This window comes from Protopterus annectens, chromosome 14.part0, assembly GCF_019279795.1.
Source record: "Protopterus annectens isolate FY-2018-M chromosome 14.part0, PAN1.0, whole genome shotgun sequence".
NCBI classification, from domain to species: Eukaryota; Metazoa; Chordata; order Ceratodontiformes; family Protopteridae; genus Protopterus; species Protopterus annectens.
Genome location: NC_056748.1, coordinates 1,046,333,141 through 1,046,405,229, shown reverse-complemented (window position 1 = coordinate 1,046,405,229; position 72,089 = coordinate 1,046,333,141).

Here is a 72,089-nt window from a genome sequence, read left to right as displayed (position 1 = left end):
GAGTCTTGCACAGGATCAGGCAGGACTCTCCCAAAATCTTGCTATTGACATCCTTTGAGCCAGACAACATCGATCACCCTTCTTTCTCACTTGCCACCAGGTGGATCTTCTTACACAAGACAAGGGGTCTCTAATCCATCCTCACTTGTCCTTTCTTCAGCTGACGCTGTGAATGATAGGGTTTTGATCCTTTCAGGCACCTGTTTTCTGAGGATGTGCTTCAGTTCCTGCAGCAGGCCAGGAAGCCCACTACCAGGAAATCATATTTGTCTAAATGGAAAAGATTTTCTGTTTGGTGCCTCTCTTGGCATCAGGATCCTCTATCTGTGTAAGCTCCTCTGGTTCTCTCTAATTTGTGTGATCTACTCCATGCTGAGTTGACATATTCTTCAGCTCATCTGTTAGCAATTTCTGCTCATCTGCCCTTGACTCCTCCTCTGGCCTCTAGATTTGAGGGCAAGCAATTTATTAAAGGAGTGCTTCATATTAGGCCTCAGAGGAAGCCTATTCCACCTTTCTGGGACCTCAGTTTTGTTCTTGAAAAATTGACTCAGAATCCTTTTGAGTCTGCTGCTTCAGCTTCCTTATAACATTATTCTTGGAAGACTGTTCTTCTTTTGGCTGTCACTTTGGCCAAGATGATGTCTGACCTTTAGGATCTCATGACTGTTCTACCTTTCTTAGTTTTCCACAGAGACAGGGTGTCTCTTCATACTAACCCTTCTTTTATGCCCTAGGTGGCCAGTGAGTTGTCTTTTAATCATTCTATTCATCTGCCTTCTTTTTTTCCTTCTCTGCAGTACGCCAGTGAGAAGATTCTTCACAGTTTGGATTTCCATAGACAACTTGGATGTTATTTGGATAAAACTAAAGTTATTCACAGATCTGAGCAACTTTGTTTCCTTTCATTCCAGGTCTTTGGGTTTAGCTGTTTCTAAGCAAACCATCGCTTCCTGGATTTCTAAGGCCATTTTTTGTTATTCTTTTCATGGTAAATATCGTTCCTCATCAGTAAGAACTCATTCTACAAGGGTTATTGCCTGGTGTCATGCTTTTTGCAAGGGGCTGGATACTAATTCCATCTTTGAGGCTGCTACTTGGTCCTCTATTCATACTTTCACTAAGCATTACAAGTTGGATGCTATTTCCAGAGCCAGGACTGGCTTTGCCAGGGCTATCCTGCATGTGTTTCCGGAGGACTCTTTTGTGCTGTCCTCTTTCCAGGCTTCCTCTTGAGCTTTTGTACTCTCCCTTATGTAAAGAATACTGCAACAGTGATATGGAAGGATATACTACAATTGTGCAAAATCTTACCATAACAGTAGATGGCCTTCTCTTCACTGTTGCAGTATTCACTTCCTCCCTCCTACCCCCTCAGCTCTAGTCTTATTTTTTCTTACCTTCCTGGGTGAAGGGCTCTTTTCATTTTTCTCCTTCTAGATGTGGGTTTTTTTCCTTGTCCCTAGAGACAATTTTTACTCCTGGGGCTTTTCCAGTATTGAGTGTGTGCATGTACATATGTCACCTGTATGCCCTACACCTTGTGACATATCACCCCTATAAGTACTTAAGGTTTTGGTATGCTGGCCTGACGATGGGATGTCCTTGGAAGGAGATCCCTTAGATACAAAATACTGCAAATAAACAAATTAAACTTACTATAACAGTAGAATGCTCACTGCTGCAGTAGACACTCTATCCCTCTTTTTGGTTTTTGATTATGCCAGGCTTTGTACATATATTTCTACTCCTCGTTATGCCCTCTCAAGGCTCAGCCTCCCTTCCTCAGTTGGCATGAAAGCTGTGTAGGACTTGGCGGTCAAACCCTTGATTTTAGGCAGCTCAGCTTGAGATACCTAATGGTTTGAGCACTTAGAAAGTGCTCTGAAGTTTTGGTGTCTAGTCGTCTGTTATATCCTTGGCAGGATATAACCCATAAATCTAAGGTTACTGTAGCAGTGGTTATTTGAACATCTACTGTTATGTTAAGCTTACTTACAGAACTGTACTTTTTCCCTTCTTATTCAATTGACCAAGGGTAATTACCTCAAGTTTTCTCATAGACTGACTCTACTTAAACAAGACAGAGATTCATACACCCCAATATCAGTCAGCTTCAACTGACTGCATGGTTAAGTCAGTTTTAATACCTTTTAGGAACTTATTTTGTGAGGATGTGCAGCAGGAATTAAAGGAGGCAAGAAAGCCTTTTACTGCGAAAGTTCTATGGTGGTAAGTAGAAGCAGATTTCTAGATGGTGCTTAACCAGTAACCAGGGACCCATTAGGGATTTTCTACCAGTGGTGTTCAAACATCTGTGTGAGTTACTTTCTTCTGCTGTCTTTTATTTCTCTGTAAAGGTTCATCTTATCTTGCAGCAACTTCAGCATGTCTGCCCATGAATCCTCTTCTTTCTTCTCTGCTTCTTGTGAAACAGTTTTCAAACATAGTTGTAGACCTGAGACGACCTCATAAATAGGTTCCTCCTCCTTGGGATCTCAACTTTGTGCTGTAGAAATTTACTGAGCCTCATTTGAATCTTCCCATCAAGCTTATTTTAAGGTTCTTGACCTGGAAATCTCTATTCTTCATTGTTATGACATCTGCAAGAAGAGTATCTGAGTTACAATCTCCCATGGTGGGTGGACCCTATCTGATTTTCTGTAAGGACAGCTTCTCTTTAAGAGCAAACCCCTCATTCATGCCCAGAGCTGTTTCAGTCAAGCCATCAGTCTCCCAGTTTTGTTCCCAGAACCTAATATCTAGGAAGAATAGATTATTCATACTCTGGATGTGAATACACAAATCTTGACAGGGCTAAGCCTTTTAGAAAAATACTCAAGCTATTTATTTCTTACCAAGAGTCAAAAAAGGGACACCCTTTGTCTAATCAATTCATTTCCAGATGGCTGTCCTTAACTATTGTTTTATTATTCCCGCCATTGCAAATCCATTCCAGGCAGTATCAAGCTACCTTCCAATGCAGCCTTGTCTCTTTGATGGCATACAAGAAAGGGATATGTGTAGAAGCATTCTAGAGGCATCATGTTAACATGGTCCTGTGTTCATGCTTTTACAAGGTATTACACACTGGATTATTTTTATAGGTCCAGGTCAAACTTAGCTAGGACCATTCTCCAGGGGTTCCTGCATCCATATCCTTCCTCCTCCTTACAGGATGGTAAAGCGTTGGTATTCAATCCACATATCCTAATGGCTACTATAGCAATGGAAAAGATGAACATAGTACAGTTGTGTATGTTACACCTACCCATAACAGTAGATGTTCAAATTCCTCACTGCTGTAGTAACCACAGCTACTATCCACCCCCCTACTTTTGTAAATAGTTGTAGTTGGGATATAACGTAGGATTGTGTTTGTTTGTACTTTATATGTTTTATTGCTATTACTGGTTGTTTATTCAGGATTGTTAGGCAGGCTCTGCCCTCATTGTATTGGTAGGAAAGTCCTGAAAAACGATTTCCTGCATTGGGATTAGCCAATCAGCAGTCAGAGTGGAGGAATGTTGGGGTCAGAGCTTGTTGATGCTGACTGTTTTTTTTTTTTCCCTAAGCAGGAAATGGCCCATACAGTCAAAGGGCTACTGCAGTAATGAGAAATTCAAACATCTACTATTATGAGTAAGTGCAACTTACACAGCTGTACTGTCAACCTGGTGGGTACCAGCAATACGTCTGGATGAGAGGCTAGCCTCCAGGTTTAGTAAGTACTTGCACCTCTCACATATAGTTTCATCTAGCAGAAGAAGCTAATGGTTGTTTAGATGTATGAGGCAGTTGTTACATTTCTTTAGGCTGCTTTCAGGCTGGCTACAGGTGGTGCATGAGATTTTAACCTCATGGCTTATAGTGTCTGCTATGTAAGTAGGAGTCCGAATGGATTGATGGAGAGATTCGGGGACCGAATGTAGAGATAAGTCAACAAGCAAGGGAGAGTAGTATTGCTGAAACTGAATTCACCTTCAAACCTTGGTGAGTACCTTCATGAGGTGGACCTTGTTTTTCACAAAATCTCACCAAGACAGCACTGATATATAGACTGCATTTATATAGCATATATCATGAACAGACGTAGGTTAAAATTAAAAAAAGATAGCTGGGTGCACAAGACCCCAATCCCGGTAGGCACACTGGTGTCAGGACAGGAAAAGACATTGTAGAATCCTGAAAATATGGAAACATTCCTACAATGGGGCCAGGCCCAGGGGGAGGATGACTCCCCCTGTTGGAGAAGGAAGTAGTAGTCCACAAAAATCACAAAAACTGACAGGCCAAAGAAGAGCCATAAAGATGATAAACTGGACTATTGAGTATAAGAAAGAAATTATCTATTGTTACTTCTACTTTTGGCTTTTCCAGGTTAGAGGTCGCCACAACGGATCACCTGTCCGCTAATGATTGTGCAAAAACCCCAGAATTTCCAGATACAAGATATACAAAATGATTGAGAGAAATTAGAGGAAAGAAAACTACTTCCACAAAGAAATCTGTCAGAAGCTTCAAATAAAAATTTGTATTCATTAATACAACAGATTTGTGAAAAACAGTATATGGATCAAGAAAATATAAATAACAAAACCTAGAGGCTTTTGAAAAGTATAAAAAAGAAACATGGACATGAGAAAGAGAGATTTGATATGGTGCAATATTTATGCAAAAGAGCCAAATTAATCAATATAAAGAAAGCTGCCCCAAAGATATTCAAAGAGAAATATAGGTAAAGGCATTCAGATATGGAAAATTACACGATAAAAAAATATCACAAAGAGGGAATGTAGAAAAAAAGATTAGTAAAGTAGAAGTTAAAAAATAGAAGTTGAAGTTATGGAGTGCCTGCGAACTGAAGGATTTGGTGTAGAAGGTCTAACACAGGTTACATCACAGCATGATGGAGCGAGTCCCCAAAGTAAGGAGAAGCAGGAAGATCAAGGGACATCTGAAGAAGAAATATGGACATGGGAAAGAAAATGAGATTTAATGTGGTGTAATATTTATAGTTTCATAGTATAGTACTAGGCTATCTGCCCTGGGGCATTTGTAAGCCTAGCTATAGTGATGTGGCTTTTCCCACCCCATGAAATTGTACAAAAATGTACAGAATAAATCTAGAATACTGTGCCTCTGTCTAGTAGTGACACAATGAAGGTCCCCTTATATAATAGAATTAGTTTACTGTGCCCCTGTCTAGCAGTGACAGGAGAAAGCAAAACTAACCAATACAAAAAGAGTGACACCAAAGATATTTGATGAGAAATACAGGCAAAGGAATCTGGACATGGAAAACTTTACAATGCAAAAAAATAAGACAAAGAGAAGTTGAAAAGGAGATTAGTAATGGAGAAGTTAAAGAAATAAAATGTCAGGTTATGGAGTAATTCAGAAAGCACCACAACATGGATGGATATCCAAATTAATGGGAAGCCAGTGGAGCTTTCCACAGGAAACCAGTATAAAGATTCACTTGAAGCTGGACAGCAAGGGAAGGAGCATAAAATTGTGGAAACTTCGATGCAGTCAATGTTAAGGAGTGATAGGTGAGTGAGTTCCCATATGACAGAGCAACGGATGGCACAGGATAAAATTGAAGAGAATGCGCCACAGGAAGATGCTATAGAACTTTCTATATAAAGCCCTCAGATGAAAATGAGCTAAGAAAAGAGTTGCTTGCTTTAATCAAGATATATATATTAAAATCAATGAAAGAAATAGACTGCAGAAGGTCAATAAAATCCAAAAAGCCAGAAGTTTGATAAAACAAATGAATACAGTAATTAGGACTGTCCATAGAGATCCATGCGGTATAACAGAATTAAACAGGATATGTTACTGTGCAGCTAAATTAATAACTGATAATGTTGCACCACAAAAATATGGGGTAGTAAGAGAAAGGAAGTTGAGAAATAGAATACCATCATGGAAGTATCGAACAGAGAAAACTATAAAGCAGTTAAGACAAGAGGTGTCGATGCTAGAAGAATATAGAAGAGGAAACAGATCAACAAAAATACTAAGAACGATAGACATAATAAAAGCAATGTGCAGTATTAGAACAGACCAGGATCTGTCATGTTGTTGTTCTTCTTTCGGCTTTCCCCGGTTAGGGGTCGCCACAGCGGAACTCCAGTCGGCTAATGATTGGCAGTTGATTTTTATGGTGCTGAGGTGCCAGCTCGATGCCCAACCTTCAATGAAGGCACGCCCATTTACGCATGTCTTTCGAACACCACTCGACCGCGGGGAGGACATGCAGACTCCACACAGAAGGCGCTCCAGCTGAGAATCGAATGGGAGAACCTCTTGCTGTGAGGCGACAATGCTACCGCTGCACCACCGCTGCTTGCTATCGCAAATAAACTAAAAATCTCAGCCCAGGCGGAAAACCTTAGAAGATACACAGATAAATATGAAGGAAACATACAAAATAAATTTATTGATGACCCAAAAAGTTTTAAAGTGAATTGGGAAACGAGGTAAAAGGAGTTGAAAGACTACCACAAAAAGAAATAGATACATTTTGGTGAGGTATCTATGAAGATCCTGTGGAACATAACAAAGATGCTAAATGGATAGAAGAAGTAAAAGAAAGAATAAGAAGTTTAAAGGTGTGGGATATGAAATGGGATGAAGTAACAGCCAGAGAGATTGAAACAATGTTAAGAAAAGCCTCTAACTGGAAAACCCCAGTACCACATGCAGTACCTAATGGGTGTGTATCACCAAATCGAAAAGACTGGTAATCATACCGCATTTCACATCGAACTGCTGCTCATTGAGGTGTTTATTGTGAGATCATTGCACAGCTCCCCACAAGAGTGAATTCGATAAACAGCATTTTTGATGTTCATGTCTTTCAATTACTGGTCGTTTCGATGTCGTGATATAGACCCGAACCTAACTTATGGTTAAAAGTATTAACATCTTCACATGAAGATTTAGACGTGAGTATGAACTATTTATATGTGCACCCTGAACAGACACCATCCTGGCTAACAACAGGAAAACAATGCTTCTGCTTAAGAGTGAACCTGCAAGCTATCCTAAAAACTACAGTAAACTGTTAACCAGAACTCAAGCAACAAGCACTCTCAAGCAACCGGCAAAAAAATATCGAAGAAATACGATGAGATTTTCATGTGTTGCACTTTCTGTATTCCCCCACAGAAACATACCTTACATTTTTAAAGTTTGAGTTTTAAAAAGGATGATAGGAATAAATTCCCTGTCTTCCCAACCTGAGAGCAAGTCAAACCAAACAAACAGTATGGGGTACGGTATTAGTCAGGCCTATTTTTAGTAGTAGCTGTCAAGCAACCAGAAACTACAGTTATCCGGCATCTACCAATCCCCATGGGTGCCGGTTAACTGAGAGTTTACTGTATAGACCAACAACTTGCCTTCCGATGACGTATAAACTATACACTGGAATTGATACTGACAGACTTTTATAGTCATTTAGAAGAAAACTCAATTATGGCAGTAGAACAGAAGGGCAGTATAAAATAGTCATATGGAACAAATGATCATTTGTTGTTAGTCATACTGGAGAACTGTAAAAAAAGGGAAGAATCTAAGTATGGCATGGATTTGACTATAAAAAAGCATTTGGTAGTATCCCACATCCATGGATAAATGAGTGCTTAAAAATGTATAAGATACACCCTACACTGATTGACTACATTACAGTGACCATGAAACAGTGGCAGACCACTTTGCAATTAAGCCATGATAAAGTACAAATTATTATACTAGGGATAAAAATTCAAAGGGGGATATTCCAGGGTGACTCTTTGTCACCACTGTTATTCTGTCTTGCCCATAACCCATTAAGCTGTCTACTGAGCAGCTTTAAGCCATGGTTATAATTTGGCTCCTTGAAAACAACGAAGTGTAAAGACTTCTCATCTTCTCTTTATCGATGATTTAAAACTATATAGCTTATCAGATGAGGAACTGAAAGCACAACTGCAAGTTGTCAAAACTTTTTCAGATGATATAAGAATGTCATTTGGTCTTGATAAATGTGCAAAATCAGCCTTTAAAGGAGAAAAAACTCCTTACACCAAGAAAACATCAGTTAGTGACAAGAATGTGATATAAAATAGCCTGAGCAAGAGGGGGTGTATAAATATTTAGGAATTGATGAAGGATCAACAATTAAACATGAACAATGCCAATGAAACTTAATAAGGAATACTTCAGACATAAATTAATCTGAAAACAACAATGACATATAGGAACAAAATTCAAGCTATAAAGCAATTTGCTCTTCCTGTCCTAACTTAGTTTTGGAGTGATTTACTGCCCCCAAAATGTGTTGGATAGATTAGACAGGAAAAAAAGAAGGATGCTTCATGTTTACCAAATGATTTGTAAAAATCAATGCATATCAAGATTATATATTCCCTGCTCAGATGGAGGGATGGGCCTCCTTGAAATTGATTACATGCATAAATCTGCAGTCGTGGGACTGCACACATATCTGCTGACCTCACAAAACCCAAACACAGTGAAAGTTTTGAAATATGAGGAGAATAAATCTAAAATGACTTCTCTGCTTAGTTTAATAGAAGCATATTGTCGTCAAGCAGGAATGGAAATCAAACCAGGAGTAGATAAAAATCAAGTAGCAACTGAATGTGGCAAAAGAACAAAAGAAAGACTACAAGATGAAGGACCAGATGAGAAGGCAAGAAATGTGGAAAATGCATAAATATTGTAGCAAGTATAGAAAACTTCTGGAAGAACCTCGTGTTGATAAGGAACAAACACAGGAATGGTTAAGGAGAGGAAATTCAAACCAAGAGAAGAAAGGTTAATATTGGTAGCCCAAGATAGTGGGCTACATACACATTGGTTTAAAGTCCATTGAACATGTGGGAGAAAATGTAGGTTTTGTAAAACGGAATTGGAAACAGTTGCACACCTCGTTGCTGGTTGTGACATACTAATGGCAGAAGGAGTGTATATTGAAAAGCATAATAATGTGGCAAGACTGTTGCACTGGGGATTGTGCAAACATTATGCTATTGAAGTGGCTGAAAAACACTGGAAGCATGAGCCACAAAGCATCATAGAAAATTATGAAGTCTTCATCACATTGAATCATCCATTACCAACAGTTCAAAAGACAGATGCTAGAAAACCAGATATAGTGGTCCATGAAAAGAAGACAAAAGTAGCACTGATCATTGAAATCACCACACCCAGTGACTAGTGTTTTGCGTGCAGAGAGAGACAAAGTCATAAAATACAGGATCTGCAGGCAGAAATGAGAGCAATGTGGAAGAAAGATACCCAGAGAGTTCCAATTGTAGTAGGAGCAATGGGTCTTATAAAAAATAATCTACAATAGTATTTAGATATGTTACCAATATATGTAACCCCATATGAATTGCAGAAGGCGTCATTACTGGACACATTGTGGGTGCTGCTAGAAGCACTTCTGGCTGACATCAAAGATTGAAATAATACTAATTTCATGTCCAACCCAGAACTGATGGACATGCTCCACCTAAAGAAAACAAGAAAACCTTATCCCCTCGAGCCACATGCTCTAGGGATCTAAACCTCACCACAACAATAAATAGGATGTGCTGGAGGGATAGATTCCTGTCCCAGAGACTTCCCATGCTTTGGAACAAGAACCCAATCTACATTAGGCAGAGCTCCTCGCTAACACTCTTCAAAAGAAACCTTGACGAGTGGATGGGAAACAGAACGTTTACCTCTGGGATCACTTCAATGGCCCTGCTGGACAGAGGCACAGGGAACTAATCTAAGGGGGTGGCGAAAGCCAACACATTCTGGCTAGGCTTATAAATGCCTTTGGGCAGATAGCCTAGTAGCCACCTATGAACTTTAATCGTACTTTGACTTAGGAATGTGGTCCATTCCTGTCATAGTATTAGAAATCCAAAAGATATGGAGAAATTAAAAAAGGGAGGAGTATACTAATGAGGTTTGTTGTATGGAAGTGGGGTTTATATTAATTATTAATCAGGAGAGTAGATAGGGTTTACTAGTGAAGCAAGATAATACAATAGAGATAAAAGCACAAAAAGTAAAGTAGGGGTACAAGAGAAGTGGGGTAGTACAAATTATACACCACTAGATACACGTGCTGTAAAGTGGACTTGCAGGTATAACTTAATTAATACAGCTACAGCACTGCAGTTGAAGCCAGGCTCATATTTTTATAGCTTCAAGTCAGGCGCATCTTACACAAAAAGAGTTGTAACACAATGAGTAGTAGTGAAATTATAATCTCAAGAACAGTTTCGCCAATTGGTTTAAAAGCAGTAGAATGGCTAAGCAGTTTGACACTGTCTCCACAACATCATAGGGTTGTATCACAGTGAGTCAGTCACATCAGAATGACAAGTAGAGCAGTAGATTGTAATGACAGTGAATTAGTAATATCAGTATAATAATAGCAGTAGCATGATTTGTGAATACATTATGATGACTAGCAAATTGGTTTGCTCTGCCATAACAGTAGAGTTTCAATTTCAGTACAATCATCAGCAGCAAAGGGTTATACAAACCAGTAAAGGTAATATCAAAATCTGTCTGGATACTGGAAGCAATTACTATCTGTGTGGTCCAGATATTGCAACAGCAGACAAATAAAAGTAATGGAATAGTTTATAGCTTACAGCAATGACTAGTAGTTGGCTCCATGTCAGAAAAATAAGTGAAATGGGGCATTATTTAGTATGCTACAGCAAGAGCAGAGCTCTGCACTAGATACGTAGAGCTAATATGTGCAAGTGCACTCAGCAGCAGCTGTTTATAACACTGCACATCCGTGACTAAGTGTCTATAGCAGTACACAAATGTCTCCCAACTGTACTCTCTTATCTGTAGCAGTACACAATGTCTCCAACTGTGCTCACTTGTCTGTAACAGTGAAAAACTGTGCTGAGTTGAATATCACACTTCAAGAGACCCAGGTTATGTCTCAGTGATGGTGTGAAAGCTAACACACCTCTTTTAATTTATTTATATGTATATATATATTTATTTTTTTTAACAAAACCAGAAGTTGGTCAAACATTTGGATCTACTGAAAATAGTTCTCATTAGCAGCACTTCTCAGATGTAGTGGAACCTGGTTTTGAGGTAAAATCTTAGCAGATGTTCTCTGGTAAGCTCTTATAGCCCAGCCAATTAGAAGTCTGATGTTTGCAAACACACAAGGTTTAAACAAACAAACCAGAGTACCCAAGCCAATTAAAACATACTGCCCCACAGCCAGTAGTAAATTTCACCCGGAACAATAGCAGCACCCCTTCTCTCACCAGGAGATTATTTGCTAAACCAGTTCTAAATGCAGAAATCTACCACAGCACAAAACTCACTGAAGTACTTTGACATTAACTCTAGCATGCTATAACTTAAGTGCAAAAAGAGAAAATATTCCATCCCAGCTGTAATGGGATCAGGTCTTGAAATCAAGTCTGAATGGATGTTTTCAGGCATACTCCTTTAGTAGCATCCCAACCAAGTAGATGGGTAGATAGGTGCTAGCCTCCAGGGGCATGAAGTACAACCTACAAGGCGTATGCCCTGGCTCTGCAGCCAATTATCATTGCCTCTACGGTCACGGTCCCACTTTTGACTTAGTGCATACTCAGCATCTACACACCTCACCGGCACATCCCCATCCCTCCTGTGAGAGGTGAACAGGAATAGTTCTTTCAGACGTCTTCAACTCCTCGTCTAAAGTATTATCTCACACTTGGATATTACATGATTGTTTGAAACCAGTGATAATTGATGCAGTGAAGTACAGCATAAACTTTGCAGTGCTAAGACTAATTTGCAGACAGTGAGTATGTACGTAGGGAAACATATTCTGTACCTAAGTCCCCATACCAGTACTAGTAACATGGAAAGAAGCAGTGAGACAGAAAACCCCTAAGCAAAACAGCATCCATCGATCACCTTCTTGGGTTAAATTCAATATGTGGTTGGAAGGCCAATGGCTCTGTATTTCTGCTTTCCAAATATATGGCTTTCAAGTAAAGAAAAATTATATAGATTGCACCTGGCTTTTATAGAGCAGATGTGACATGCACCGCTACAGTCTTTTCATAACAGTTCATGTATGACTTTGGAAAAGGTTCAGGATATCCATATGATAGTTACAAATCTTAAATCAAAGTCTTGTGTCTTAACCACATGAATGAATATTTTTCACAGAAAATTTATGTAAATGACATTGTGTGTAGTTTATATCATCATCTGCTTTTTATGATGCTTTGCAGCTAAATCTGGGAGCAAGGTGCCACAATATTCTGCCTGATGAATTTCTAGTGCATTACCGGTTTCAGAAACCATCCTGGAGCAAATCCATTCTGGAGTGCACAAGTAACACCAATGGTCTCATGATGTGTTCTAATACAGGTATATGAGCACCTCAGTTCTTTAATCTTTAAGATGTTTTTTTTATCAGTGGATAACTACAATATGTTGTGTACACCTTGCGTTTAGATCTTGCATCATATATAGCTTGTGACAGCTGCTATCACCCTGTATTCATTGCAAGTTTGAGTACTAATTGCATGATATATCTGGACTCATTCTGAGTCCATCCATGAATGACAGGAGTGATACACATCCCTCACATTTATGTTATCACTCTGAAAACATGGTTCTAAATGGCATAACCTTGTGCAAAGTAACTCCTAGTGCAAGTAATCTAATGAGCTATCCTGTGGCAACATGAACTGGAATCACCATGTGTAACACAGAGCACTAGCCCCTATATTGCATCATCTGTGGGATGCTACATGTTTCAAAGGCTTTCTTTTTGTTCTCATAGGTTAAACTTTTGTTTCCTTTCAGTCTTCTCAACACAGTACAAGAAACATGCACAAGCAGGCACAAGCACCACTTAAATGGAATTCCAAATAGCAAATGTATTACTTTTGTAACATTGATACATGGCTCTGGAGCTTATGTTCCTTTGACACTTATGTATACATCTGTCAATACAGAGAAGAAAAAAAACACGTGTCATCTTGCAGAGCTTTCTCTGATTCCTTTGTCTTTTACTGAAAAGAAGCATCTTGGCTTGATAGGTCTTACTAGGTTACAAACACTAAAAATAAACTATTACATCTAATGTATGCCTGGATGTAATGTGTGTCCAGGAGTGATATAGCTGACCAAATGTTGTCCCTGAAATTTTGGCTTACTCTCTTGCACTCTGCTGAAAGTTTAGAACACTGCCTCAGGAATATAAATATAACTCCAAGTCAAATACAAATCGTAATACATCTGTGTGCAGTCACATACTCGGGAAACCAAGCATTGCTATTTTAAATGTTTTTCACTTGCCGAGAATACTTCATAACAAGTACAGTTAGAAGACATATGCTGAATTGCAAGTCAATTATTAAAATGCTTATTACATGACAATAGGAAGTGTATTTTTGGCATTCATCTTCCGCATCACCACTGGAGTGGAGTTCAGGGTGAGTGTTATTTAGACAGGAAGAACAAATGAAAGAGTTATATTTGTGACCTCTCCCATAATATTTTTTGAAACTCCCATCCCACTTATCTCCTAATCCAGATGGCCATGATGCAAGGAGCAAAGTGCTTTAATTTACAATTTAAGCCAGGTATTTCACTGCTATATCTGGTACATATAAAAGCCTTAATGCTTATGGGTTTATAGGTAAATAATAGACTATCAGTCTGCAGCCTATTACACACTTAGCCAATAACCAGAGATCAGAACTGAACTCTTTACCTTGTATCAGTGAGGTAAAAATGTTACCTATTATGCCAATTCCCCCCTTCAAGTTTCCATGTGAGTGGAAGAAGACACCACACATCTGTTGTTGAAGCTTTACTTATCTGAGAGTAGAACCACAAACACAAGGTCACCACTCTCAGCTCTCAAATTACAAAGTGTAATGGTTTACGTGTGTGTGTGTGTGTGTGTGTGTGTGTGTGTGTGTGCTTGCATGTGTGCTGTTTCACACTCAGTGTGCACTACATCACACTCATCATGAGTGGTCTGTTGTTAATCCACTTTATTTCATCAATCATAGTATCCCCACATCAAGTCATACCTTTTGCTAGAGAAAGGAGTAATAAATCAGTGGTAATATTACTGTTTTGTGCTCTACATAATTCTTGAATATTGCTGTTTTATATTCTGTATTACTCTTAAAAGTAGCACCTTGCAAATGCATTAGTTCTGTTTGTCATAACTGCTATTATCTTGTATAATTCTACATTATACAAGATTGTCAGATGACAATAGTGATACTAAAAGTTATTAGTCTTTTGGTACAGTGCTTTATAACAACATATATTTGTATAACTACCTTAGACAGCTCATAACCTCTAGGGATTGTGCTTCCATAAGTTTTGCAGAAAAATTTAACATGCTAGCAGTCTGGAAAAAGACAGAATACTGGCAGATGCAGCAGCAGAAGACAGTAAATTCACCAGTGTCATTAAAACTGCTAGTGTAAAAGCAGCAAAGATTTCAATAGCAAATTCCCACCTTATCTCCACCCTACTTTATGCCTCTCTAGTATATACCAACCTAAGGCAATGTGATCTAAACAAGCTAGAGATCTGCTACAACAAAATCGCCAAATTCGCCACAGGGGCATCCTACCGTAGTCACCACTGTCTCTCACTTGCTGAACTGGGCTGGCTTGAACTCCCTCACCTCCTTCAGTGCTATCAACTCTCACTCGCCCACAAACTAGTAAACCATCCACTAAATGTCCCATCCCTCCAGAATCTACTCCAACCCTATCGCACCACCAGACCACTAAGATCCAGCAACAAAAATCACTTGCAGATCACTAAAGCCAATAACTCTGCTGGTGAAGCACTATTCTCTTGCCCCATAGCCAAATTATGGAACTCACTCCCACCCACAATTACCTCCATACCATCATGCACCAACTTCAAAACTTTATTAAAAGCGCACCTAAAAACATGCTGGCTATGCCCTTGCAACTCCCACTCTAATATCATCCACTCCATCCAACTACTACCTTTCTCTCACCTCCACTAACTACCTTGATGATAGCAAGCTCAGATGCCCATAAGCCTAGTACTTATTATACAGCAGGAACTTCTCATTGTTACATTTGTTAATGCCTGTTATGTACTTCACAGATAAAGATTCTAGTTGTCTACTGATGTACTATGTTCTTCATCTTTAAATATGTTGTAAGTAATTTCTATGCTAAATTGTTAATCGCTATGTAATCCAATGTAACTACTGTCTGTTTATTTTACTGTGGAGCTTTTCTCCCCGGGCCTCCGCTGAAAATGGACCCACGTCCAGTTGGACACCCCCGGTCAACAAATTAAAATAAATAAATAAATAAATAAGCAGTATCAGAAATAAGGTTGCTTATCTAGAATCCAAGGTGCAGATTAAGAAACCTGACATTGTAGCCATTACTTAGTCTTGGCTCAAGACTTGCAATACATTTCTAGGGACCATCGTAATCCACTGCAGGGTGGGTGTTGGTGTAGTGCTTTTAATATCTAATGGCACACCTGGCTCTTCTGATAAAACCCCAAACTGCCTTGTGTGGGAAATTGTCTGCTGTGTGTGCTGCTGGGAAAATGCCATAAACTTCTAAATGGACACTTGTATGTGTCTATATGTCTTTTATTTTGGAGGTTTTTTTTATAATTTTGAGGGGGAAAAAGTTGTTAAATCTGTTTTCCCCTCTGAAAAAAATTATGTTATTTTACTTTGAGAGCTGGAGTAGGTGTTTTAAAGTGCTTTTTACTGTTTTTTTTTTTTTTTTGTGGAAAAAAAAAACTGACTTTTTAATACTTAACTACTGCTTGGCTTCCCAGGAATCAGGGCATCTTTTTGGCTTTACCATGAAACAAGCTGTCAGTTCCTTGATTCTTTCCAGCCACAAAAAGAGAAAAAATTAAGAAGCAGCCTTTGTCACTTCAGCAATCTACAGAAATGCCTCATCCTCAGATGGGTGACTCTCATGTGACAGTTTCTGGTTCCTCAAACTATTCTTTTTCTTTGGTTTCTCACATAGCCATAGACCAGGAGTTAGGCACATCCTCTGCAGCTTTTGGAGTGCCCTTCGCAGATAAGGGAAAACCACTGTTGTCAGTCCTGGAAAAAATAGCAAGGGAATACCTCTCTGCTTAGCCAGACTGGAATGCCTGTCACTAGGGAGGTGGTGTGTGTCAAAAGTAGGTCTGCTTTTTCAAGAATTCCTGACAAAAAGAAACAAAAACATAGTTATATGTCTTCTCTTGTCTCAGCTACTTTGGACAGAAGTAATTTATTGGGCAGTGTTAAGTTTGGGCTAGTCTCCCTTCCAGTTCTGCTGTTTCTGGTTAAAAACAATAGGGATTCTACCACAAAATGATTGTGAAGGGGCAACTTCTATTTTTTCTCTTGAGGTTTCTGATTCTGATTTTGAGGGAAATGTGGCTTGACAGTCCCTTTGATGGATTCTCATTTTTGCAAACTATTTCCAGGATGAATGAGGTGTTTCAGTGGGAACATAATCGCATTCCTCTGTCTCTTAAGAAATATTTATTGCAACTGAATTTCCTGAACCTACACTAGTTCTTCCTGTTCTTCCAGCAATGGAGGATGCATGTATAACCTTCTTTAACTTGCCTGTGCCCCCTAGAAAGTAGATAGAAAGTATAAAGTTCTTCAGTCTTATGCATTTTTTATTATTCCGAGATCAGACCCAACAGTGATTATTCTGGTAAACTCGGGTACTGCTAGCCATCTGGTTAATGCCATTCCCTTCCCCTCCTGACAAGGATGGGGAACATTTGATTGATTTGGAGAAAAAAAGTGTATTCTTTTGTACATTTATTTTTTTAGAATTCTCAGTTGTCTTGCTCATGCATTAATGTTTATGCTTGTCTCATTTGAGAAAATTAGGAACATTATGGCACCTTTTTCCTTCATCTGAGGAAAAAAAAAACATCTTTCTGTGATCTTCTGGCTTGTGTGTCAAGTGAATACCCACTCTGAAATGTGCTTATGATTTTGCTGATGACACTTCCAGGACTGCTGCCATAGGAACTTTTATGAGGAAGTTTCCTTTGTGTACTCAAAACCTCCAGTGAAACTACCAACAAACAAAATAACCATAAACACCTCTGTACTCAACAGACCAAATTGACTTAAAACTTAATTGACTTAAAACTTGAATTTATTAAAAATTGTTAAAAGTTTAGCGCTTTCGTTCCAGACAATTCTGGAACTTCTTCAGAACTATACACCAACATCACTAACATCTTTGCATACCTTAAACCAAATCATGTGACTAATTATTCAATTAAAATCATTATATCAAAACCACAATGTTAATTCCTTAAAAAAAAAAAAAAAAAAACTTGTTACAACAATACTATATAAAAAACACAAACAATAAAATTAATTGCAATAATAGTTCCTTCAACCATAGTAGTGTCTAATTTTTAAAACCGGTGTTATTGAACATGACTCATTGAGCCCTGGATGACATAAGGCATTGAGTTGCAGTTGCCAAATTAATTCTTTTTTTATATAGATGTTCATCCATAACAAGTTGTTTAATTACTGTAAAGATAAATTTATGGTCCTGGTTACCCTGAATATACTTAAAGCATTTGTAGTTTTCTTTTTCTTTATGTCCTGCGGGTGTTCATAAATTCTTTTAACTTATGTGACGTTTTTCCTACATGAAATGCTGGACAGAGTTCACACACTGCCACATAGACTACAGATTTTGAATGACAAGAAAAACGTCCTGTCACAGGGTACCTAATTCCATTAATATTAAAATATTCTCCCTTATTAATAAGGGGACATTGAGCACATCTTCCACATTTAAACATGCCCAACTTCCAAAATGCACCTATCCAACCATAGGATATTCTCAACTAACTTTATTTTATTCTAATAGTTGTTTAAAAGATTTATCTTTTCTATATACTATGTACAATTTTATTCCCACTATTTCTATAGCTGTGCCATCCATTTTAAAAATATCCCAATTTTTCTGAATACTTCGTAGTAATGCCGCACTCTCCAAATTAAATGTAGTAATATATAACTTCCTGTTGGCTTCAAAGTGTAAATTCCTATTACTACCAGCCACTATGTCATTATTAGTGTTATCTAGTAATGGTATATAGATGGGAAGTATTTTGTAACCATTGGGAGCATATGAGTCTGTGTATTTTAGTTTGTTCTATGATCTGATGAAAGGCACCCAGCCTGAAAGTGCTTACCAATAAACTGTTGTATGCCGGATAGCTTTGTTAGTTGGTTCTTCTGCTTTTCTTTTGATATTTTGTTTGTTGTGTTAAACCACCTTTTAGCCACTGTTTATATTTTATTCTGTTTTGAATTCTAGAAGTATTCTAGAAGTAGCAACTTGGTCCTCTGTACATACCATTACAAAGCAGATCAAATGAAATTTCCTTCTCCAGATTATTTCCATTACTGTTGCTGGTATTCTTTTTCTTTCCTTACCCTTTTAACTTAAGGTATTTGTCTCTACCATAGTCGGTACTCTTTACCTGCATTTTCTCCTTTCTCTATAAATTAAAAAAAAAAAAAAAACCTTACTGTTATTTTTTGTTGTCTGGGGGCCGGGTACTTGGACACGACGTGTAGCATCTGCGCCACCTTTAATTATAAAGCCCTAGCAGACAGAAGAAACAAACTTATTTTAAGGGGTCTTCTTCCTTTTTCTTCCATTCAAGGGGCTCAAATCCCCTCCAAAACAAGCAAATCTGCTCCTCTGGAGCACAGTAAGCATTCTTAGATGGCCCTAGGTCCGTGTTGGTGCCACCAACCAAGCCTAGGAAACTCTCGGATCCAACTTCCCTGGATCCGAAGCCTTCTGATCCTAAGGTTTCGGCTCCAGCTGTAATTATAATTAGTTCATCAACTCCTCCCTCAGTTCCTAAGTCATCCGATCCAAAGCTAGGTAGTTATTTTAGGAGTACTACACCTGAATAAGTTTTAAAACAGATTTCATCCACTTTTCCTGCTCAGCTTCTCCAAGTTCCTAAAAAAAATCCAAGTCCCCAGCCACAATTTCCTCTAGGTCCTCCAGAAGCTTGTTGGAAGCAGATGTGGATAGGATGTTGTGAAAGTTTCTCAGAGCTCAGATCCAGATGGGGGTCTTATAAGCTCTGTCCTCTATTGGATCCATGACAACACAGATGCCTAGTTACAGTGAGTACATAACTTATAAATCTGATGTTGTCCTTTTCATTCTTCCTCACTGATGGGACAGATTTCCCAGCTACGTTGACCCTGGATGGCCCTCATGGAAGAGTATTCCGGAGTACTGCCAAACCAAAGGAAGATCTGTTTCTAGATATGATGTCCAACTTGTAATGTTTAACAAAGGTATGAGTCTTGGACCATTCACCTGCTACACAAATATCATCGATAGATGTACTTTAGCAAAATGTACATGAAGTAGCCATGGACCTAGTAGAATGAGCTTGGGGAGGTTTGGTAATGTCACACCCTTCTGAGAGTAAATCCATGAGATACAGCCTGTAACTTTAGAAACTGGGTGGCCTAGACAATCTGGAGAGAAAGATAGAAAAAGGTGGATGCCTAGTTATGGTGAGTACATAACTCATAATTTCCTACATTTGGATTATCATCTCCTTGCTACATTGACCAGCGTCTCTCACCAGAGACTACTTGTTAAAGCTGTGTATATCCTTGGGTATCTCTGTAAACAGTTATGAAAAATCAAGTCTGAGCCAAGACAGTCCATACTATTTATTGGATAACAACTGGACACAGCAGAAAACACAGTCTTTCTTCAGACAAAATCCAGCATCTTCTGAACAACTAATTTGTATCAGCAGCCTTTACTCTGGTTACTGGGATTGATGGCTTTGATAGTGGCCAAGCTTCCTTGCATGTGCATGCTACAGTGGTTATCCAGGGTCCAGTGGTCTCAGATTTCAGATCACTCTGCAATCCACTTAATCATTATTCAGGTGTGTAAGGCTCATTTGAAATGGTGGCTAACCTCTCTTACAGTCTCTGCAGGGAGACCATTTATTCTTCCTTGCCCTTTTGGGAGACAATCAACACAGATTTCTCCTCTTTTGGGATGGGAGCATTTTGAGAGGATGATTGTCCAAGGTACAGAGAGAGGACATTCTTCACATAAATATCCTTGAGAAGAGAGCAGTCCTCCTGGTTTTGCAGGAATTCTAGGATCTTTTGCGTTTAGGACTAATTTCCATTCAGACAGACATGTCCATAGTGATCCCTCCAGAGGAACAATCTCCAAGAAATGCTCTGTTTGGACAGTGGACAAAAGGACTTCTCTATGCCTTTCCACCCTCTTCCTCTGATGTTCAGGTTCTTACAGAAAGCAATGCAAAGCTACAGTAATATTCATTGTTTCATACTGGCCATGACAAATTTGTTTTCCCCTGCTCATGCTTTATCTGATGAACCATCCATGGCTTCTAGATCTCTTACCAGAGCTTCTCTTACACCTATCCAGTCAGCCTTACCTGGAATTACTCCACCTGAAATTAACCACATGGTTTCTTCAGTTCCCTTAATGACCAAATATCTCTCGCTATTTTAGTGTGTACTTCACATACTTCCTGTGTCTCAAAAGAGCCCACTCGTAGGGTGTAGAAAAGCAAATAGAAACACTTTTCTGTGTAGCCAACCAGTCATGGCAATGACTCCCCTTTCAGACTTCTTTGATGTAGGTTCCAGTTACTCCACAAAATATAACTGGCATCTATAGTCAACTTTCATAATTGCACTGACTCTTACTTCATTGCTTCTTAAACGTTGTATAAAGCCTTTTTGAAAGCACCTTTCTTCTTCTCCCTCCAATAAAGAATCTAGTTGCACCTTGGGACCTCAATTTTGTCTTCAAAACATTGTAAAAGAAAACACTTTGAGTCAACATCTTCAGCACAGCTAAATTTCCTGCCCTGGTAAACTTGGTAGCAGTTATTTCTGCTAGAAGAGTTTCAGAATTACAACCTTATCTGCCAGTCGTCCCTACTTCATCTTTTATAAAGACAGAGTATCTTTCTAAAGTAGTCCTTTTTTTCTCAAGCTTGCTTTAGAGAAAATTTGAATCATCCTATACATTTGCCTGTTTTCTTTCCTAGCCATTCCAGTGAAGGAGAATATATTCTTCATATCCTAGATTTTCATAGACAGCTGCGATTCTCTTCACAGGACAAAAGCATTTAGAAAAAATAATTGTTCATCTTCTTCACTCTTAATAAATTAGGACAAAAATGTCTAAGTTAATCTTGTCTGAATGGTTATCAGATTGTATTTAATTTGCATATGCATCAAAGACCAAATCTTTGCCAGCCATACTGAAGACTCATTCTATAACATCATTTACTTAGCCTTTTTCAGGAATTCCACTGTAGATTAAATCTGTGCTGCAGCAAATTGCTATGTATCACACCTTTGCCAAACACTGTTAGCTGGGTATATTTTCCAGATCCAGGGTTCTTCAGAACATCAGTCTTTAAGGGTATTTTGTCATAATGCCATTCAGGGTTTCGGGTAGCTTGGGATTCTGACCCATCAGTCAGATCAAATGGACTGGATGTCTTGGATGTAGAAGCTGTGTACTTGCCCAAATTTTGGGTCCTTTCATCCTGGTCTGCCTAATATGACATCCATCCCACCCTCCCTCCCTCCAGCCCCTATCCAAATTGTTATTTTCATAACATCTTCTGCCTACCTTTTGTATGTAACTCTATAATAATTCATTGTCCTATGCAATTAGCCATCACACTTGATCTAAAGAGTGTTAGTACAGAGGGTAATTATAGGAGGGAAAATCTTTAAGAAACACATGTCTTGGAACACTAATAGGGCTGGATCAGATCTGTTGTATCAGACAGACCAGAATGAAAGGATCCAGCATTATGGTTAAGTAAATAACTACCATCTTCATTTCAAGAATCCAGAATAGTAGTTTCTCCAAACCAGGTATATATACTCAACTGGTAGAAAATTATTAGCCAGTCTTGTTAATTAACACTGAAGCCAAATTATGTGCGAAGATCCTAACCAAGGGTATCCAGTCATTGCTACCAACTGAAGTGTATTCTTCCGAAGCTGGAATTGTGAAGGACCTCTCTGGTAACAGTGATACTAGAGCCCCTATCAAATAAAAGCAAGCACAGAAGAAGGCTCTTACTTTTTCAGAAGGCCTTCAACATATAACATGTGACTACCTACAAGTACTACTGGAGCATTTCCAGTTCCCCTTGGATTTTATTGCCACCATTAAAGCTGTCTACAAAAATCATACAGCAAGCATTCTTGCCAACAGCCTGTTATCACTATTAAACCATTTGCTTAAATGTTAACAGGGAAGAGCAATTTATTGAGATGGAACTTAGAATCTTATTTTATTTATTTATTTATTTCAGTTTGATGACCGGGTAGGTCCACTTGACTCAGGAGCCCGTTTTCACTGGAGGCCTGGGAAGAAAAGCTCCACATTACATAGTAAACATTAAAATACAACAGATAAAATTAAGATTCAAAGATACAGATACATTAAGATACAACAGATAAAATTAAGGTTTATGGATACAGGTAAACTGTAATACAGTGACAGTTTGAGGTGCAGTGGTTCCATAGCATGTGAGTCATATATTGACATGGTTGGTTCAAAGGTTACATAGAATCTGAGTCTTGTTATGGCAGAATGGTAGAACAAGCATAAATGTTAGGGAGGGGGGGGGAAGGGAAAGCAAACTATTTACAATATTTACATTATATACACAAGGCAACAGTAAAGAATAAGTAAAATCCATGGAGCAAAGTTGTTGGAAACAGGAGTAGTATGGAAATACAATTAGTGCAGAGAGAGTAGAAGGCTAGGTGGGGGAAGTGCAATTGCACTTTCAATTAGAGAACAATTAGGAATGGAGTTGGGTTTTGAAGTTGTCAGGGTTTTCTGTCATTCGTAATGAAGGAGGGAGAGAATTCAATTTTTTGGCTAAGGAAAAGGACAGGAGGATCTTGCTATTCACATATGACTGCTTAGTATACACTGAGAACCAAATAGAAGATGCTAATAGAATTTGTTATTATTCCAGACTGTTATGGAAGTATTTCCAACTGTAGCATGCAGTCTTATATCCTGGAACATGAAAATACTAGAGACAAACTCAAGGTATCCTTTGTAATTCAATCCAAGGAAATTTGTATCATACAGTTTAACAGGAAATTGGAACAACTGAAAATATTCAATGACGTTTTATTGCTAGCCAGTGGAAAACTTCAACTGGGCTGTGTGTGCAGTACATAGTGTGCATATAGAAACAAGCTAGACTATTCTGCCAGAATGACAACAGAGCTAGTTTCCCCACCAGCGGACATAAGTCCTGAGCATTAGTATTTAGCCCTGTTTTTGACAGAGCTACTCAGTCATGTATCGGGAAGCACATAAAAGCATTGTAAGATAAAATCCTGATTGAATTAGAATAATGTTAGACTATTGTTGCCAGTACAATATGTTTGCTGCTTTACACCAATGGAAGAAAGGATATTGTAACACTAGTACCATGACTGTATCGCTATGTTATTTTAGAAGATGAAATTGTAGTAATAGTTGGTAGGTTTATGATTATGTTAGTTAGTTTGCAATGCCTTCTGACTAGTGCATTAAAATGAATTGTGTGTGTTTTTTTGTCAATAAAGAATAAAAAAATAAGAGAACATTTTTGAAAATTGATTGTCAACTCCTCATCCAAACAGTTGCATATTTACAGCAGATGCTCCTCAAGAGTTTGTACTGGGTCCCATGCTAGTTTCTGTATCCATTAATACTGTATATAAATGTTGCTTTATGTAGACAACATGGCCATCTGGTGCTGAGATACTTCCTGTTTTAGAATCCAATATACTTGTCAAAAGAAGCTGTTGGAGGTCTTTTACTGTTTCTTTAACCATGGACTCTTGTGTTATTTTGAATAAAACAAAGACCATGCTATGTAGGCCATACCAATGGCCAACTAGTGTAGCCACAAATCAGTGTATCATTATTTATGATGATAGTGAGACTGAAACTCTGAGTAATTACAGATGACTGAGAAACTGACCAAACACCTCAGTGACCCTTGCAGCTCATATAAAATAGTAGTTTAAAAAGGGTCCATTTTAAAAACATTTTTATAATTCCTATCTTTCCCAGTGATGATGTAAGGAAAGCACTGAGTAAAAGTGTTTTACTAATTACTCTGGCACTTGCATTTCTAGTTATTATTACTCCCTGCCCTGAATACAACCTAAGAGCACAAAAACAATGTAAAACACTGCTTGCATAGTCATAACAAACTCTGCTAGGAAAGAATACTTTTGCCTTACCTTAAAGAAGGCAGGAAAGCTTTCTTTGATTCATAGAATTAACATTTCCAAGGACGAATTTATAAGCTATTAGAGCTATCTTACAAGTTTCAGCTAATGATTTGCTGCTGTTCACTTGTGAAGAAGCTTAGATTCAAAGCCAACATAAGATCCCTTTGCTGCACTGATATAACTCATTTTATCTCAGTGCTCCACAGAAAATTTTGGGAGGATTTCCTAAGGTTTGAGACAAGAGAAGGTGAAGCACCTTCCTTTACCATTTCCAACAGAAAAAAATGAAACAAGTGTTAGGGTGGTATTAAAATGCTTAGGAATAAAGTCACCAGTAAGCATATACACAAAAGGTATAGGTAGCATTTAAATATGTTGGAATCACTCGCACTTTTAATATCCACTTTCTAATAAGGGATATTCTTTCTAAAGTTTGATGATTGCATTCTGCAAACTTTGAGATATGACTTTGACTCATCTATATTAGAAAAACTGTCAGAAAGTTTAAACTGAAATGATTGAATAGCAAAGGATCTGTTTATTTGTATTATGCATTTATTTATCCTGTGTTAACCAGGTTAGTTCTGCTAGGCTTGTAGACTCTCTAAAGGGAGATTCGAGGTGGTACTTCTACTACTAGGAGAAATTTGGCCAAGGCATCTTCAGGCTTTCCCTACTCTTTTCAGTGGGTGTTGTGAGATCTTTTACATCCACCTGAGCTAGAACCAACTCAAGTGGATGGCACCTCAGTTTAGTATATCACAAAAAGAAAAATACACTCAGGAGTATAGTAACCACCCCCACAATGCTTCACTATAATGTCAGCAATCCAGTTACATGGATTTGAAACAGAACCCACAGCCTTCTGATCTTCCAGCACCAAAGGCAAATTTATTAACTGTTGGATTAATGACACTGCAAATCATAACATAAATTAATATAACAAGTTGATGTTCATATTTTTTAAATACCTTTATTGAATTATCACTAGTGATGTGGGCAAACAATATAAAAGCAAACAAATCATATTAACACGTTCACATTTACAAACATTATAAATCACATATATTCTTTTATACAATATAATTAATCCAATATTACATAAATTGTTCAATTCCTGCCTTCTCTTAAAACTCATTCCTCCTCCAAAACATTTTCTGCAGGTATTGTTCCCACAATTTCCATTTTTCTATGTAGTTTGTTCCTACCCGTTTCTAAAGATCCCACTAACAGTTATTTTATCTCTGTTAGAACATTCACTACCTCTCAGATGTGAAAAACAACTTGCATACTTTCAGAAAACTAACTTTTAGCCCAAAGAAACCAGCGTGTTGGCTTTTTTATTGCCCTATAATGAACTTTTCAACATGGAAACATAAGAAAAAAAAGGATGTTCATCATATTGATCATTGCAGCAGCCATCTTAGCTATAGGGTTATAGCCTGCCAAGAAGATAACAGCCAGCCAGCTTTCAAAGCTTCAGGGCACATTCCAAGCACACAAACTGTCAAGAAGCTCAAGCTGAGCTGACTGAAAGACCAGTTTCGGTGAGAAACTCTTCAGAGTTTTACTGACATTGAAGAGTATGTTCCTCTTAGGCTTTCGAGGATTGACGGTCAGTTGGTGTTTTCCATTGCAGGGCAGATATGTTCCCTTTGGGGGTAGTGGAATATTCCATTTTCTTCATTGTTTTGATATCTTATTACTTTCATCCTTAGAAAAGTTTTTTAAACCTAGGATTGTTGTGTTTTAATTGACCGTCTCAAGACTGTAATGTACTTTTAAACATAGTGCTCATTTTTTCTTTTTTTAATAATTTTTTAAAATTTGGTGTTAAAACAAATAAACTCAGAAAAAACGAACAAACTGCAACAAAATGAAGGAAAAAAAGACCACACCGGAAACTCAAAACGGTTCCAATTAGAGCTTTCATTTACAGAAATGAGCAAACTTCTTCAGACAATTTTAAGACACACAAGTACACTTAAATACAATACTTATCATGACATCATTTCCTTTAGAAAATCATCATTTCCTTTAGAAAAACATAATTTCCTGTAGAAACACATAATTTCCTTTGGAAAAACACAGCCTCATTTTAAAGTGCCAAACTCCTATAAAAAGCAAACCATATGTCAAAAAATAAATAATAAAAATCCTTACAAATACTTCCAAAATGTACATGTAAAAATACATTTGTATAATTTAATAAATGTACAGTTAAAAAATACATAAACATAAATCTATCTAACTAACGCTTTTAATTTCAAGATGCTCTTAATAGAAACAAAGTCATTTAAACCTGGTGGAACTAAGACATTTAATTTCAACTGCCAAATCAGTTCCTTCTCCTCTAATTTCAAATCCATCGGTCCACCCCTGAAATTATCCGGAATTTTATCAATAACTAAGAACTTGAATTCATGTTTGGGATACAAATTAATATGCCTTGCAAGTGCATTGTTCAAATTTTTTTTTTGTCAATGGCATACAGGTGCTCATAAATTCTATTCTTGAGGGGTCTTTCAGTTTTGCACACGTAAAAAAAACAGGCAATTTTTACATGAGCTCAAGTAAACCACCCCTCTGGTGTTACAATTGAATTTATCATTGATGTGATATTTTTTGCCATTTATTGTGAAAAAGATTACCACATCTTTATATTTGCACCAACGGCAAGCCTCACATTTAAACATTCCACAATGTGGGGGATGACATTTTAAAGTACTATTTTCCAAAAGTGTTTTTAAATTCCTGCCTTTCCTAAATACTACAAAGGGAGCCTCTCCTACATGTTGTCTAGTCAAATTATCATCTAATAAGAAGGACCAATTTTTGATAATAATTGATCTCAAAAAGGGAGCATCTATAGAAAATGTAGTTATAAAGCTCAACCTTGCTAAATCAACATCTGAGGACCCAGATGGTTGTTTGGGGATAAGACCCCATAGTCCCAGTCAATTCCTGATGTGTTGCAAGTACCATTCAAATTGTCCAACGAATTATCCGGACTACAAGAGTCCAAATTAGTGAAGGTATTACTATCCTTGACACTCAATAATTGTTTAGAAATACCACAAACTCTTTTAGAGGAGACTTCATCTATCAGGTCATCCACTAAATTGATGGGGTAGCCACATTTACTGAACATTTCTTTCAGTAACCTGCATTCATCTAAAAAATCATTTTCTAAGGTCACCATTCTTGCAGCCCGTCCCAGTTGACCCTTAACAACTCCCCTTTTCTGATGAAAAGGATGACAACTGGAAAAATGAAGGAATGCATTAGAGTAAGTTGATTTTCTAAAAATTTTTGAAATAACCCCATCCAATGAGGGACATTTAATCAATTCAACATCAAGGAAGTAAATTCGTTCAGTACTGAATTCCCAGGTAAATTCAAGGAAATTCGTGTATTTATAAATATGTTCAACAAATGCTGCAGCAGAATTCTTACTACCTCGCCAAGGATAAAAATATCGTCTAAATAACGAGTGTACCATGCAACATTTTCTTGGAAAATATGATCCCTAAATAGGAATTGTTTTTCCCAGTGGGCCATCACTGTGTTGGCAAAGGTACCACCACACGGAGACCCCATGACTACACCAGTTTTCTGTAAGTAAAATTCTCTGTTGAACAAAAAATAATTATTGCTGAAAACTAATTCCAACAAATAAATAATTAAATCTATAGAAGCACCATCCAAATGTTGTTCTAACAAAAAAATCCCTGACCCATTCACAACCAAGCTCCTGAGGAATGGTAGTGTACAAATCACGGACATCAGTTGTTAAAAAATTCAGGTTCCTAGAAAAAGGAAAATTATTCATGGCACCTAAAAAATTATTCATGGCACCTAAAAATGCTCACAAATCCTTGCATATCTGGGTTTCATTTCTTAAAGCTTCATTAAGTTTGACATCTACAAATTTGGCACATCCATAGGTTATAGACTGCCTCCCATCGATGATGGGACGGAAGGGAGATTTTTTCAAATTTTTGTGGATTTTGGGTAAGCCAAATAAGGTAGGGGTGATTGGGTAGGGGATTAAGAGAAAGTTCAATAAATCAACATCAATGCGCTCCTCAATAAACAAATCTTTAATGAAGCCTTTAACTTTTTGTATGCTCCATTCATTTCATTGAGGGAACCTTTACATAAGCCCTATTGGTCAACAGAGAACTCATGTTATAATTATAATCTTAGTTGTCCATAAACACCAACCCACCCCCCTTATCCGGTTTAATAATATGGATGTCAGCAAATTTTAAATCATCCAAAGCATCCTTCTCGGGTTGGATTACATTACACAATCTTTCATTAAGGGCTCCCCTAGTAGTCGAAAGTGTTCTAAAATCATTCTCACAAATTCTTTCGAATAATAAAATGGAAGGGTGTAAAGGTGGGTTGAAGATACTTGCAATTCTGAATTCTTTAGTGAGACTGGAATTGTTTCCAAATACCACGTTCAAATTCAGTTTTCTAGTATATGTTTTAAGGTCAATAAGTGTTCTTGCTAAGTCACTTCTGGTGGAAGGGACAAAGGTTGAACCTTTGGCTAAGACCTCAATTAATAAAGGGGCAGGAACAAAGGTAGAATAATTGAAAATTCTAAAGTCTTGTGTACTGTTAAATAAAATCTGAACTGGTCTCTGTTGTGTATTAATAGGACTAATATGTCCTATGGGACCAGGAGAAAGAACTATCTCCTCCTCCTGTTCTGTGTTTTCTTCTTCCACTGGTGGTGTTGCTGTGGGCGATTTAATTGTCCCCCTGTGTTTGTTTTCCTGTGTCCCTGAAAACCCTGATTCTGATGTGAACTATTAGCATTAATGTTGTTTTGAATGTTTGCATTATTAGTGATACTCTTGTTAGCAAGCCTCTCACTCCTCCTGACCGGGGACCCTTCATCTAACAAACTATCATTCATTTGCATCTGATTATTATCGTCCACAGCAATAAAGTTATCACCAGAACCACCTAATTCATTATTAGAACCAAAGTTCACATTTACATTGGAAGGAGGTAAAGGGTAGGCTAGACCCTTTTCATAAGCCAGAGAGTCCCTGTTAAGTTTCTTGATTTTATTTTCTTTAATTTTAAACAAAGCGTTATCAATACTAGTGAAAATACGTAAAAAAATCAAATTTGTAGTGCAAAAAGTCATTGTCAGATCGGATACTAGAGTCCAATAACACCAATTCACTTTTCAAATTATCCATCTGTGCGCAATAATCTTTTATTAACAGTTCCATAAACTCAACCCCTTGTCGATCAAACAAACTTAAAAGTTCCTTGTGAAAGGGTGAGTTTGAAACTAACCCAGTAGGAAACCGCCATTGTCTAAGTCCCTTTGGGACATGTTGCCTCTTAATGCATTCAGACAAATACTGCACCTCAATTTGCAACTTTTTAAATTTGAACAGTTTGGTGTCATAGACGTTTAAATTGTTAATTAAGTTATTTTCGCCAATTTCAGAGTTTCTAATACTGTCAGGCTGAAAAGACCCATTGACAAAACAAGCTGGATCTTTAAACCAGTCCTCCAGAGTCGGAATAATAGATGGCGTACTTACTGTACTGCCCAAATCTCCATTCCCCAAACGCTCGTTCGTCCTGCTGGAGGGTGCATTTGAAGTTCAAAAGCCTGAACAGGGCACAAAAGAAGAACCAGAAGCCCTTGGAAAATGGTTGCCTTGATCCTGCGATCCTAAGGTAGACACTGATGTCCCAGGCGAAGAAGAATTAGGTAAACCTGAGAGACTGGGTTACCAGGACTTCCAGATCAATGAGGCCAAACAGTTGCAACCTGACTGGCCAAACAATCTACACGTTGCGACAGTAGTTCTATTAAGGCAGTCAATTTACCTAGAGCACCATTGTCATTGTTAGATGAAGGGATTTTTTGGTAGAACAACATTTGGATAGTGCTTCTATAGATTTAATTATTTATTTGTTGGAATTAGTTTTGAGCAATAATTATATTTTGTTCAACAGAGAATTTTACTTACAGAAAACTGGTGTAGCAATGGGGTCCCCGTGTGGTGGTACCTTTGCCAACACAGTGATGGACCACTGGGAAAAACAATTCCTATTTAGGGATCATATTTTCCAAGAAAAAGTTGCATGGTACACCCATTATTTAGATGATATTTTTATCCTTTGGCGAGGTAGTAAGAATTCTGCTGCAGCATTTGTTGAACATATTTCTAAATACACAAATTTCCTGGAATTTACCTGGGAATTCAATACTGAACGAATTTGCTTCCTTGATGTTGAATTGATTAAACATCCCTCATTGGACGGGGTTATTTCAAAAATTTTTAGAAAATCAACATACTTGAATGCATTCCTTCATTTTTCCAGTTGCCATCCTTTTCACCAGAAAAGGGGAGTTGTTAAGGGTCAACTGGTACGGGCTGCAAGAATGGTGACCTTAGAAAATGATTTTTTAGATGAATGCAGGCTATTGAAGGAAATGTTCAGTAAACGGGGCTACCCTATCAATTTAGTGGATAGATGAAGTCTCCTCTAAAAGAGTTTGTGGTATTTTTAAACCATTATTGAAGGTCAAAGATAGTAATATCTTCACTAATTTGGACTCTTGTAGTCCGGATAATTCATTGGACAATTTGAATGGTACTTGCAAAGCATCGGGAATTGACTGGGACCATAGGGATCTTGTCCCCAAACAACCATCTGGGTCCTCTGATGTTAATTTAGCAAGGTTGAGCTTTATAACTACATTTTCTATAGATGCTCCCTTTTTGAGATCAATTATTATCAAAAATTGGTCCTTCTTATTAGATGATAATTTGACTAGACGACAACATGTAGGAGAGGCTCCCTTTGTAGTATTTAGGAAAGGCAGGAATTTAAAAACACTTTACTTTAAAATGTCATCCCCCACATTGTGGGATGTTTAAATGTGAGGCTTGCCGTTGGTGCAAATATAAAGATGTGGTAACCTTTTTCACAATAAATGGCAAAAAATATCACATCAATGATAAATTCAATTGTAACACCAGAGGGGTGGTTTACTTGAGCTCATGTAAAAATTGCCCCGTTTTTTACGTGGGCAAAACTGAAAAACCCCTCAAGAATAGAATTTATGAGCACCTGTATGCCATTGACAAAAATAATTTGAACAATGTACTTGCAAGGCATATTAATTTGTATCCCAAACATGAATTCAAGTTCTTAGTTATTGAAAAAATTCCGGATAATTTCAGGGGTGGACCGATGGATTTGAAATTAGAGGAGAAGGAACTGATTTGGCAGTTGAAATTAAATGCCTTAGTTCCACCAGGTTTAAATGACTTTGTTTCTATTAAGAGCATCTTGAAATTAAAAGCGTTAGATAGATTTATGTTTATGTATTTTTTAACTGTACATTTATTAAATTATACAAATGTATTTTTACATCTAAATTTTGGAAGTATTTGTAAGGATTTTTATTATTTATTTTTTGACATATGGTTTGCTTTTTATAGGAGTTTGGCACTTTAAAATGAGGCTGTGTTTTTCCAAAGGAAATGATGTGTTTCTAAAGGAAATAATTTTTTTCTAAAGGAAATGATGTCATGATAAGTATTGTATTTAAGTGTACTTGTGTGCCTTAAAATTGTCTGAAGAAGTTTGCTCAAACGAAAGCGCTAAGTGGAACTGTTTTGAGTATCCGGTGTGGTCTTTTTTTCCTTCATTTTGTTGTGGTTTTAAAACAAACAAATTATAAAACAAAGGCATAACTATTTACATAGGTCCACAGCTGATCAGTACATCAAAGTTGTACGTCAAAAACAATTAATATTTTTCAAGCAAGTCTCTAAGTTTAAGCCAAGATTTATATGAATGTGTAACATTAGAAGTTCTCAACTTTATAGTATACAGTTCACTACTGCAAAGAATTTTACCACACAATTTTGCACAATAAATTCAACGCTAGAGAGGATAACTTCACTTTTCCAATTTTTAGTAATTACCGTTCTGGATATAGCAAGAATAGAGCAAAGGAGAGGCACTTGGGTTTTTTGAATTATCTCAGGAATCCAAACATTAAATAAAACTAAAGATTTAGAAATACTACATGTGAAGTTGTTCAATCTCACCGTTCATTCTTCACTGATGGGTTTGGAGCCGATCCTCAGCACTAACACGGCCGACTAGCAAGCTCAAAGTTCTCCAGTAGCTCGAGACCAAACCCCTTATCCCACAATGCACTGCTGGAATTACCTCAGATCTAGTTTGCCGCGGCGTGGATCTCTTGGTTTCCAGCATTGCTCGAGACTATTATTGGGAGTTTTCAACTTTCAGCAAGTTATATATTTCATTTTGTTTATATATCTTTGATTACTTTATAATACTAGATATTACTAGCTAGTGGATAGTTGCTCCCCCTTTCCTCAGTAAAATCTTTCTTTGCCTTCGGCCCTTTGGCCTTAGGATCTGTTTTTATAGTTGTTAGTCAGTGTTCCCTGTTTGGGACTTTTATTATTGGATTACTTAATCCTGTTTATATTGATATAGTTGTTAGTTGCCCCTTTTGGGCTGTGTGTGTTTTGTGTGAGTGAGTTAGATTGTAAAATAGCTCATAGTTAAATAGTGTGTTCCATTTTAGTGGAAATTGTGAAATGTCTGAAGAAAATGATAAACATCCAAAGTCTGGGTTTAAAAAATGCCCAGACTGCGGACAAAAAATGTCCGTCATGGATGCCCATGTGCAGTGTGTTTATTGTTTGGGTGAGGTGCACCTGCAAGAGTCATGCAGTATCTGTCACTCCTTTTCCACCAGAGTGCTTGCAGAAAGGAAGAAGAAGTTAATTGATAGGGGTATTATCAAACACCCTTTTCCTGGGGCATTGTCTGACCAGGATGGGGCCAGCAAATCATCCAAATCTTCCTCTGAATCTAGGTCAAAAAAAGGAAAAAAGGTCAGAAAGTGTGTTGACTTTGGCTCCATTGCCTTCGGAGCTGACAGTCTGTTCTTTTCAGAACCAGGACACTGCTCTGGAACCGGTTGCCGAAAAACCTCCATCCATACTGCTCCAGTCAGCTCCATCTGTTCACTCTTCCAGGTCCTCTGTCAGCCTTTCTGATCTGGATATGGACCGACTGGTTCAGAAACTCTTAAAGGCACCAGGCCTAGCTAAATTGCTGTTGGCTCAGACCCAACCGTCGGAGCCGAAGACCACTACTCTTGAATTGTCTGCTCCTCCTCCGAGCCATACCAGACCTTCGGAGCCGGAGGAGGCCGACCTGATGATTGTGGATCCCTTGGAGCAGACACCTGCTCCAATGTCATCAGCTCCATCTGCTCAGATGTTCTCAGTGCCGACCGGGAACTCTAGGAGCCGACACTCTCAGGTCAGGTCCGGGGAGGATAGCCGCACCGACTTTTCGGTGCCAACTCTTCCTCTTGGGGCCTCGGCTCGGGTGAGCTCAGCTCCTACCTCGGGCTCGGAGCCCACGGCTTCGGTGCAGGAGGAGATCGCAGCTCCGTCGGATCCATTGACTCCTTCTCATCGGAGCCGAGGTGCATTCAAAGCCATGAGGCGAGTGTTGCCTCCTGAGACTTCCTCATCTCAAGGTTTGGCCTCTTCTTCCCCTAAAGTGCCTGTGTTAGTTTCTGTCTCCTCCAGTCATCCCAAGCGTATAGACCCTGAGCCTCAGGTAGCCCCACAGGGTGCTGCCTGCTCTTCTGAGACCTCTCCTGAAGTTCCCCCTGAAGAGGTTCCCAGGAAGAGATTATGCAAGAGGAGGCATTTGGACTTCCCCAGGAGTCTCTCACATTGGACACCAACTTGGATGAATCAGAAGGGTCCCCTAGATCTCCCTCTGAGGACATCTCCTTTGCAGAGATTCTTGAAATTCTTAGGCAGAGGGGTGATTGGCAGTCCAAGAGCCCTACTGAGGATGAGTTGGTTCTCCTGAAGGCATTCGTGTCTCAACCTTCCACCTCTTTGGTATCTCTGCCCTACGATGAGCTTATGGATCTGGTCTCTTGTAGGGCGTGGGAGTCACCAGAATCTATGGAACCTATTCCTAGGAGGCCTAATAAGTTTATTTCTGCCCCTGTGGATAAGTCCTTTTTGACCAAGGGAGTCCCTGTTGATGTCATGGTGGTGGCGGCAGCCATGAAAAAGGAAATGTCTGAGACTTTCTTGTCTATCCATCCTCCTAACAGAGAATCTAAGATTGTGGATAGATATGGGAAACGCATGTTCAGTTCAGCGACTTTTTCACTCAGATCACTGAACTACTTGACACATTTTATCAGACTGCAGAGAGATCTCCGTAAGAGTTGGGAGATACTCTTTAGGGTGCTGTAGCTACGAGTTTATCCAACAGGATTGCCACTCAGCTTTCTATCCTCAATTCGATAGTCAACTCGTCCATGCATCTCATATCTTACGCAGCTGATGGTTAGAGTAGAGCCACAGGTACAGGAATCGCTCTAAGTAGGCATGCCTGGATGTGACTCTGTTCTTTCGCGGAACCCTTCAAGTCTTCCTTTACTAATACCCCATTTGACGGCGCATCTTTGTTTGGGCCAAAGGTGAAGGAGACTTTGACCAGGTGTGAGCAAGAAGACTCCGTCTGCCATCGGAGTCCATTTTTCCACCCCCACTCGACCCTTTCTTAAAGGTCTGAGGCGAGGAAAGATGTGGTTCTGGAAAGCCCAAGGAGCCTTTCAAGACACACGTGGAGAGCCCCCCTCCAGAGGCAGAGGAGGGGGTTTCAAAGAAGACACCGCCCATGCGGCAGAGGGGGTCCGCAACACCAGGGTGACAGAGATCACTTCTCTGGTCAGTCCTACCAGCGCTCCTGAAGGAAGGCCCGGCTGTCCTACTCTGGAGGCAGTCAGGGGTTGCTTATCATTGTACCCAAAAGCCTGGCTAAATATAACAAATGACAGTTGGGTACAAAGTATCATTTCCAGAGGGTATTTCATACCATTCTCCACCCAGCCCCTTCCTGTCAAAAAAATTCCAGACTTTCCACCCAGTCACATGGGACAAGAAGCAATAAAGGTACTCTGATTGCTAGAAAAAAAGAGTCATCCAGCCAGTCCCGGCAGATCAGACAGGATTCGTAACTTACTCAAGATTCTTTCTGGTTCCAAGGAAAACAGGGGACTAGAAACCCATTTTGGATCTCAGCAGACTCAACCAATTTGTGAGAAAAGATAAGTTCCAAATGGTCACGCTACAGCCCATACTCCCATTTCTAGGGAAGGACAATTGGATGTGCTCGATCGATCTCAAGGATGCGTACTACCACATAAAGATGGCCAGGCCATCCAGAGATCACCTGCGTTTCTGGCTGGGAGACAATCATTATCAATTCTGAGCTCTGCCTTTGGTCTCACTACAGCCCCCAGAGTGTTCACCAAGTGCATGGCAGTAGTCACGGCTCACCTGAGGCATCTAGGATTCCAGGTGTTTCTGTATTTGGACCATTGGCCCCTTACCTCCACCACCAGCCATCAACTTCTTCAAGTGAGAGAGGCTACTCTGACACTCTGCGATTGGCTAGGCATTACAGTCAACTTCAAAAAGTCTGCCTTGTTGCCATCGCAGCATATCATTTTTACAGGGATAGAATTAGGCACGTCAACCACCACTCTTCGTCTTCCACCAGAAATAATTTGTATTCTTCACCAACACATCATGTCCCTGATTTCAAAGAACAGAGCACTAGCTGCAGAGGTATTGAAAGTTCTAGGATTGATGGCGGCAGCTATTTTAGCAATCCTGTTAGCAAGGATGCATGTGAGAATCCTTCAATGGCTTCTGTTCACACAATTCATTATCAGGATTATGTGACTCATTGGAAGTTCCTGCAAGAAGGATCTTCGGTGGTGGTTGACGTGTCTTCATGTCACAATAGGACATCCCTTCATGCTCCCCCCTCCAGTTACCATTGTGACCACGGACGCTTCCCTGATAGGGTGGGGGGGGGGGCTTTTTTTAGGGAAAGACTGCCCAAGGCACATGGACAGATCAAGAAACACATCTGCATATCAATGTCCTGGAGATGAGAGCAGTACTTCTAGCATTGCAATACTTTCAGGAGACTCTTCCTCTAGGGACAATTGCAATACAGACAGACAACATGTCAGTGGTCTGGTACCTGAACAAGTAAGGCGGGGACCAGGTCTTATCCACTTTGCCGAGAAGCCCTCAGATTATGGCAGTGGGCAGTGTCATCCCAGTGCTTTCTGTTAGCAACGCACATCCTGGGCAAATCCAATGTCATAGCGGACAGACTGAGCAGAGCAATTTTATTGCCCCACGAATGGTCCCTCAAACAAGAGGTTGTGGACAAGATCTTCCGCAAATGGGGCCAGCTTTCCTGCGACCTGTTCTCCAGTCACATCAACAACAAATGCAGAAGCTATTTTGCCCTGATTCCCATGCCAGGTCACTCTCCAAGAGATGCTCTTGTCCACGATTGGCCCTCGGGTCTCCACTACATATTTCCACCAATTCCCCTGATACCCAAATTCTTACAGAAAGCAAAGTTGCTGGGACGGACAATCATCTTTATAGCCCCTCATTGGCCTCAGCAGATTTGGTTTCCGTTTCTTTACCATCACATTCTGGAAGATCCATGGATCCCGGATCCAGTTCCGGACTTGTTGACACATCCGTCAGGGGATCTTCATCCATCCTTGCAGATACTGAAGCTAACTGCTTGGCTGCTCTATTTCCCCACATAGCCAGGCTCTATAATCTCTCCCATGACACTAGTCAAATTTTGTTGGCTTCCCATAAACCTTCCACTAGAAAATTGTATCGTAGTAAGTGGAAGAGATTTGGGCTTCTTCCCACAACATTGACCCTTAGCAAGCGCCATTGTCTTCTATCTTACAATTCTTGACAGAAATCATCAACAAAGGAGCAGCAGCTGCTATGGTGTGAGTGCAATTAGCTGCTATATCTAATTTTCATCTAGGAATTGATGGTTTGATTATTATGGCTCACCAATTGTCTAAGGCATTTCTAAAAGGTTCTTTTCACATGAGGCCTCCAGTGAAGACACCTTATTCACCCTGGAATTTGAATTTTATGTTATCTCGTATCATTCTTCCTCCTTTTAAGACTTCATCATCTTGTCAACTAAAATTTCCGTCATGGAAAACTATCTTCTTAGTAGCCATCACTTCAGCCCGCAGAGTGTCAGAGCTCCAAGCCCTATCCATCAAGCCCCCTTATATGGTCTTCCATGCTAGTAGAATATCTCTCAGGACAAGTCCATCCTTTTTGCCTAAAGTATGTTCTGAGATTAACATTAATCAAGTCATTGAGTTGCCCGTTTTCTTCCCTAATCATAACAACACATTGGAATATATGTTGCACAAACTTGATGTTCATAGACAACTTATATTTTATATGGACAGAACAAAAGAGATTAGGAAATCAGATCAGCTCTTTGTGTCTTTTTCTGAGGCCAGGAAAGGTAGACCAGTTGCTAAAACAACCCTGTCTAAGTGGCTGTTGGATTGTATCACCTAAACATATTTTTGTAATAACATGCCCTTGTCTAGTAAGGTAAAGGCTCATTCAGCCAGAGCAGTTTCTACCTCTTCAGCCTTTCAAGCCAAATTACCTTTGGACAACATCTGTGCAACAGCCACATGGTCTAAACCTCACACTTTTATAACTCATTACAAAGTGGATAAGGCCTCCAGGGACAGGGCTTCATTTGGTTCTAAGATTCTGAAGAGTCTATGTCTGTGAGCCACCCAAGATCAGGGTGCTAGGGATGCTACCCATCAGTGAAGAATGAACAGCGAGATTGAACAACTTCACATAAAGAAGTTATGTACTCAGCATAACATTCCATGTGAGTTGTTCCATCTCGCCTTCATTCTCACGTCCCTCCCTCCTTCCCCCTCCTGGCTGGCAGTTGACCTGGAGGCTGTCTTCATCCTGGTTTTTCAATGTGTCTTCATTCCTAGGCAGAATAATTATTGTACTTCTATATGGTACGCAGCAAACAAGATCTGAGGTAATTCCAGCAGTGCGTTGTGAGATAAGGGGTTGGGTCTCGAGCTACTGGAGAACTTTGAGCTTGCTAGTCGGCCGTGTCGGATCTGAGGATTGGCTCCGAACCCATCAATGAAGAATGAAGGCGAGATGGAACAACTCACATGGAACGTTATGGTGAGTACATAACTTCTTTATTTATCTGTCCATAGGGCATGAATAAAGTTATTAATTTCTTTCCAAAAAGGGGAGGTAACTTCACATTCATATACCATATGCATCCAATCAGCTATTATTTCAGAATCATATTTCCAGCATTTAATTCTATTTGATTTATACATTATTGTAATTTTGTTAGGAGTGACAAAAGCTCTTTGTAAAAGTTTCTATGTGAAAATGTTTCATCATAATGAAGATGTAGTTTTGTCTGTAAATTTTAATATTATTTTCTTTTATTCTTCACAGACGTCTTCATTATTAATTTTTGAGGAGTAGTTCCTATAAGAATTGTCTAAATAGGTGAAATCTAACTTAAGAATTTTATAAATTTGTGACAAATATGTTTTATTTTTCATTTAATTCTTATTGATATTAAGAATTTCATTAATTTCTTATCTTGGTTAAATATGTTTATCACTGTGGTCACAAATTCTCTAAATATTTATACGATTAACCAATTCTCTGAATCTTGATTGTATTTGGACCTTAAATTGTCAACAGTGTATATATCAGTACAATTTAAGAGTTGATACCAATAAATTAAATTATTTTGTTTCAATATTAGCATTTTGTTGAAGTTATGAGTTTCTAAGCAGTCACATTTGAATATTAAATTGGAAATATAGAAAATACTAGGTCTTTAATACAATGGTTAGAATATGTGAACTTTTGGAAAGAGGAAATGATGTTATTCAAATAGGGAATTTGTGAAGAGAGTGTAATACCATTTACATAAAAATCTTTTAACTCACTAGCACCTGTGCGTCAATCTGCAGTTAACTCCTACTGATACCTCTAGGCATCAAATATTGCTTGTATATATTTGCATCAATAATTCCAAAACCATGCTATATACAAGGTTTTAAAGGATTTCATCTTAAAGCTTACAGAATGGCAAACTCAACTGCATTAAATATTTGACCTCTGTCTAGTGCATGTAAATAGATATTAGCTGTTGCTTTTATGATATTAATTTATATAGATATAATTTTCACATTTTTCTAAATATCTCAACAACCAAGTAACACAGACAGAACTCCTTAGCCTCATATGAAAGCTCTCAGCTAGGTGAATAAAATGTTGCTGACAGTATGTGTGTAACTTGAGTTGCTGAGATATTGTAAGTTGTTTGCAAAATATTACAAATGTAATAGTTACTGTGACTTATAAAATTCGATTTAAGAACCGGAACCTAAAGAATGCAAAAACAGTTTGTGCTAAACAGTTTGCCATTTCTAGTTCTTCCATAGTCCCTGTGATTCCAGATATATGAATATTTGTTTGAAATATGAGGACATAATTTGATTCTGTCAAAAGGCTTAGGCTCCACCCATTGGAATTTACAGTGCAAACTTCCTGAGCTCCATTGGAATGAATGAGTTAACCATATAAAACTATTGAGTACTATTAGTTTATAACTGGGTGTGATATATTTATTATTTACTACTAATAATATTTTGATATATTTGTTTCCATCTTGAAGATGAATTTATCCACAACACTATAACTTTTACAGTTGTTGAAGTAGCATACAAGCAAATATCGGGGAATCCTATTCCACCACTATCCCATAGGTTCATAGGTTCATAGGTTCATACTAGGCTATCTGCCCAAGGGCATTTATAAGCCTAGCCCATAGTTATGTGGCTTTCGCCACCCCTTTAGTTTGAATAAAAACTATGCCTATCATTTTTCTGTGCCTCTGTCAAGCAGTGACACTGAAGTAATCCCTGGGGTATATCTGCGATCTCCCATCCATTGGTCAAGATTCCTCTTGAACAAGGCCAGCGAGGTGCTCTGCCTCACATGTACCGGGATTTTGTTCCACAGCATAGGGAGTCTCTGGGTGATGAATCTGTCCCTCCAGCATGTTCTATTTATAACCGTGTCAAGGTTTAAGTCTCCCGCCCTTGTGGTTCTGAGGGATCTAGATTTTTTGAGGTGAAGCATATTCATCAAATCTGGGTTTGACATGGCCTTATATGTCAGGCACAGGTCACCTCTGAGCAAGCGGTATGAGACTGAATAGAGCTGGAGTTCTTTCAGTCGGGCAGCATAAGACATATTTTTGAGACCCTTTATCCTTTTGGTGAGGAACTTTTGGGGCCTTTCAAGCTGCAGCAGGTGTCTGGTCAGATACATTCCAAACGGGGCATTGTACTCAATCATAGGTCTAATGAGTGATGAGTACAGGGGGACGATGACCTCCCTTGATCTAGATGTGAATCCCTTCATGATCAGGTGGGCGATATAGAAGGTTTTCCTAACTACTTTAGCAACATGAGTGTCAAACGAAAGGCTACTGTCAACTTGGGTCCCCAGATCCCTGATGACTTTTTCTGTGCTCAGTGGATTGCCACCTATATGGTAGCTAGGGGTAACCTTGTTTTTCCCGAAGGGTATGACTATGCATTTTTTGGCGTTTAACTTCAGGCCATGGCTCTGGCACCAGTTATCCGTTTCTGTGAGGCCCTTCTGGAGGATATCTGTGTCAGATGTGTTTTCAACTATGGCGTCCAGTTTGCAGTCATCTGCAAACTTTGTCAGCCATAACCCTCCTGTGTTTGCCTGTACTTCAGAAAAGTAGATGCCGAACAAGAGTGGACCCAGGACTGAGCCCTGTGGGACACCACTTGTGGCAGGCTTTGAGTCTGACATGGCTCCAGCAACTCTGACCCTGTGGGTTCTGTCACTTAGCCAGTTTGCAACCCATCTTGTGATGTATGGGTTTACATTCAAGCTGATGAGTTTTTCGATGATACCTGAGTGGGGTATTGTGTCGAAGGCCTTTGCCAGGTCGAGGTAGGTTGTATGGACTGCCTTTCCCTCATCAATGGCCTTGGTGACTGTCTCGAAAAAGTCAACCAAGTTTAAGAGGCAGGATCTGCCTTTGACAAAGCCAAACTGGGTTGGATCCAAAGTCTGCAAGTTCCCTATGTCTTTATTTATGAGTTCCATTATGATCCTCTCCATGGCTTTGCAGATAAGGCTTGTCAAGCTAATGGGGCGGTAATTTCCAGGGTCTGTGGAGGCACCGCCCTTATGAAGTGGGACCACAGTCGCCGTGCATCACTCCTTGGGTACGTATCCTGAGGTGAGGCTAAGATTAAACAGCTGTCCTAACTGTGGGTTTAATTCCTCGTTGAGTTCATGAAGCACACAGCCGGGGACACCATCCGGTCCCATGGATGCTGTGTTTTTTGCCTTAGTGAGGTCAGTTCTCACCTGGGCGTTGGAGTTGTTTGGGGGCTACAATCCTCTGGAATAGATATCTCTCCTTTTTGGGGGGGAGGGGGGGATAAGTTTGCACTGAACCTGTCAGCCAGTATGTTAGCAATGTGTGTAGGTTCAGTAATTTTCACATCATTTTGAACTAATTCTGAGCATATCTGGGAGTTTCCTCCTAGGTTTCTAACATAGCTAAAGAAGGCCTTATGATTGTCTTTAGAGTCCTTGGCGATTTTTCTCTCAAAATTTGCCTTGGATGATTTTATGAGAGCTCTTAGTTTTTTACTTATAATGATCAAAGGTGTCTTACCTTTCAAGGATTTTGCTCTATCTTGTAGTAGCTTCTTCCTTTTGTTGTAGAGCTTGTTTATGGCTGGGGTCCACCAGACTGGACGCTTGCCTTTGGTACAGAGAGTCTTAGTTTTGTTTGGGATTGCCTGATCCATGCAGTCCTGTAGGTGCTGGTAGAAGGCATTTGTAAGTGATTCAGCGGTTTGAGTAATGTTTACCACTGGCTCAGGGGCCTTAAAGGAGACCACACTAGTTTTTAGAAGTGTGAAATCGGCTTTTGAGAGGTTTTTCACTGTGGTCTTTTTTGTTTCAGGTGGGGGCGGGATGAGGACCTCCAGCGAGATTAGTTTATGATCTGATCTCACCAGTGAGGGGTTTACTTCCGGTGTTGAACATTTTGATCCCATGTTCGTGATGATGAGATCAAGTATGTTTTCTCCTCTTGTGGGGATGGTGACTAGTTGTTCCATGGCATTTGAGTTTATGAACTCCAGGAATCTTTGGGTTAGAGTGTTCGGGCTTGAGTAGTGTTCCCAGTCTATATTAGGGTAGTTGAAGTCACCTAGTATGATGGTGTTTGGAGATACATTTATCCCCTCCAATGTTTTCAGGAAGGCCATGTGAGGTTCCTGAGTTTGAGAGGGTGGCCTGTAACATGCTACAAATTGCAGAGCAGTCTTGCCTATGGTTAATTGCACCTGGATGGTCTCCGATGCATCGTGCGTTGCCACCAACCTTGAGGTGTGGGTGTCCTTTATGAATATGGACACCCCCCTCCTTTCTTGGTGTTGTCCGGATTTTGGGGCCGGAACGCATGATATGAAGTGAAACCTATTAGTGCTGGGGTGCTCTCAGGAGACTTGAACCAGGTTTCTGTCACAGCACAGACATCAATGTTCTCCATATTGAGAAGGGCCTCGAGTGCGTGCATCTTGAGAGTGAGACTTCTGGCATTGAGCAGCATTACCCTTAGTTTTTTTTCCTTTTTGGTGTTCTAGGGTGGTAGGTTTAGAATTTGAGCCTTGCCTAAAAAAGGCACTATGGGGGTGGCAAGAGCCTTTGCCAATATCCGGAAGCCCAGGGGTGACAGGTGCAAGCCGTCCCTTGCGAAGCAGCGTGGCTTGTCCAGCATGTCATCCCAGGCAGACAGACATGGATCCCCTTTGAATGACACCAGAATTTAAGCCAATTATTAAAGCTGATCATCTTATCACTGTATTGTGGCATCATTCTAGGTGAAGGTAGGATACTGCTCAAGGTCAGGGTCATACCTGCCTGGGCTACATAATCAGAGAGCTCCTCGATGTCCCTTTTCATGTAGTCCAAGGAGGTACGTCTCAGGTCGTTGACACCAGCGTGGACAATGACTGAGTCGTACTTGTACCTGCTGTTGAGAGACCTGAGTGCTTGCGTTATGTGGCGGATTCTAGCGCCCGACAGGCAGCTTACTGTGACCTTCTCCTTACTCAGTCTGGTGAGCGGGACGTCAGTGTGTCTGACTATGGAATCACCAATGACAAGTATGTCTGGCATTTTGTTTGGCCTTAAGGGCTGTGACTGTTTGACACTCTGGCTGTGTGGTCTATGTGTTGGGTCGTGAGGTGGTAGTTGTTTGAGTGTCTGCTTTGGTGGCCTCTGCTGTTTTGGTAAATTTTTGATCAGAGCCTCCGAGTATGTCTTTGTGTGAGTATGTGTATGATTTGAAGTTGTGATGGTACCATGTGTGACTGGGTATGTATTGTGTGTGGTTACCTTCTCCTCCTGTCTGGTCTTGCCAGTCCTATGTTGAGAGAGCTCAGCCTCCAGTTTGGCCGTATAGTTGCATCTCTCGCATGTATTTGTGTTTTGTGGGAGAAGGAGAGGATTGTCTGTGTACATGAGGCAATTGTAACATTGCCTCAATATTCCCAGGTTCACCAGTTGAGCTGGAGAGGACACTAGCAACTGATCCCTCGACATACTAGAAGTAGTAGATAAAGAGACTTTCAAAGGACTCCGGGGGAAGTGGGTTTTAGGCTGGTGGGGTACTATCTATAATAAGAGTGCTTTATCAAGGTGCAAGTACTGTAGGAGTAAGTGCTAGGCTTTACAGATAGAGAATAGTCTACTTGGGGATGAACTTTTCAGTTATAGGATATGCTGGTTAGATCAGCAGTACAGCTCGAGGAAGGTAGTTCTAAGGGAAAATTTGAAGAGTGGAATTTAGATGGCCCGAATAGTTTAACCTTGTTTAACCGCCGCTGCTCTTGTGTGCAACAGTGGCAACTCCGCACTAAATCGCGCTAACGCACGTTTAGCGTGTTTTATAGCAGGGGGCTGAAGGGAGCTAGGAATTGGCCCAAAACGACCAATGGACTACTAGTTTCTGGCTGAAACTTCACCAAATCGGACAAAAAGGCCGCTCAGTGCTTCCCACTCCCACTGGTAAGCAAAGAAACTTCCCTCCTTCCTAATAAGGCAATGGATCAGTAACAGGAACTAAAAACAAAGCCCAGGGATCAGCAACTCTGAAACTGGACTACTCTAGTTCAGTAAGGCAGGAAAACAAGAGATTTTTGTTTTATTACAGAGATAAGGAAAAAAACAGACAGTAAATGCTATAAATGCTGTAAATTGGCTAGCGCACTTTAGTGTGTAGCCTACAGAAACAATTTGCAACAATTAGTAACTTAAAGTGCAATAAACAGTGTAAAATGCAGAAATCACTTAAAGTAGCAGTAAAACAGGCGAAATGCAGTCGCTAGCTTAATAACAGTGGGAAAGCCACAAAAATACTTATATCTGGTAGAAAGTCACTCTTTTAGCTCTCTGCTGCTTGGATCACTCTGCAGGCCACCACGAGGATCTGTGCTGAGTTGGTGCAAGCTGGAAAACGCGTGCTTAGCGTGTTTTATAGCAGGGGGCTGAAAGGAGCTAGGAATTGGCCCAAAACGACCAATGGACTACTAGTTTCTGGCTGAAACTTCACCAATTCGGACAAAAAGGCTGCTCAGTGCTTCCCACTCCCACTGGTAAGCAAAGAAACTTCCCTCCTTCCTAATAAGGCAATGGATCAGTAACAGGAACTAAAAACAAAGCCCAGGGATCAGCAACTCTGAAACTGGACTACTCTAGTTCAGTAAGGCGGGAAGACAAGAGATTTTTTTGTTTTATTACAGAGATAAGGAAAAAAACAGACAGTAAATGCTATAAATGCTGTAAATTGGCTAGCACACTTTAGTGTGTAGCCTACAGAAACAATTTGCAACAATTAGTAACTTAAAGTGCAATAAACAGTGTAAAATGCAGAAATCACTTAAAGTAGCAGTAAAACAGGTGAAATGCAGTCGCTAGCTTAATAACAGTGGGAAAGCCACAAAAAATACTTATATCTGGTAGAAAGTCACTCTTTTAGCTCTCTGCTGCTTGGATCACTCTGCAGGCCACCACGAGGATCTGTGCTGAGTTGGTACAAGCTGGAAAACGCGTGTTTAGCGTGTTTTATAGCAGGGGGCTGAAAGGAGCTAGGAATTGGCCCAAAACGACCAATGGACTACTAGTTTCTGTCTGAAACTTCACCAATTCGGACAAAAAGGCTGCTCAGTGCTTCCCACTCCCACTGGTAAGCAAAGAAACTTCCCTCCTTCCTAATAAGGCAATGGATCAGTAACAGGAACTAAAAACAAAGCCCAGGGATCAGCAACTCTGAAACTGGACTACTCTAGTTCAGTAAGGTGGGAAAACAAGAGATTTTTTTTTTTTTTTTACAGAGACAAGGAAAAAAACAGACAGTAAATGCTATAAATGCTTTTAAGCGGCTAGCACACTTGAGTGTGTTAGCCTACAGGTAAAATTAAGCAACAAATAACTTTTTAAGAGTGCAAAACAGTTAATCAACACAAAAACAGTTTAAATAGAATGCAGAGCTGTATAAACAGGCTAAGATGCAGTCGCTAAGCAGTAAATATTCAAAAAGCCAGAAAAAATACTTAAATCAGTTATTGCAAATACAGTTATAACAAATGCTCTGAAATATACTGTATATTTCCAATATGTTTGAGAAGGACAGTCAGAACACAAGAAGGTTCAGGCGAAAAAGAAAAAAAAGTTTTGTTTTACTTTTTGAAAAGGGAAAAAGGAGGAACAGAAGGCCTTATCAAATGTTCTCTCTGTATTAAGAAGAATGAGCTAATGACACTAGACGGGGAGGTGTGTCACAGTAGGAGCGGGCAACTGCAAAGCCACCAAGTATAAGAGCAAGACACCAACAGGGAGGGAGGGTGGGACAAAATAAAAGCACTACAGAGTCAAATGAAAGTTTTTAAACAGATAAGGATTTGTGAAGATTCTGAATAGACAAAGTGCTTTATATATATTAAATTATAAAAACAGTAATCTGTAAAAATAATCAAAAGATACTTATATTTTGTAGCTCAGTTGCGGTCAAACAACTTCTCCAGCCTGCACTGTGTGCAAAGACAGAGACCTACCAAAGTTAGGGCAAGACCAGAACAACAACTTTTTTTTTACAAGAACACAAAAGAACCAGCCCCCACTAGCCAAGAGATAATTACACAGAGTAAATGTTTCAGTTTATACAATAGCCTAAGACAGCAAAGCACTACAGAGTCAAATGAAAGTTTTTAAACAGATAAGGATTTGTGAAGATTCTGAATAGATAAAGTGCTTTATATATATTAAATTATAAAATCAGTAATCTGTAAAAATAATCAAAAGATACTTATATTTTGTAGCTCAGTTGTAGCTCATCCTCTTCTGTTAATATTTGTGAATATTGGGGCACAGGAGGCCCCCATGTCTACAGCTCTTACCTGGTGAGAGGTTATCACCAGGTAAGAGGTCAAACCTCTTCTGTGCCAGTCAAAGGAAACTCTTGGTTTATTAGGATGCCAAGAAATTTAAGTAGAATATTATTTATCTTCTTCCTCATGTTTTGGTGGAGATAGTACTAAGGATTGTAAAGCAAGCAAAATTTTACAGAGAATTACCATCTTAATAAGCATTAATCATTCTTCCATGGTAACGAAGAACTTGTTCCAGTTCATGCCTAAACTTAAAATTTATCAGCAGCCTGTTGAAAGTTTGTTTGTATCATTTCTGTACTATTAGAATTTTATTTTATTGCTATTCCAATTGAAGTTTAAATATTTTTGTATGATTTTTTAAAAAAATATATTAATTAATAGAGTGCTTGTTTTATTATGATTAAATCTTAAGTTTGAAATTTCTTCAAAATGATTTATAGAACTAATTATATGTTCTAATGAATTTTCTATATTCCTGTTGTTAGTAAAATATCAGCAAAGAGATGAATCTTTAGTTTATTTTAATATTGTTCTTGTTGGATTTAATACTATTAGCAAAGGGTTCTATCACTAATGTAAAAAGTAAAGGTGATAATGGACAGCCTTCTTTTGTGCCTTTTGTAATTTAAAGGAATTAGAAAGAAAATATTCTATTTTACCATAAGCAAAAGAGTATAACTTAGAAATTTCTGCAGTTAGCTCGTGAGAAATTATACACTTTAAGTTTTTTAAACAGGCACGACCAATTAACTGAGTCAAAAGCCTTATCTAAAGCAAGACTAATGATAGAAAGTTCTTTTTTATTTTTATTTTCATAGTCTATTAATGTGTGTATTCTTATATTATCCCGTACTTGTCTATTTAAAATAAATCCAGTTTGATCATTATTAATTAATATAGATATAATTAGATTAATTTTGTAAGCTAAAATAGGCATCTTATAGTCTACATTTAATACTATCTCTAACACTGTGAAATGTTATTGGGATTTTTATTAAAGGAAAAGAGTTTAGTTCATTTATTACCTAGCAAATTGTCTTTTTCTTGTAAGTGGGGATGTAATATTAAGGATATGCTAGTTTGAAAAGGGTAGGCACTATTTCTTGTAAACATTGTTCTGTATGTAAACATATAGTAAATTCATTTAAGAGAATAAATTGTATTGTTTACACACCTAGAGAATTGTATAATTGTGGCACAGAGGGGGTAGTTTATGCCCTCAGATATCCGTGTAATCTTTTTTACATAGGAGAGATAAAAAGGGCTTTTAGAGCCAGGGTTTTAGAGCATTTGAGCGACATTAGAAATAAAAAAATGGAAAGTTTGGTTGCTATGCATTTTTCTCTTTGTCATGGGGGAATGAAAAATTCTGCGGTGGTGCAGCGGTAGCATTGTTGCCTCACAGCAAGAGGTTCTCCCGTTCAATTCTCGGCTTGGGTTGGGAGTGCCTTCTGTGTGGAGTCTGCATGTCCTCCCCACGGTGGAGTGGGCGTTTGAAAGACGTGCGTTGAATGGGCGTGCCTTCGTTGAAGGTTGGGTGTCGGGCTGGCAACTCGACACCATAAAAAACAACTGCCAATCATTACAGGACCGGAGTTCCGCTGTGGCGACCCCTAACCGGGAAAAACTGAAAGACAAACAACAACATGGGGGAATGAAAAACATCTTCAAGGTACTATTTTAGAAAGAGTGAACGTTTTTATGGATATGGATTTAAAACAAAAGTTACTTTTTAAAGAGAGTTTATTCTGAAATATGGAACACTGAGACCCCCAGATGTCTGAATTTAGGATGTAATTGGAAAATGTTTTTGTAAGTTGGGGGGAATGGTGCACTTAAATTAATTGTTAATTCAATTAAAACCTTGATTTGTTGTTTTTTAATGTATGTATTTAATTGTTTGAGTGTAATTGTTTTTTGACTCTTGAAAGGCCTTTGGCTGTGGCACTGGAGAGTGTTACTCTTTTGTTGTATTAATGTTGGTTCCTTCTTTACTGGCTTTGGTCATTATTTAAGCTTTTATTTTTAGTTTTTTGTTTGTTAAAGAAAGAAATAAATGACTTGCATTGTAAAATGTAATATGCAGCACCTGTTCTTAAGTATTCAAGCATTTATTTAAATTAATAAGAATTCATAACCCTGAGATACATTGATTTTCATTTGTCCTTCAGATTTTTCCTGTTTTTGTTTTTTATTAACCACCCATCTCTTGTTGCATTTTTCTTTGAGGAAGTTGATAGATTCCAGTCTGTTTCTTCTGTTTTTTTCTGTATGGAGTCCATTGCATCTTCTAAGGTGTTAAAATCGTATTTCCTTTTGAAAGGTGAATCCTTATTTTTGCTGGAAACAAGATTTGTGCTTTAATATCGTTGTTCTTTAAACTTTTAACAAGTGGCACACATGCTTTTTTCTTGGATATTGCTAAGATAGAATAGTCATTGAAATATTTTGTATTTGCTTTCATTTTAACTTGATAATTAGTCTATGCACCTTTTAAGACTAAATCTTTACCTTGACTTGAGAAAAATCTTATGTTCACTGACCTTTGTGAAGGTTTTTTTTTTTTTAAAGATGAGTTAGAAAGTGATCTATGTGTCCTTTCGATGCCAAAGGATAAAGTTTTAGGCAGACAGGTATTAAGGAATTGAGTCATACTGTCTCCCTGTTCTTTTTTAAGAATCCTGTAAATCCTGATGTTATTCCTTCTAGACAATTAGTTCTTTCTAGTTTTCTTGACAGGAAAAAGTAATTAAAATATTTTTCAAACATTATTTTTCATGGTAGATCTTTCAGCAGATGTTCAACTATAAATCCATCCAGTTTTGAAATATATTTTGAGTTTTTTAGTAAATGTCCTGTCAAAGATGTTAACATGAAGCAGAGCTAAAAGGCAATCTGTTTTACTTTTGTGGGGAGAGCAGAGAGTTTTAAAGTACTTTTTTACTGTGTTCTTCTGTCAGTAAAGTATCTTTTGTGGACTGGTAGTGTTTACCAACAATTCCTGCTCCTCTTCCATGGGAAAGAGACACCATGTTTTGACTTGACCAAGGAATAGATTACCGGTTCCACAGCCATCCTTCTTCCAACTACAAAAAAAAATAAATAAATTAAGCCAATAACCTTTGCCACTGTAGCAGACCAGCAATTTGTGACTCTGTTGTGGCCATTTGTTATGACTCAGACCACTAATCTTTTACCCTGGATTCCTCTGGTGTAGCATCTACAGCCACCATCTGCTGGGGGTTAGACATGTCCTCTACAGAAAATCAAGCATGTATCTACTCCGCCTTAATTTTCTTTCAATAGGAGAAGTTTACTTGGTCTGGCTTAGGTTTTAATTCAGACTGTTGATCCTTCTTGTAACTTAGTTTCTTGTAAAAGAAAGCAGGATTCCTATTTTCCTGAAGATATTCATGATTCTGAATCTGAACAGGAAGATGCAGGGATGTATACATTTTTTTTTCCTTCAGATTTCAAATTCAGACTCAGAGGAGATCTGAGTTTCTAATTATCCCTGTGGAAGTTTCTCTTTCTCTGAGATTATTGCTAGAATGTGCAAGTGTTTTCAGTGGAGAAGACTGAGGTTTCTCAGTTCATCAGAAAATACTGAGCTGTTCCAGAAGTTTTTTCCAGAGTCAATGCCCATTTCTGTCATTCTGTCTGCTTCTCATGTTTGTGTTAGATAGCTACCCCTAAAAAGTCAGGTAAGATTTATAAAATTCCAGTCTTTTACATTTTTGTACACTATTCCCAAACCTGACCCAGCAGCTATAGCTTTAGCTGATCCCACTGCTGCTAAGCACTTAGTTAATTCCAATCCTACTGTTTTAATAGGTATGCAAAAAAAGTGTATACATCTGCAACTGTGATTTTCAGAATTTTGAATGGTCAGGCTCATATGTTAGCTTTTTTTCTAACAGCTTGTGAAAGTATGAGGAATGTTTTATCTGCAGTTTCTTTGTGTAAGGAAAAATCTGATTTTTCTGGATTTCTGTAGCAAATCAGTGAGTACTAAATTCACTAAATAAAATGACAGTCATTTAAGCTACAGACTTTGTATCCTTCAGAAAATGCATGGTAGCACAAGGTCTTTTATTCTAGCAAGTTTCTAAGTTTATAAGAGCAATATGTAAAAATTGTCTCTATTTTGAGGGCTTGTCCAGATTTTTTGTATTAAGAGGTTGAGAGCTATGCATCTAGTTGATGGGGAATGTGCACGACTATGAATTACTGCTCCACCATACACTTTGCATGTCCTAGCACAAACATGTTCATTTGCGCGCACACACACACACACACACAAACACACTGTACTGATCTTGGGCACTATCAGGCAGGGAGGGCTTAGTGGAATAGATTATATTATGCCTCTGCTTTACCTAGCTACCCTGTGTCATAGCATAGACCACTCACATGCACATAAGCATACCACTGGTCCAGACACGCTAGTACTCACACACAGTCTCCCCATTTATACAAGCCACTGGTTGCATCAGGCAAGTGATCGTCCACTAAATCAGTAGACAGACAGACTGACATGCACACATACACATACACCTAGGCATACAAGAAGCATTCATGCAAAGAGACACACACACATACACACACACACACACACACACGCATTCACACACTGTCCCTGCAACATTCACGCACAAAACACACCTGTGGACAAGCAACCAAACACTCCCATACACACACCCACTACTACTTACATAGATAGGAAGTCTGCAATGAATAGAACTGTCCTACTTCTCTGCATAGATTCCCATCACTAAAATGCATAGTTGCATGTTACTTCCTAATGGACACTTAACACATTTTTATACTGCTCTTCAGGATAACCTGCCTAGTATGAATTATAGAACCTCTGTGGGCAGCACATTGGGCTATTTATGGGGTTCATTAGCAAAGGCCTCACCTACAACCTGTGTGTGAATTCTGGCCATTGACTGACAAATATTATTGTGCGCGTGCACACACACACACACACACACACACACACACACACACACACACACACACACACACACACACACATATTTGTTGTTTTGGATTGTGCTTCTCAAAACAATGCCTTAAAGAAATGTCCCCATTGTTTTTCCCATTTGAATGACTCATTTAGCCAAATAGCCATGAGACCCATTCCATCCTAAGTATCCACAATGATTCCCTCAACTTGAATTCTATCAGTACATTACATGCCATAAATTAAAGAAATGGGACCTTAACAGAACAGCAGCATTCTGCCAGTTTAATTTTTCTAAATATTTTGGTTTTCTAATACCATGACTAGAATGTACCCCATTCCTAAGTCAAATTATGATTAAAGTTCATGAAATTAGTTTTGTTTCAATCTTTGATGTTAGCCAAAAGTGCTGTTCGCCGCACCTGCAATGTGCCCAGAATGGACTCCTACAATTCATACGGAGTTACATGTATTGGTAGCGTATCTAAATACAAATGCAATTTTTTTATGAGACTCATTGCTCCTACTACTTTTGGAACTGTATAGATATCCTCCTTCCACATTGCCTTCATTTCTGCCTACAAATCTTGATATTTTATGACTTTGTGTCTGCCTGTACATAAGACACTTTAATCAATGGGTGTAGCAGTTTCAGTGATCAAGTGCTACTTTTTCTTTTCTTCGAATACTGTATCTGCTTTTCTTGCACCTATTTTTGAACTGTTGGTAATGAGTGATCCACATGATATAAACATCATTGTCTATAATGATTTGTGGCTCATGTTTCCAGTGCTTCTCAGCTACTTCAGTATTGTAATGTTTGCACAATCCCCAATGCAACAGTCTTCATAGGTTCATAGGCAAGTACTTGGGTAGATGCCCTTGTGGACCATTTTAAGCCTAGCCAATTTCCCCTAAAAGGTGAGAATCAAATGCTGCACCTTGTAAATGCAAGGTAAACACTTTTGCCATTATGCCATCCCCCAACCACATTATTATGCTTTTTAGTATATAGGCCCTCTGCCATTAGTGTATCAACAAGATGTGTGACTATTTCCAGTTCTGTTTTACAAAATCTGTATTTGTCTGTTTCTCCGACATGTTTAATGGACTTTGTTCACCAACATGTATGTAATCCACTGTCCTGTGCCACCAATATTAACCTTTCGTCTTTTTATTTAAATTCACTTTTCCTTCACCATTCCTACATCAGATTCGTATCCACAGGAGGTTGTTTCAGGAGTTTTCTGTACTTGCAACTATATTTATAATTTTCACATTTTTGCCTTCTCATCTGATCCTTCGCCTTATATTCTTCCTTTTGTTTTTTGGCAAATTCAGTTGCTGCCTGATTTTTGTCTACTTCTAGTTTTGATTTCCATTTCTGCTTGACACCAATATGCTTCTGCTAAACTAAGAAGAGAAGTCATCTTAGACTTGTTCTCCTCATGTTTTAAAACTTTCACTTTGTTTGAATCTTGTATGGTCAGCAGATATCCATGCAACTGTAGTAGTGTTACCCACTAACCAATCATATTCATGACAATATAGACGTCAGCCTGCTAACTAATGCTTAAATATGAAATCATCACTGATAAGTAGCATGAATTCCTCCCCAGCTATAGTACTCCTACATCTGTCTACCCACTAACCAATTATATTCATGACAATATAGATGTCGGCCTGCTAACTAATGTTATATTTCTTAATATGAAGCGAGGCTTTGAGACAGTTGACCACATCGTGCTGCTTTAAAAATTATCTGATTGTGGCTTTTCTGATGGTTATACTCTGTTTTAAAAGCTATTTTACAGATAGAACTGTTAGGGCTATCTCAGGGCATCTACAAACATGTCAGATGTTCTTTATCCATTGGTGTCCCTCAAAAATTCTGTTTTAGGTCCTCTTCTCATTTTTTATCAAACACTTCCCATGGGACCTTCCTCAAATCAGCTCTGTTCCTTATGCTAATGACCAAGTCATCTTTAATTCTGGTATGAGCAGTAGTCAATTATAAAGACTCTGCAGAAGAATTTCAGTCATGTTTGGAACTAGCTAACCCACAATAAACTGATCATTAACATATCTAAAGCAAATATGTTGTGTAAAACTCCAAAAAGGCTAAAGAATACCACCAACTTTATTATTTTTCACCCCTTTGGTAATTTTGTTTACCTGTAACTGTATCACAAACATGTCTATAATATCTTTGGACTGCAGTCTTTCCTTTGCATCACACAAAAATGAATTAACAGCTAATAAGATAACACTTCAGCTGAGAGATGCTTTTATTTTGTCTAGTCCTCATACTCAAGAATCTAGATGTGCTTTAGTCATTACTTAGGCTTGAATATGTATGCCTTATAATTTCCCTTCACTCTACTCACAATTCTAAATTGCTTCAAACCACCAAAAATAAAATGCTAAAAAAAAATTAAATTCATTCATCTGGCCAATTCTAGAGGTCATCACTATGCTACAAGGTAATGGTGTAAGATTCATGAGGCTGACAGCTGCAAAACTCTTAATATGTCCCCTGGATGTTGAAAAGTCACTGCAGTAACTACAAGAGCTCAACTACTTTTATTTATTTATTTTATTTGTTTTTGCTGAGTGAAGTAGTCTGACTGGACAAGAAAAACTTCTTTTTACCAGAGGCCCAAGGAGAAAAAACAGACAATGAGAATAAAAATGTATACAGTAATGTTCTAGTACATGGAGTTCTAAGAAAAAGGCTACAATAATAACAGAGACAGCACACAACACTGTTCTAACATATAAAGTTCTCATGAAATACTATGTTAAGAATTGAAACAACACATGGTAATAGTCTAATATATAAAATTGTATGGAAATATATTCAGCTACAGATCTTTGACAGTGACATTCAGTTTATCCAATATTAAATTTGCATAACTTGATCTTTCATTTAGAAGAAAAGTAAGTGGGGGGTAGGAGGAAGTAGGAAGAGGTGGTAGGGAGAGATGAGAAGGAAAAAAGAGAATGTAAGGAACTTAGAGAACAAGGGGAAAAATGGATAGAGAGGCAAGGCTAGCCATCCGGTAGTGTAAAACTTGGCTCTAGATTATAGTCAATGTTGAAGTGACACCCTGGCCTCATGTGCAAAAATGGAGGAAAAAATGGGGGGGGTTGTTGAATGGATGGATGGAGGTGAGATAGTACTGCTCTGCAAGTAGCTTGTGCTTTGTACTTAAGATGTGTATAAGCCAGGTATCTTATAGACATGGTAGTGGCTTGAAGCTTCCACATTATCCTGATGAGGTATATGAACACAGCTAGGAGTCAGTCAGGTGTGGTTTTAATTTTATGTTTGAAGCCCTTTAATTTGTCTATTTGTTTTAGTAGAAGTTGCAACCTACTCCAAAGTTTGGTGCCTTAACTGGAATAGAGAGGATCCCTGCAGCATTGCTTGAGCTTGTGGTGACCAGAAGTTTTTCACTGGAGCATAACTCTCTGTTTGGCGAATACTGCCAATTATGTTTTTTATGGAGGGATAATTTTCAGGGTTGTTGATAAAATTATGGGCTGTAACTAGCTGGGTGTAGATCAAGTATTGTGGTAGTTCTAACCAGTGTAGTTGTTTTAAAGCAAGGCAGTAGTGAGTCCTATATTAGAGGTTTGTAGTGAATTTTGCTACTTTGTTATAGCATGCTTCTAACTTAATTTGCTGAGTGATATGCAAGTGTATAAATAGTATGGAAAGGAGGTAGGATTGGGCAACAGTTTTTTTGTGTTGCTTTAGTTGGGTATGGGTTTGACTGATACGTAAGTCCCATTTTTTGGTGTTTTTTTCATGACTTTTGATATGCTGATCAAATTTCAGATTTTGTCTGTACATCTAGTAGATTTGTGAGTTCTATTTTCTATAGTTGTGGTATTGGCTGATACATTCAAAAGGTGTTTTAGGTTAGAGAATTCTTGAGGTGTGAATAACACTTATTTGCTTTTCTTTGTGCTTAAGAGCAGATTTGTCTTGGTTATCCAGGATTCGACAGAGGAAAAAGATGCCTGGGTGACTGGAGTTTTGTCAGTGCAAAGGAGGGTCAAGTCATCAGATTACTGCACAGTCACAACTTGTTTGGTAGATAGATTTAGCTTGTTTAAAATATATTAAATAGAAGAGGGCCAAGAATCAAGCCATGGGGGACATCTATAGGAAATGTTAGAAAAGGTGAGAGGGTATTGTCATTTTACAACCTGTTATCTGTTGCTAAAGTTTGCTGTTGAACCAGAATTATGTAGTCTGCGAGATGCTTAGGAATGAAGCAGTGTAGGAAGAGACCATGTCAAATGCTTTGTAGAAGAACAGGACTGTAGATGAGACTAAATTACTCTCATTTCTTTGATTGTACTGATGAAATGAAGAAGGGTGGTTGTGCAATGACTTGAACAAATATTATGTTGTGTCTGCAAGAGGGCGTTGTTTACAATGAGATGCTTGAGGATCTCTGTATGAATATGTTTCTCTAAGATTTTTTGGGGAGATAGTACTGTGATAGATCTATAGTTAGAGAATGCTGGTGAACTTCCACTTTTGTGCAGGGATACGATATAAGAATTTTTCCAGAGGATTAGGACATGGCTGTCTGTAATGGAATGGTTAATAAATGTGGAGACTGGATAGGTCAGTGTGTCTGCTGCCATTTTGATGTGTTCACCTGGAAGGTTATCTGCAGCTATGCTTGTGGTTTTTGATTTTGGAGAAGTTTTTTTGGTCACTGAAGTATTAACAGGTTTAAAGGTAAGGATGTTGTTTGACCCTTTAGCTGAGTAAGGGGCAGGTGAAGGATCTATGTCAGTTTATCTAATTACCAAATTGTTGAAAGTCATATGGGCAGCAGTTTGATTTATTGAACCATTCTGACTAAGATCGCGGTACAGTAGGGATTGGGGAATTTGCCTTTTCCGCACTTTAGCACAATCTCGGTGTTGGTAAAAATAATTAGCAAAGTGTGTGGGGGGGATGCAAGGAGGCTTGCCCTCTGCAAAAATAATGTTTTGTTTTTGGGTGGTGTTTCAATTTATATTATCAACAAACTGAATTGTCAGCCATATGACTTTGACCAAATGGGTTTTGACAATTTGGTTGTTTGATAAACTTACATAGATCTGTAGGGGATTAGAGGACTGATCATCTTTCACTAGAGGTGAAACTCTTTGGTTGACATGGTTGTTGAACTGGGTTGTTGGTGGTTAGTTGATGGTGTATTTGCTTGACCAGGGTGGAAAAGAGTATTCAGTGATGCCCAGAAGAGTTTTGTGTTACATAGGTGTTTTCCCTGGAGGTTAGTATAGAAGTTTGTTTGGATTTTGTACAGTTTTGTACAGTTTCTGAGATACTGACGGTTTGCCAGTTGCTTTGATATTTGTTTTGTGAACATTGTCTTTGACAAACATAAATTATTTGATTTCTTTTGTTAACTAGATTTTATCTTTTTGTTCTGATGTAAACTAGTTCATTTAGTTTATTTAGAAATATTTTATTAAATTCTGGGACTGTTTCCTTTAGAGGCATTTTTCAGAATACCCAAATCCATAGCTGAAGTTTGGAAACAGAAAAAGTTGCACTTGGGATTTGCCGAAGTTACATGGTTGTTTATATTGTAGTTGTCTGTATATATTATTTTACTGCTTTATTGCAAAAGTAGAAAGATTATCACTGTTGTGTCTGATAGGTAGCCACTAGTGCTTATTCTGTTTAGAGATGAGGTAACAATCTAACCCAGTGTAGATTCTCTGCTGGTATTTTTAAGCCAAGTCAGAACACTGATGATTACAATAAAAGTATATATTTTTATTGTGTGTGTGTGAGTGAAGATATTTGAGCATATTAGTTGCCAGTAAATGTTAAGGTCTCCCAGTATGATTGTTTCATGGCTTACGTTGATGGATATCCAACATCAGATTTCTTTGGCAGTGTTAATGTTATCAGTGATATGTATAGAGCTGATTTGCAAATCCAAATTTTTACTGTTGAGCTTTAGCAAAGAGATGAGTATTTCTGTGTTGTCAAACTGCGGATTGGGGTTGGGATGGGGAGTTATTTCAAAAGTATTTCTATAAAGAAGGCCATCTCTCCAGCCTTTTTTCTTTCTTCTATCCTGCTCCAAACACTTTTACCATGATACTAATATACAACAAATACTGTCCCTTAAAACTAAAGGTTTTCAATGAGAGTGATCATATATATTAGAATTTCTTCAACCATGGCACATTTTAACTCCCATTTAGACTATCAAATACTGAAAAAACATTTTCAAAGGTTACAAAAGCCTTTTGGAATAATATGCTCAAATCAATTAAATATGATAATGACTTAATATTGTTCTAGAAAGATTCAGATCTCCACTCAAAAATAATGCGGTTTGAACAGCTTTAGAGATGCCATTTAATCCCTCATACATTACCCTACATTCACAAAATTCTGCATCACCAACTTTCTCACAGTGCAGAAGCTCTACCACAAGGGCCAACTCCCAATCATTTCATTGAGGATTTTGTTTTTGTACAATAACCTGAGTTTTGTTCATCTGACCAATATACTGCAGAAGCTCTGCCACAAGGGCCAACTCCAAAACATTTTCACTGAGAATTTTGCATTTATACAGCAGCCTGTGTCCTGTTCATCCATAACAGTTCCATAAGAAATGCTACTACTTGATGATGTGAATGTCAGTTGGTTGAACATAAACTCAGACTCCCTACATCTAGTGTGAACTTATTTGGTTTCACATAAATAATTACTAGCCCCACACATTATAGCAAGACATTAAATTCCCTATTAGACCTGATCCTAGTATCAGACCCTAGCAAATACAACTTTCTCCATGATCATCTCCCAGTCTGTACAGTCAGACTGTTCATAGTGATCCATGCAATACAACAGAAGTAAACAGGATATATTACGGTGTAGCTAAATTAATAACTGGTAAAGTTCTACCACAAGAACACAGGGTAGTGAGGGAAAGGAATAGGAGAAACTGAATACCATCATGGAAATATCGAATAAAAACAACTATAAAGCAATTAGGACAAGAAGTGTCACTGTTAGAAAAGTATAGAAGAAGGAACAGATAAAGAAAAATGCTTGGAAAGATAGATGAGATAAAAGCAATGCACAGTATCAGAAAATAGTATACGCTATCGCAAATAAACTAAAAATCTCAGCACAGGTGGAAAAGCTTAGAAGATATACAGATAATAAAAAGGAAAAGTGCAAAATAAGCAATTTGTTGATGACCCAAAAAAGTTTTATAGAGAATTTGGAAGCAAAGTAAAAGGAATTGAAAGACCATCAAAAAAAAGACAAAATAGATACATTTTGGAGAAGTATCTATGGAGATCCTGTGGAACATAACAAACATGTTAAATGGATAGAAGAAGTAAAAGAAAGAATAAGATGTTAAAGGTACAGGATATGAAATGGGATGAAGTAACAGCCAGAGAGATTGAAACAAAGTTGAGAAAAGCCTCTAATTGGAAAACCCCAGGCCCAGATGCAGTATTAAAAGTATTAAAATCTTTGCACGAAGATTTAGCCATGAGTAAGAACTATTTATAGGCGCACCCCGAACAGACACCAACCTGGCTAACAACAGGAAAAACAATGCCCCTACTTAAGTGTGAACCTATAAGCTACCCAAAAATTATAGACCAATAACTTGCCTTCCGATGACGTATGAACTATACACTGGAATTGATGCTGACAGAGTTTATAGTCATTTAGAAGAAAACTCAATTATGGCAATAGAACAAAAGGGCAATAAAAGAAAGGCATATGGAACAAAGGATCATTTGTTGTTAAATAAAGTCATAGTGGAGAACTGTAAAATGGGTAAGAATTTAAGTATGGCATAGATTGATTACAAAAAAGCATTTGATAGTATCCCACATTCATGGATAAAAGAGTACTTAAAAATGTATAACATATACCCTACACTGATCGACTATATTACAGTGACCATGAAGCAGTGGTAGACCACTATGCAGTTAAGCCATGATAAAGGACAAATTATTATTTCAAGGATAAAAATTCAAAAGGGGATATTCTAGGGTGACTCTGTCACCACTGCTATTCTGTCTTGCCCTTAACCCATTAAGCTGTCTACTTAGGCCATGGCTATAATTAGGCTCCTAGAAAAGAAAGTGTAAAAACTTCTCATCTTCTGTTTGTCGATGATTTAAAACTGTATAGCTCATTAGATGAGGAACTGAAAGCACAACTGCAAGTTGTCAAAACATTTTCAGATATAACAATGTCATTTGGGCCTGATAAATATGTAAAAGCAACCTTTAAAGCAGGAAAACTGCAGCACCAAGAAAGCATAGGTTTAGGACAATAATGTGATATAAAAGTACTTGAGCGAGAGGGAGTGTATAAAAATTTGGGAATTGATGAAGGATCAACAATAAAACATGAACAAATGAGAATAAAACGTAGTAAGGAATACTTTAGAAAATTTTAATTAATCCTGAAAACAGCACTGACATCTAGGAACAAAATCTGAGCTATAAACCAATTTGCTCTTCCTGTCCTAACTTACAGTTTTGGTGTGATTGACTGGCCCCAAAATGTCTTGGATAGATTAAATAGGAAAGCAAGAAGGATGCTTCTTGCTCCCCAAGTGATTTATAAAAATCAGTGCATACCAAGATTATATATTCCCATTCTGAAAGAGAGATGGGTCTCCTTGAAATTGATTACATGTATAGGTCTGCAATAGTGGGACTCCAGACATATCTGCTGACCTCACAAGACCCAAATGTAGTGAAAGTTTTGAAGCATGAGGAGAATAAGTCTATGATGACTTCCCTGCTTAGATTAGCAGAAACATATCTGTGTCAAGCAGGAATAGAAATCAAACCACAAGTAGATAAAAATCAGGCAGCAACTGGATGTGCCAAAAAACAAAAGAAAGAATATAAGGTGAAGGACCAGATGAGAAGGCAAGAAATGTGGAAAATGCGTAAGTATATTTGCAAGTATAGAAAACTTCTGGAAGAACTTCATGTTGTTAAGGAACGAACACAGGAATGGTTAAGGAGAGGTGAAGTCAAACCAAGAAATGAAAGATTACTATTGGCAGAACAAGATAGTGGGCTATGTACATGTTCGTATACAAAGTCCATTGAACATGTAGAAGAAACAGACAAATGTAGGTTTTGTAAAACAGAGTTGGAAAACAGATGTGCACCTCGTTGCTGGTTGTGACATTAATGGCAGAAGGACTGTATACTGAAAGGCATAATAATGTGGCAAGACTGTTGCACTGGGGATTGTGCAAACATTATAGTACTGAAGTAGCTGAAAAACACTGGAAAGATGAGCCACAAAGTATCATAGAAAATGGTGAAGTTTACATTACGTGGGATCACCCATTTCCAACAGTTCAAAAGATAGATGCTAGAAAACCAGATATATCGCTCCATGAAAAGAAGACAAAAGTAGCATTGATCTTTGAAATTGCAAAACCCAGTGACTACAAGGAGACACAAAGTCATAAAATATCAGGATCTGCAGGCAGAAATGAGAGCAATGCGGAAGAAAGATACCCAGACAGTTCCAAAGGTAGTAGGAGCAGCGGGTCTTATGAAAAAGAATCTACAATCATATTTAGATATGTTACCAATACATGTCACTCCATATGAATTGCAAAAGGAGTAATTACTGGGCACATTGCGATTACTGCAAAGAGCTCTTCAGGCTGACATCAAAGATTGAAACAATATTAATTTCATGAGCTTTAATCGTACTTTGACATAGGATGGATGGACAATTTCCTACAGTTTCACCTTCCCGCCTGTGTGATATGGGTATCCTGAGACAGTGTAGCAACTGCCACATGTACACTGACAACCATCTACTACTACCACCTAGGGGCACAATTTGTGAGAGATGCAGTTACATTAACAACCTAGAGTCTATGGTCTGTCCCTCACAAGCCAGTATATCTGGCACTGAGAAGGTTGTCAACACAATCAGTACACCTCAGACACCACCCATAACTACACAACACATACCGATATATGTGGAGGTTCTAAACAAAAACAAACCCAAACAAAAGAAACCTCTTAGGGCAAAACAAACGCTAACTCCACAACCTCCCAGACCACATACCACACAGAGTCCACACACCTGTGTATCGCAACTACTAAGGCGTAATCATAAACCCAACATATTAGTGATAGGAGACTCCATTGTGAGACACACAGTTGTGCCTGTCACCAGGATGGATAAGGAGAAAGTCATGGTTAGTTATTTGTCAGGTGCCAGAATCCACCATATCTCACACGCACTTAGGTCTCTCAAAAACAGGTAATGTTATGACTCTGTTATAGTCCATGTTGATTTGAACGATTCGTGATGTACCTCCTTGGACTATATTACAAGAGACATGATTGAGCTTGCAGAATGTTTGTCCCAGGCAGGTATGTCCCTAGCCTTAAGCAGCATTCTACCGTCAACCAGAATGATGCCTCAATACAAACAGAAAATGATTGACTTTAAAAATTGGCTTAGTTTCTTGTGTCATTCCAGGATAATCCATTGCCTGACAGCCTGGGAAGATATGATCGACAGACCACAATGCTTTGCTAGAGATGATCTGCATCTGTCTCACTTGGGCTTCAGGCTACTGGCAAAGGCCCTTGACTCCCCCATAGTGCCTTTTTTTAGGAAAAGTCATGAAGTCAATACTACCAACATAAAAATTTCAACAAACACAAATTAAAGTTCATGCTGCTAAACACTGGGAGTCTAAACATGAAACTGCACTCATTGGAAGCATTCTTAACCCTGGAAGATATTAACATTTGTGCAGGCACAGAAACCTGGTTCAAAGCTGCAGGGAGCACCTCAGCCTTACTTGGTTTCTCATCCTGTCAAACATTCAGACCCCAAACTGTAGGCAGCAAAGCCAAAGGAGGTGGAGTTTCAATATATATATTAAAGACACACACACCTCCTGGCTGGTCAAACAGTATTATGATGCACAGGAGATACTCCAGGTGCAGTTAATTGTTGGTAAGACCCCCATTTAAATCATAGCTAGCTACAGGCCCCCAAATTTGACTCAAAATGCCCACTCCACCTATCTGGACCTTTTTGAATCTATCAAGATTCAACCCTTTACCCTGATCCTGGGCGACTTTAACTACCCAACCATAGAATGGAAAAACTACTCATGCCAGAACACAAATGCCCAGAGATTCCTCGATTTTTATCAATGCAAATGCCTTGGAAAAGCTATTCGATACCCCCACAAGAGGTGATAATATCTTGGACTTGGTATTACCCAACATGAGTAACCACTGCAGCACCCCTACAGTATCATCCTCCCTGGTAAGATCCGAACATAAAGTGGTCACTTTCGAAGTCACCATCTCCCTGACCCCCCTCTAGTTAGAGTCAAACAAAAAAAACTTCTCCAAAGCTGATTACAACCTCCTGAGGGATGGTATAAACAGCTTCACAGGCCCCTCCCCCTCTGTAGGAACTAGCACCAAAGTACTATATGAGCATTTATATATATGCATGGAATCAGGGATACCCGACAGGACAAAATCATCCTCCGGAAGGAAGAATAAACATGTCTGGTGGACATCTGCAGTAAATAAACCATATAACAAAAGGAAAAACTTGCTGTCCAGGACCAAGAAGGAGCAGGTGCCCAATTAGAAGCAATATCTCCTTAGCTTGAACAAGCAAATAAGAGCACTAGTGAAATCCTCTAAAGCCAACTTTGAGTCCAAATTGGCCACATCTACTAGAGGCAACCATAAGGCCTTCTTCACATATGTCCGCAATCTCAAATGAAGCACCCAGATCTGTTCAGAACTGGTGGTCAAAGACACCATATATACAAATGCTGTAGATATAGCCAACCTACTGGCTGACAGATTCAGCGAAAACTTCACTCATCTGTCCCCTCCATCAGTAAATTAGGAAATCCCCAATATCTGTCCCTTCCCTTTATCTCCAGGGAACAGGTCATCACTACCCTCTCAAAGGCAAAAATGACAGCCTCCATGGGACTCAATAACATCCCAGGCTGCATCCTACATGAATTCAGGCATGAACTTGCAGCACCATTAGGCACCCTATTCGACCAAAGCCTGAGTACCAGCTTTATCCCTGCCAAGGGGAGGACAGCCACTGTCATCCCTTTACACAAAGGTGGAGCATCCTCCAATGTGGGAAATTATAGACCCATCAGCTTAACTGGCCTGATCTGCAAGGCCATGGAATGGATTATCATGGACCTCATTAACAGGGACACTGGCAACCTCTAAACACTCAACCCCACACAGTTTGACTTTGTCAAGGGGGGGTCATGTCTGTTAAATCTGGTCGACTTCTTTGAGACAGTCACCAAAGCCATGGATGAGGGGAAGATGGTGCACACAGCCTACCTTGACATGGCCAAAGCCTTTGACTCTATTCCCCACTCGGGCATGATAGATAAATTATCTCAACTAGGCATCAATCCATTTGCTACCAGATGGGTAGCAAGCTAGCTCACTGATGGAACCCAGCTAATCAAAATAGGGAAAGCGACCTCAAGCAGTAGACCTGTAATGAGTGGCATACTACAGGGATTGGTCTTGGGGCCTCTGTTATTTGGGATATACTTCTTTGAGGTGCAGGCCAAAAACAGTGGGCTATGGCTGACCAAGTTTGCAGATGACTGCAAGCTGGGCGCAGTCATCAATTCCCCAAGTGATGTGGACATCCTCCAAGAGGGTCTCACCCAAACAAATGACTGGTGCCAGAAACATGGCCTCAAGCTGAATGCCAAAAAATGCATTATTAACCCTTTGGGGAGAGTGACGTCCCCACATATTATCACATTGATAACGTTCTAAACACGCAGTCAGTCATGAGGGATTTTTAATAGCAACCTGACTTTTGATCACCATGTTGCTTCCGTTGTACGGAAAGCTTTCTACATGGCCCGCCTCGTAAGTAAGAGTATCTCATCCAGGGACAAGGAAGTCATAACATCCCTGTATTCTTCCCTTATAAGGCCAATTACTGAGTACAATGCCCCCTTCGGCATGTACGTCACAAAGCACATGCAGCAGCTGGAGAGACCACAGAGGTTCCAAATCAGGAGAATCTAGGGCCTCAAACATTTACCCTACACAGATAGGGTAAAAACCCTGTCCCTCTATTCAGTTTCACACAGACTCCTCACAAGTGACCACTGTCTGGCATACAAAGCAATCTCAGACACAGCCTTGATGGAACTGCTGCATATCCGCAAGTCAAGCTCCACTCGAATAACCCACACGCACAACCTCAACCTGGTCTGTGACATCAATAGGACTTGTTAGCATGACAGATTTGTGTCCCAGAGACGCCCCCATCTAGGGAATAGACTCCCTCTCCATGTCAAGCAGAGTACCTCATTATCCCTTTTTAAGTGCAACCTGGATAACTGAATGGGAAATAAAAAATACACCCCTGGGATTCCACCTGTGTCCATGCTGCACAGGGTTTTTGGGTCTGACTTGTCTAAACATGGGCTAAACTCTTGGCTAGACTTATAAGAGCCTCAGGGCCAGTAGCCTAGTAACTTCATTTGATTCTATGGGGTCCATTGCCATCATGGTATTAGAAACCCAAAAGGCTTGGAGAAATTTTAAAAAATGGCGAAACCAGATAAAAAAATAATCGAATATATACCCATTACCAACAATTCAAAAAATAGATGCGAGAAAACCAGATATAGTAGTCCAGGGAAAGAAGACAAAAGCAGCATTGATCATTGAAATTGCTACACCCAGTGACTACAGTTTCTTAAGCATATAGAGAGAGACAAAGTCATAAAATACCAGGATTTGCAGGCAGAAACGAGGTCAATTTGGAAGAAGGATAACCAGACAGTTCCAGTAGTAGTAGTAGGAGCAACGGGTCTTATAAAATAGAATTTACAGTTGTAATTAGATATGTTACCAATACATATAAGTCTGTACAAATTGCAGGAGTCATTACTGGACACATTGCAGGTGCTACTGTTTCTGGCTAACATCAAAGATTGAAATAATACTAATTTCATGAACATTTAATCGTACTTTGACTTAGGAATGGGATTCATTCCCATCATAGTATTAGAAACCCAAAAGGCTTGGAGAAATTAAAAAAAAAAAAAACAGACATCTCACACATCCACATAAACAGAATGTTTATAAAGCAACATGCAACCTTTCCAAATTTAACCAGAAAAGTGCATTACTAACTTATATATTAACTGGAACCTCCTAAAAATCCTCCCCTGAGATGATGCTGTAAATTAATTCAATGTAAGTTTTGTTAATATTCTAAATAACCTTGCACCTCCCAGAAGGAAGAGACTAAAAACAAATAATGCAATTTGGCTACCCAAAAAAGAGTAGGAAGCTAATGCAGGATAGAGAAGAAGCATGGAAAGAATGGCAGAAAGATAAAATACCACAATATCTTGAAAACTTCAGAATGCTTCACAATCTTACTAAAAAAATATTAATGAAGACAAAAAAACTATAATATAACTTTCAGATTAATAGCAAACACAACCCTATAAAATTCTGGGCAGCCACTAAAGAAATCTTGTATCCTGGCCATAAATACAAACCAAACTGTCTCCCAATAATTCATCACTCAATTCAATTCTTATTTCATAGATCGTACATCATCTGTAACCAAGAATTCCTCAACATCAAATCCTAACCATGCCCAGCAGCCATGTATCAGCACATCCACTTTCACCTTCAAACCTTTGCCCACATCCTATATAAAGCTACTTTTAAACAAACTCAAACTGTGCTCTGCTGCATATGATGACCTTCCAAGTGAATACCTTAAAATAGTAGCAGATAGCATTGTCTACCCTGTCTCAATCCTTATGAGCAAGTCAATCCAGGAATCCCAAGTTCCCCCTGCACAAAGGAGGAAATTCAGTAGACAATACTCACTTTAGACCTATAGCAATCTTATCCCCCCTCTCCAAAATACTTGAAAGATGTATGTAAAATCAGTTGGTAAACTGTCTCCTGCAGGAATAACGCCTATCCCCTGCACACACAACATGGCTTCCATCCTTCCCATAGTACTAACAATGCAGTTTTAACCTATATAGATACTGTCAATAAAGCTAGAGGTAATGGTAAGCTAGTCTCCTCATTTCTAGACTTGTCTAAAAACTTTTAAAACAGTTTCTCACAGCATACTTGTACTTCAAATGTCTTTATTAGGTCTGTCTCATCCCACCTTTCTATATTTCAAAAGCTACCTATCCAATAGGTATCAGTCAGTAAAATGGCACTCTACTCTCTCTCCATACCTCCCAGTCACCACTGGTGTACCACAGAGCTCTATCCTTGGTCCCCTGCTCTTTAACATTCTCACTAACACTCTCCACTCATTCACACAACAGGCCTCCCTAATACAGTACATAGATGACTTCATGCTCATTTGCACATCTGACAACGTGGTACACCTCTAAAAAAATTACTCACGGAGCTTTCACAGCAACTGAAACATAGCTTTGTAACTCGCAACTCATGCTCATCCCTAAAAAAAAATAAATTACTACTTTTTCTACCAAAATTCCTCTGTCTTGATAATGATCTTAAATTCAACCTGCATTTACAAACTTGCTTAAGGAAAACCTCATAGAAAACTAGGGATGCTTTATAATGCCAAAAATGTTCTCACCAACGCAACTAAACCTACACTTGCCACTACTTATCTCCTCCCCTCACTTCTTTATGGCACTCCCATCCTTGCTAACGGTCAGATATCACAAAAAGCAAAACCTGAACAGTGCTATAACAAAGTTGCTAAATTTGCAGCAAATACCCTTTTCAGAACCTACCATGGTATAGCACTAAAAAGCCTAAACTGGTTAGAGTTACTCCACCAACTAACATATACATAGCGTCTCACCACCTATAAAATTATCCAGAATCCATCCACTTGTTCAGCACTAAATAACATTCTACACAACTATGTTCCTAGTCAGTCAGTCATGATCCAGTGACCAAAAACTCCTGTTTGCCCACAAACCTATCAAATCTGCTGGACATGTTTGTACTTGTACATGTTACTAAGGTCTAGAACACCATACCTGTATCCAACAGGTCAATAACACCCCCGCCCATCCTTCAAAACCATTCTGAAAGACTTCCTATCCAAAAGCTGTCTCTGTTCGTGCTCAATACCAGGATAAACCATAGCTGTAATGTGAAAAAATATCTGTTCATACCTTGCTTCTCCTTACTCTCCTTTCTTGACTCACTTCTATCAGTTTCTTTCTCTTGGCTTTTTCTTTACATATATCATAAGCCTGCTTTTCTCTCACTTCATATTGGAATTCCTGTTTGTATTGTGTTAACTTTCCTTTAATGTCTCTATAAACTGGCTAAAAGTTCTCTTAACTATTAAGTAATTGTCATATAACTTGTATCTATTCTTAACCAATGTTTTCATATTATGTCTGAGTACATATAATTATTTAAACTATTATTTTTAAAGACTTAAATTATTATTCTTAAAATATTTTGTAATACTTTGGAGCTTTTATCCCTGGGCCTCTGTTGAAGATGGGCTGTTACCCAGTCATACTTTCCCAGTAATCAAATATCAGTAAGTAAATAAATAATTATATTTCCCATTATATATGTACGATTCTGGCGTATACTTGAGGTAATGTATATAAAACTCTATCATATAATTTTCTTCTTTTATAGTATATGTATTTCATCTTCTCCTACATAGTTTTTGTTTTCTTTATTTTTGCCTTAATTTTATTTGACTTGATGTTTTTATATTATTTTTAAATTCCTACTTAGAATTTCCATATTTTTATTCACATGAATTGTTTTCATTCTCACTTTCAAGAATTATATCTAATTTCATTCATTTATTCATGGTTATTTAAATAGTTATACATTTTTGTTAAAAAATTATTAATTCATTGCTATTACGTTTGTTCAAGGTATAGCTAGCTATTTTATTTCATCTGTCACACTTGATTTTAGATATTGTATTTGTTTGATGACATGTAGAAGAGTCTTTGAATAAGTTTACTCACTTGTTTAACAAAAGATAAAAGATGGCTGTAGAAATGTTGATGCCCAAATATGTCATTACTTAGTATGCTTCCCATTAAACCATTTCTGATGATGATGATGATGCATTCAGGTCATTGTGGTCCTACCATTATCTTTCATACTTCTCATCAGCAGGTAGATATGCTAGAGAGCCTTCGGTGTAGATATTGCTGAAATTGTCTTGAATCAGTAGGTATGTAAAATACTTAACTGTACATTTCCTACACAATAATATTACTTATACTCACTCTATAATCAGTCATTGTGATAGACAAAGGAAGATAATGAAAAGTCAGTCTGTGCAGCAGTCCTTAAAACTTTCCAAGACTTCTCTAAAGCAGGTATCCTTATGATCTTAAACTCTAGCTGTGACTGTGTTAAACAGGTACTAGTAATAGCTGTTCCAGATAGTTGTATTGATGTCACAAAGTCTGTTCCATGCTTTTGTCCATCTGCAGAATTCCACTGATGTTTCTTCCCTACCTCCACCTCCCAGTGATGCCATTCCAGACATCTGACTCTCTACCTGTAAGAGTGAATAATCTAAGAAGTACCTTGCCTCCCTTTGGGGTGTTGTTTAGGACTTTGTCATGGTTACTTTGTAAACTTGTTCTTTGACATCTCCCTCAGCAGTAAATGATGATTCATGCACTAAAGACAGTGGCAAACTCCTAAATTTATGTCATGTTATGATCTTTGCCTGTTTACTAACTAACTTACGAGTTTGTTCTTCATGACAAAGCCAGTAGAATGGATACTTCTATTTACACTAGCTTTCCACTTCCAGAATAATTTGAAACACTGTCTTTATTTTTTTTTCATATGGTCTTCATGCCTCACTTACTGTAATTTGTCACTATTCTTACCTTCATGGTTGTTTTATTATTGAAATGTATCCTTCTGTAGATTTGCCATAATCTTTTATATTTTGTGATATTTTTCCCTTTTTTCAGTTGTTTTTTTTTTTTTTCTTTTTTCTTCATTCTGCGATACTTTATCTCCATGTAATTCTCTTTGGAATGCCCTCTGACTTTTTAAGGCATTCTTGTAAAGCAGGTAGGTCAGTGTATAAAAGTCATTCTGAGGATTGGGCTTTTAACCTCTTGATAAGGATGACCCTTGTCTGAGTTCAACAAGAAGTTCAGATGACAACATTAATGATGAGACTGTATGGCTGACTCCATACTGTAGTGAACGGCATATGTGAAGTCACAGATAATATGGGGTCTACCAGGTTATAACAAATTTCCTTTGCTATCGATTACTAAATGAGATTTTTTTTTTATACTGGTGAGTGCATTGCTTTCATTTTTTAGTCAAACTTACTGTTATCACTCTTGATTCACAACAGTGCACCGCTGCTTTTAGTAAAGTTTTTAGTGGCAACAGTACGTGCCTGGGTAAAGAGTTTTTGTTCGATATGTTGGAAGAAGTTACTGAATGGTATGGGGTCAGTTTGAAAATAAGCTATGAACATGAATTTAGAAATGAGTTCTGCAAGGATCCTCACAGGAAGCTCTGTCTCACATTATTGCACACATACACACTTGCTGTTTGGCAGTTCATTGAAATTTGGTGCACTATTTAAATTTTTCTGTATGTAATGTGAATTTTTTATTTTTGATCCAAATGTATGAAACTGTAATACAGGTATATGGTGCAGTTTTATGAAGGAACAAATGCTTATTTGTGAAACTATTTGGAGGGCAATAGAGGGTAGAATGACACTCTCCAGCCATAATAAATTTCTTGCTCCCTTCCCATGTACATTTAGCAGAGGATTTTAATGAAAGAGTGCTATTTCATGATAGCAGAGGTTGCATTACAGTTCTCTTTCATGTCATGTACTAGATGACCATCAAACTGTCGCTACTTTCTGATGATTCATAATGAATGACTTCTTGGAACATGTTAGATTAACTGCACCTGCTCGTATTATCATTAGTATGTTATTCCAGGACTTGGAAGCTATCGAGGCATTGCTCTGTACTGAAGACACCAATGATTGAAGTGAGTCTACTGGAACAAAAGCAATTTCTCATACTTGACAAGGAGGGTCCAAGATGACTGATTAGCCTAATTTATTTCAGTTTTTGGCAACCTCTGCAGGCATTGGGATCCTGAAAACATCTACCTTGACCACAGCTGAAGATTTTGAAGATTGGATCAATTTTCATGATATGGATTACTGCAGCAGCCAGCTTCCAAAGGTTTTTTAGGCACCTTCCCCATACCCAAACCATTAGCTTGAGCTGAGCTGTATAAAAAGATTTGGGCCCTCCAGAGCTTTCCTGCTAATGAAGAGCACGTCTCCTGCAGGCTTTCGAGGACTGATGCTCGACTAACACTGTTCCATGTAAGTTCCCTTCATAGAAAAAAAATGTCATTCACTTCACTTTTTATGACAGAAGTCATATTTTTTTTGCTAAAATGATGCTATTAAGCCTAGGAAAAAGTGATTTTAATGGCTGTCATGTGACTTTTAATTACTTTTAAATGGATGTGCTAGTTTTTTACTTTTCTGGTAAAAACGTGTTAAAACTACTTTTTCTGAATTAAAAGTTGTGATATTTCACTTTTGAGATGTAGGATGTTTGAAGTGCTTTTTACTGTGTTTTTACTGGGGGGATGTTACTTTTTACTACTTACCTATTTTACTGACTACTGCTGAAAGGCTTCCTCAGGAATCAGGCATCTTTTTCAGCTCAACCATGGAACAACTTACCGATTCCTCAGTTCTTCCTTCTTCGAGCCACAAAAAAGAAAAATTAATAAACAACTTTTGCCACCACAGCAAGCTGTTGAAGGACCTTATACATAGAGTGGTGACACTGCTGTAGTCATTTCTGGTTCCTCAGACCATTCATCTTTTTCCTTGGTTCCCTATGGTATAGTCTGTATAGCAACCATGGACCAGTAATCTGTGATCAAGTGGTCTTGGTGGGCAAAGGAGAGCTACTCTTGTTGATCTTGGGAGAAGGGACAGGGAATACACCTCTGCTTAACCAGAATGCTGTGCCTATACCTAGTGCATTTTTTTCCTAGTAGAAGTTGGTCTGCTTCTT